General features: G+C 40.3%; 2 protein-coding genes across 3 annotated transcripts; both read left to right on the top strand.

Moving 5' to 3' along the window:
* Positions 1–23,232: 23,232 nt before the first annotated feature.
* On the top strand, positions 23,233–35,332 carry LOC311057758 (sperm-associated antigen 7 homolog). The gene is made up of 7 exons (XM_084074811.1): positions 23,233–23,378; positions 25,545–25,612; positions 28,511–28,599; positions 28,816–28,900; positions 29,379–29,468; positions 30,060–30,216; positions 31,245–35,332. The coding sequence occupies exons 1-7, from the start codon at positions 23,294–23,296 to the stop codon at positions 31,361–31,363; spliced, it is 693 nt and encodes a 230-aa protein (XP_083930937.1). The 5' UTR covers positions 23,233–23,293; the 3' UTR covers positions 31,364–35,332.
* Positions 35,333–36,655: 1,323 nt separating this feature from the next.
* On the top strand, positions 36,656–55,605 carry chrdl2 (chordin-like 2). 2 transcript variants are annotated; one of them, XR_014602003.1, is made up of 13 exons: positions 36,656–36,793; positions 37,414–37,671; positions 39,712–39,824; positions 40,395–40,488; positions 42,075–42,220; positions 44,561–44,654; positions 46,094–46,155; positions 47,412–47,679; positions 48,165–48,353; positions 50,841–51,062; positions 52,154–52,246; positions 53,232–54,701; positions 54,732–55,605. XR_014602003.1 is itself a non-coding variant. In XM_084074802.1 (12 exons), exons 2-12 carry the CDS (start codon positions 37,605–37,607, stop codon positions 53,360–53,362), a joined length of 1,479 nt encoding a protein of 492 aa, XP_083930928.1. In that variant the 5' UTR covers positions 36,656–36,793; positions 37,414–37,604; the 3' UTR covers positions 53,363–55,605. The 2 variants fall into 2 exon arrangements, 1 of the variants encoding a protein (XP_083930928.1); XM_084074802.1 differs by having other exon boundaries at positions 53,232–55,605.
* The last annotated feature ends 9,202 nt before the right edge of the window (positions 55,606–64,807 follow it).

Raw genomic sequence — 64,807 nt, 5'->3', positions numbered from 1 at the left:
TATATTATTATCCCTCTGTTCCAAAAGGAACCTCTCTAGCTAACGGTGTAAAACCGATGCCTTTTTTGCAGGGGGAAATGGGTCTTATTGTTAAAGTGTGTTTGACTCTGGCCTTCTTTATCCTCAATGCTATTGGAATCATTAATTATTGAAAATGACTATAAAAATAAGCCACCTTTTGTAACGAGGGGTTCCTAGTGGATGAAGTATATGTAGTATAGAAACTCTTAATCGGCTGGCTCGTTATCCAGATCCGAAAGCCACTATGAGAATATGCTTTAGGCTGTGGCAATCGACTATTGCTGGAATCTCTTCGATGCTTCTCTCTCTGTTAGTGGTTAATCTCTCTTGGAGTCGCTGCTGGGACTGCCTCCAACTAAGGCACATCAAGCCTTTTATACTGTCTGTTATGCCCGAATATGGGACTATACTGTCAGTCCTGGACGTGATGGTTATGTCTATACATGGAGTTTCTGGGAAGGGTTCGCTGATGTCAGACTCTGTACATATGGCACGTTTAGATCTCTATGACGACATTGCAGTCCGATTGTCTCTATATATGGGGATCTCCATATATAGGCTAGTGCTGGCAAATATGCCCTGAATGTTTTCTACATGTAGTATATGTGTTTTATATGTACGTTATCAGGTCTCCTTGATAACGGTAGTGTAGGTACCAAGTACAACGTCGGTTCAATGTGTTAAATACTGACACTTTGGGTTCATCCAGTGGATTTCTTTCATTCAGTGAGAGTAGAAATAATCTAAATGTCAACTGACAGCATGCTTGTGCTCAGAACATCTGGTAAAGCTGCAAATGTCACCATTGCCAACAACCTGTGGAGCCTTACTGCTACCCCCCCCCTTCCCCCCCACACACACACACACACACAAAAGAAAAGTTATGCCAACACATATGTTTATTAGAACACAGAATAGGGGCACTGGCACTATTGCCAGTGGGGTTATTATCGCTATAGGCTCCACTTTCATTCACACAGCCCATTCCAGCAGACTCATATTAGCTAGGGACAGTCAGTTAGGGTTTGTAGTGATACCAAAAAGCATGCGTATAACATCATACATTCATAATGATACACAGTGGCATTGCTCACACCATTTATACAGTCTGTTCATTCAGGGTGTCCCTCCTCCAACTCTGGGAGCCATTTCAATAAAGAAAATTTGTTTGAGTCAATACACACAACAAACTACATCAGAAGACAGTTTGTTTTAAATAAATAAAACCATGTTCTAGATACCGGTCTTACCTGGCACCTCCTCGCCTCAGTGTCTTCGTTGGTAGGGGCAGTAGGCTGTCACCAGTACAAATTTTAAGTTGATGATTAATTGTCACTCAAATAATTGCGATCTACAATAGCTGATCTACAAGCGTACTTGTAAGCTTGTAGATCTGCTATTTTTATATTTGAAGATGTTTTAAAGAATTTCAACATGGAAAAGATTATGTAATAACTGTGACAGGCCTAGTCCTAACCAAGACATGGATATTGATAGGCGTTTATTGATCCCAATAAAGGTCAATTCATTCGCCAGGGCTGTTACAGCAGTCATAAAAAAAGAATAGATAAGAACAGAAAGACAGTGTCTTGTGGCCTACTCAATGACAAATAGTGTATATAGTGTCTCTATGAGAGGCCCATTGGTAACTATTTTTTACCTGAGGTCCTGGCTTCCCCACAGCACGGCTGTGACAGCCTGCTGGTTCTCCTTCCAGACCTTGACTCTACTCTGGGACACCAATGCCTGGCTCTATGATCCTTTAGATATTTGGTGTTTTTTTTAAATATTCTTTTGCACAATAGATTTTGCTGACACAATGTGACTAAACCATGGGTTTACTTGTAGTGTTTTTTGTACATGGTGGGTTTATTCCTACATGATCCTCCTCCATAATAATAATAATGAACTTTATCTGTATAGCACCTTTCATGACATGAAATGCAGCTCAAAGTGCTTTACAGAGCAAGAATACAATTACAGAAAAAAATAAAAGCAAAAAAGGCAGTGAATCAGGCAAAAACAGTGAGGACATGAATAACAATACAGAGATTTAAAAATCAACTAAAAGCAAGAGTGACAAAATAGGTCTTGAGCTGTGCTTTAAAGCTATCCACAGAGGCTGTCTGTCTTCGATGTAATGGGAGTCCAAGCCGTCGGCTTGGAATAAACGGCCCATAGAAGCAGAATGCTGCTTCACCGTGTTTTTTATGTCATTGTAGGCACCTCGAGCAGGTCAGCACTAGAAGACCTGAGGAGGTGGTTTGGAACATATCCAGGCAGGCAGTCATAGAGGTATGAAGGTGCCAGACCATTTAGAGCTTTATAAACAAGTAAAATATTTTTTTAATCAATCCTAAAAACAACCGGGAGCCAATGTAGTGGGCGTGAAGGGTGTGAAGACAGAGCGTAAGCTTCTGGTGGCAACGTGGTAAAAGGTTTAACACAACACCGGTAACTCCACAGGTCAACACTCACAGGTGCCCCTTATGCTGTGGCTTGTGTTGTACGTACTGCACGTAGGGTGACCACCTTCAAACAGACCCATTTGAGGGACAGACGTACCCGTTCCGCGGGACATCGCAGCGCGAGTGCATGAGGACCTCCCGTGCGCGCGTGCGATTTTTTTGCGCAGTTCTGGGCGGATTGGGTTCGTTTTTTTTCCAGTTTTTGGTTTCTTTATTTCGGTTTTAGGGTTAAGATTAGGGTTAGGTTAGGGTTATGTTATTTAATTCTTATTTTTGCCTGATTTTACCGATTTATAAAAAAAAGCACTTTTTTTCTTTTTTCATATCTTTGATTTTCGGGACATGCGCTGCTTGTGCGGGACGCGGGACAGAGGGTCCAATTTCGGGACTGTCCCGCGAATTTCGGGACGGGTGGTCACCCTAACTGCACGCTCGTTCATGTTTGGAATGGATGCAGATACTCTTCAATCTTAATAGATCTAAACTTCTCATCGTCTTCCAGTTCTGTAGCTCAGTGGTTACCAAACGTTTTAGCTCGAGACCCAAAAGAGAAATTCTTCCCGGGACCCGAACTAGTGAAAATAGCCAATCTACAAGCTCACAAGCTTGTAGATCTGCTATTTTCAGTACTTATTACATTTTTTCTTTTTTCTTTTTTTTATTCTCTTCAATTTCTTTTGACATTTCTTAATTTCTGAAAATGCTAAAAAAATATTACTTAAAATATTTTGAAATAATAAAAGCTAAAATTGTAGTAAAAGAAAATGTATGAAATTCTCTTGAATTTCTCTACTAAAATTGTAGTAAAAGAAAAGGTATATTTACTCGTGAGTCGTGACCCTGTGACCCAAACATGGGTCCCAACTCACTGTTTGAGAAACAGTGCTCTAGCCGTACCAAACCCAGTGGGTTTATAAATGGATCTGCCACAGTCTCCAAAGTGATGAATGAATGACTTATTAACGTCACAGTGTGTATGAAACCCGACGGGTCACATGAAATCAATAACCGTGGGTTCAATAAAAAGGAAGTCACCTTCTCATCGCCCTCCAGTTCTCTAGCTGCTCCAGAATCAGTCTAGTTTATAAATGGATCTGCCATCCTCTACCAACCTGATGCATAATGATGTTGCTGCCTGGCTTATAACGTCTTGCTGTAGGGATCTGGTTCAATAAATAAAACAAAAATGACCAACCACTAATGTGACTGGTCAAATCACAGCATTATTCTGTTGGTTTCTAAAGTAAATAACAAACTAACAAACAAACAACCAAAAAACATATGTAAGCACTCAACAATATCAAATGGGCCAATTCACTGGTCAAACTGGAAATAATCTGTTGTTTATGTACTTTATGCATTTAACAGCCAGGACAGAAACACAATTCAAGAGCAGAGGCATTACATATTTAACAGCAGTGTTAAATGTGCAATTGAATAAATAAATAAAAACACCTAACCCTTTTAACAGAAACATTTGCCGCGTATGCTGGCGGAACATACCATTTTAAGAGAGGGAGGATGGAATAGTCCAACTGGCCCTTTCTACAGTTACTGTTCATACAAAGGGAGAGGCACTGGCTGGACTTCATGGCCAACAACTTTGGGTTCGTCCCTCACATCTTTCTTTCTGAAACCAAAGGGCTTTTGCAATATATTAACTTTGGGCTTCACAGAAAATGGTCTTTACCCAAACTCACTCAATGTTCTTTGTTAACACCTGCTGCTCAAGGTTAGTAAGAAAAGAGTGGAGATGCAAGCACAATTGAAGGAAGGTGTAACAAAAAGGTGTTTTATTCCTAGATATACCGGTCTTCCAGCGTCTTATCTGGCAGCTCCTCGCTTCCGTGTCTTCGCTGGCACAGGCAGGCAGCATTCTGGTACGCACCTATCCAACCACACTCCACTGGGGGTCCGATGGTCACCTCACTGTCCAACGGACAGGTACGCACCGTGCGCTGTGTTGGACCAGTCCGTGGTGGGCGGGTGGCCTTCTCGCCCAGTGCCTCCGCATCAGGACTTTGCGTGGCTGGCACTATTCAACTTAATCAGTGTTTCTGCACGCCTGGCTGGCACCATTCGGGTTAATGAGTTGGTGGGACCTGAAAACACACATCCCCCTCCACAGTCCATAGTCATCAAAATATCCCAAATGTCCCATTATACACATTACAGTATAATGCAGAATGTTCCCCCTCAAAAGTCACAGCTTGCGCTTAAGCTAAAGACAATCTGATGTGGTCAAATTTTATTTTACAATGGCCTTATCCCTGTGTCTAAACATAATGGTACATTATTGTAAGAACACATCAATGGAGTTGGTAGTTAATGAAAAATAATTAATAAATAAACACAAAGTGTTATTACACTTTTGTGAGCAAATAGTGTGCCATCTAATATCTTTATTATATCTTATGGCAGCAATTCCCAACCTGTGTGCCGTGAGGAAGTTTCAAGTGGTGCCCCAAATAATTGGCAAAACATTCAGATTTTAATGATGATATGACACGTAACAGCTACTATAAAGATAATATAACAAGAATATGTAAGGTAGGGTCAGTGATATTCTTTGGTGAAAACAAAAAGTTTAAGTACTATATTCTGATGGTAATCATTGCTATAGAGTGTTTGTTCAGTAACAGGAGTCTCCCCATCTCTCCAGCTCTTTAATAAACAAAATACATTTTCAGGTACATCTATCTATCTATATCTATATAAGGGGCGGCCATAGCTGAATGGTTAGTGAACCCGCCTAGGGAGCCAGAGGCCCTGGTTGCCCCAGGTTCGATTCCAGACCAGGTCAGCATATGTGTCGTTGAAATGAAATTTGTCCCTGAGCAAGACTCTTAACCCCTAATTGCTCACAGGTTCTCATTGGAAACAAGACCGCAAGGACTTTCATGAACGACCTGTTAAAAGGAATTATCCTTAGGTGGGTTGCACATTATCAGCCAATCGGGAGAGCGTTCCCATTTATCAGCTTCATTTTTATAGTGTGTTACAGTTCCAATTGTGTCTGCTCATTTCTTTGTGCCATCCCTTCCAAATTGACTTGTTTATCCTGGATCAATTTTGGAATTGATTTCCCGACCTGAAAATGCATTTTCTGTAATCACTCTATAGCAATGATTACTGTCACAATATAGAGCTATTTAACACTTATTTTAACCAAAGATAATCACTTACCCTACCTTAAGTGGTCAGATGAGTGAGCGGCAAGCAAACACAGTTGACTTTTCTCTGGGCCTGATTCAGAAAAGGTTGCCTTAATGGTATTGTCGCCTACTGACAACCTTTTCCCATGGGCTGATACACTAGAGGTAAACTAACTCCCAGAGTAATGTAACCTGAGACCTTTTCATTCTCAGGCTCATATCAGGACAAACTGCTGTATTTTCCAAGAGCATTCTTCTTGATTTCCACGCTATTGACTTTCCTTCTTTCCAATCTCTCACAGTTCACGTTATGGAATGAAATCCATTTATTTTGGGGGGTAAAAAATGACTGGCAGAAACCTTGTATGTCCATAACAGAGCTTTCTTTTTGTGTGTAAAATGATTGCCCTAATTCGTTGGTATGACACGTGCCATGCAAAAGTAGCACGAATAGCTGTGAGCTTGTAGATCTGCTATTTTTGTAAATCTTTGCTTCTGGGGTGGGGGGTCCCTGGAACAAAATATTTTGAGGGGGATCGGCGGCCAAAAACATATCATTTTCGGGGTTCTTGACAAGAAAAGGTTTTAGCACCGGGAACACATCTGTGTCATCTGCTATTTTCGCCGTCCGACGCCGGCACGCGGCAACGTATAAATCGGGCTTATATTAAGCTATTAAGTTAAAAGCATGTTCAACCTATCTTCATATAATTGGTCCTCATTATGCAGACAGTCTGTGTCTCAGAGGAGGGCTGTGGACAGTTCAGAATCCCACCTACCAGTGACATCATCGATGGGGAATCCAATGATTACATTAATGATGTCAAACAACTGCCAATGTCAAAGGTCAAACGCCCGGAATAGGTGTTCCTTATTTTAATGTCTGTGAGTTGGCAACTCTAAGATAGAGATATGTAACTGACATATATATGGAGAGAGAGAGAGAGAGAGAGAGAGAGAGAGAGAGAGAGAGAGAGAGAGAGAGAGAGAGAGAGAGAGAGAGAGAGAGAGAGAGAGAGAGAGAGAGAGAGAGAGAGAGAGAGAGAGAGAGAGAGAGAGAGAGAGAGAGAGAGAGAGAGAGAGAGAGAGAGAGAGAGAGAGAGAGAGAGAGAGAGAGAGAGAGAGAGAGAGAGAGAGAGAGAGAGAAACTGACATGATGATACTGGAACTGGATGCATGGATGGATAGATAGATAGATAGATAGATAGATAGATAATTAGTTGATTTAGTTACCCACTTATAATTTCTTCCTGCCCACCCATAGTGCAGCAGGCTAAAACCGGCCCTGACGCCATTTGGAAAACTTATGGTTGCCTAGCAACAAGGTGCCAAACGTTCATACAATGAGTCATAAAGTGCAGATTGTTATGCACGAGGGAAACGTTTGTCTAGACAAAACGCTCTATGCTCTGTAACATTTAATATGATGAGTATGAATTTATGCACCTGGCTGGTTCTATATACTGTAGCATATCGTAGCTTTCGGGAAGAAACCTTCCATGTCCACATTTACATTTTTGTTTTTATCATCCTTTAACCCATTAAGACCTGAGGCTGATTCTACAAAATGTCTTCTAAATCCTAAGTTCCTATGTTGCTACATCTGGGGACTCCCCAAAATAATCATAATTGAACTGGGGACCCCCCACCCCTACAAGCACTTGGGAATTGTAGGCGTTTGACTCGGTTCCACACATAAATATTATGAAAATAGCCGATCTGCAAGCCATTTTCACAATGTTTGCCTCTTTCTTATGTTATATTTGACAATTTGGCCAATTTGGAATTAAAAAGGTCTTAAAAGTAATTAAATAGTAACTTTATAAATGTGCAGATACCCTGTATTATACACTTATACTGTATGTTGGTTTGTTTACTGTTGATTGAGAAAACAATGTTGCACATTAAACTAATAATCTGGGGACCCCCCTGGGGTTTCTAGCTCAAGACCCAAAAGGGAAATCTGATGTTTGCCCGGCACCCAAACTAGTGAAAATAGCAGATCTACAAGCTAACATTTGCACTACTTCTTCAACATCTGTTTTCTAATTTAGGGAATTTCTTTGATTATTTTTATTTCATTAATGAAATTATTTTAGAAAAAGTCCTGAAATATTTGTCTTTTTTTGTGGAAATCTTTAGAAAATCTTTTAAAAATAATAATAATTAATGGAAACCAACAAATAAAGTGATATTCACTCGCAACCCACGAAAATTGATCCACAACCCACAAATGGGTCCCGACTCCCGAGACCCACTGTTTGGGAAACAGTGGTCTAGTGTAACAAACCTATATTCAGTTTCACACCATCCTTTGATAGTGAACTATTATATTAGAGATACACTGAGTTCCAGCAGCTTTTAACACAAACACAACAACATTGTTTTGTCTCCACACCCTTGTATTACATGTTATGTAATCTGACACTGGGTGTTAATGTGCAGCCAAAACTCTATAGAATAAGTTTCAGTCATTTTAGATACACGTGTCTAACATGTCCCTACTTTGTTCCTTTCATCATTGGTTCTCAAAGATTTCCATGTGAAGGACCCCCCCATCCTTAAAGATTTTGTGACAGGGACCCCCCCCCCCCCCCCCCTCTAAATTGGCTATTTAGAAAATAGCCAATCTATACTGCCCTACAGCGCCAAAGTGCAGAAACTATGGGGGGAAATAGCTGGTAAATGGGTTTAAAAGTGTTTCAACTGGTCAACAAAATGAGATATCGGCATATAAGTGATATTACACTAATTATATATCTGTTCTTGAGGTAATTGTTTATCCCCCAACATCAAGAAGGCTAATTTGACCTTTGAGATATAAAAATAAGTCAGTCCAAACACGTAGTTACTGCACATTGGCTTTGTATAGGCAGTATAAGCCCACTACGTGTCTTGATGCAGCGCGTCGTGAACTTGGCTATTTTAGAAGTATAAAACAGTTACAATGTTTAAACTGTTCCTCATTTTGCTCGGTGGGTACCGCCTGGAAACCACCTCAAGGAGCTACCTGGCTAGACCCCCACATTGAGAACAGGGCCCTTAGGGTTAAGGCCTGTTCTGTGTCTGTCTGACAGACGGTGCAGGCATTCAGTTTGATGCACTGTCTGGAACGTGCCAGAGGTTATATATCTCTATCATGGGGAAGAGGAACCTGCAGATGTTGGTAGGAACCCATAGGGGGCAGATGTGTGCCAAAATCCACTGCTGATGTGCTTCCAGCTATGATGACATGTGTAAGTGATTGATTGATTGAATACTTTATTAGCAGTTTGCATGAGGATTTTAAAGCCAAGAAAACGCTATGGCTTGTTTCCATTGGATTCATCAAAACATTTAATGACAGACAGATATACAATACTATGCAAACACTTCATATAACAAAGTAATTTGTACGTGTAAATATGTACAGTAAACAGGGGGGCAGTTCCGAATTGCAGCCGCCTGTAAGTGCTCTTTTAGACACATGTTTTTATAACTGTTGGTATAGGACATTCCACATATTGGTGTAGCAGTAGAGCAAACCCCTTATTTGAGCCAAATCTGGGTTGAACGTGATTTGTGAAGCTCCCTCTGGTGTTGTGATTGTGGACGTCTTTGACGTTTTTGAAGTAGTTGAAGTAGACAGGTACGTGGGTGTCTTGGTGTGGTGTAGTGTATCTTGTAGACCAGGCCCATTGCTAGTTGCTGTACTCTGTCCTCTACCTGAGCCACCCCACCCTAGCAAAGTGAGCAGGGGTTAGATGAGTCGTACATGTAAGGCCAAGCAGTAGCCTGACTAGTTTGTTTTGGGATGTCTGGAGCCTTGTTTTTAAGTCCTTTGTGGTGCTATGGTACAATGAGGTGTATGCATAGTCGAAGGGACGTTGGATGAGTGCTCCTGTTAGAGTCCTCAATGTATTCTTACTGACCAGAGACGAGATCCTGTACAAAAATCTTGTTCTTTGGTTGACTTTTTTGGTTACTTTAGTTTTCACTGGAAAGATTAGCCTCTAAAATGGAACCCAGGTAATCTCCTCTTTTCTTGTGATCACATTGTCACCCACTTTTACTGTGAAGCCGTCAGCCTGCAGAGGATTATTTTGGACCCAAAGAGAATGGATTCAGTTTACCCAGGTGTAATGATAGTTTGTTATCAGCGAGCCAGGTGCAAAGTTCAGAGCTGAGGGTTTTTTCGACCTGTAATTTGTCCTTGTCCGAGACCAGGAGCGCCGAGTCATCGAGAAGCTAACGGCTGCAGCCTGGGGGAAGGGGCGGGGCGGTCTGCAGACAGCAAGCTCTGCAGACAGGCCTGCAGAGCCAGCAGGACCGACATTACTGCCCCCTAGTGTTTCGGTGACTCATATATACTCGTATTGGGGCAAACGCAGTCCCCACCAAAAATATTTACGATTCTGTCCCTATCGGTACATAACTCGGACGGCGCTGAGTCGACTAGCAGACCTTCGGCCGGTCGTTGCGGGCACTCGCGCCTGGAGGCGCTCGGGCGCAACTCCTCGGCCTCAAGGTCTGCTGAGTCGGCGCGCCTCCGTCATGGTCCAAGGTGGAAGACGGTTGTTGCCACTAGGAGGAGTAGGGAGGTGGCTTGTGTCTGCAGACCTGTCTGCAGACACAGGATCTGCAGACCTGTCATCCAAGGTTGCAGCCGTTACTACTTGGAGTCATCCGCGAACAAGAACAACTTGCAGTCAGATGCTGATGTCATGTCATTTACATATATTAGGAACAGTAAAGGCCCTATAGTAAGTAGTTGATGGCATCTTTGTTAGGGGGTCGACAGTGATGACAGTGGAGGTTTCTTCTTTCTCAGTTAGTCAGGCTCTCACATTTAAAAAGTTGTATTGGGCCTACTACTAATCGAGTTATGTTTCATTTGACACATGAAACGCCAATTTCACCGTATAAATGGGTGTAAATGTCACAGTCAGGCCAACGAAGACAAGTGTAAGGGTCCATTTTGTTCCCATCTATCAATAGTTTAGCTGGGGACCCCCTCAAGGACCCCCTGGGGTCCCCCTGGCACCCCATCACTGAGCACCAGTGTGGTAGTGAGGAGAGCTACTCTTGCACTGACCCCCCCTGGTGGCAGGTTTAGGTGTAGTGCAGTTTATGTGGACAATATTGATTGATTGATTGATTGAATACTTCATTAGACAAAAATGCAAACAGTCCGAGGTACAGTCATACATTTGGGCTAAAAGGATAACACAAAAAAGTCCTGGGGAGTTTCCATTGTGATCCTTGACACATTAGACACGAATCACAAAACAATGGAAAATGTTCTGGAAAATTGTTGAATTTCTTACGGTAGATAATAAAAAAAATAAAAAAATGCATCCATATTAACAAGAAAATGTACTTTGTAATTTGTACTTTTGAATGTTTATTTTTTAAAAGCAAGTACTCGAGCAACATCACTTGTAGTTGAGTCATATTTGAGCAGGAGTATCTATGTACGCTACAGTATACTTTGACTCAAGTACTGGGGTTTACTTTGTCCATGCAATCATTCATAATAGAGACATATTTCAATTAAATGACATGGTAACAGGAAGAGCGGGCACCTACTGTAGATGCAAAATTGGCACATTTTTCCAAAATTTAAAAAAATAGGCTATTTGGGAAATGGTCTTAAGTAATGTAGAGTATAGGCCTACCTACATAATTAGAAAATTATTGAGCATTTGACAATTAAGGTCTGATATTACTACAAAAACTGTATCCAATCATTTGGAGGCATAAACAAGAAGTTGAAGGGTAAATTTAGGTCTGATAATGATGTACTGTGCATGTTCACATCATGTATACTTTACATTACTTCATCATTTTTCAAATATTTTATTTTTTAACATTTTGGACAAAATAGTAAATTTTCCCCCGAGGTGCCCACCCTTCTAGTATCCACATGACATAATGTGTCCTTGTTATATTTCATTCGCCATGCATTTTTTTTCTCTGCCCATTTCTTATGTTGAGTATCTATGGAGTTCTTTTTCATGTCATGGACCCCTGAGGTACCCCGGACCCCACTTTGAAACCTTCTGGAACCTTCTTCAAAAGAACCAGGGAACTCCAAGAAGGAGGGACTCATATTAGAAGTGTGTTTCTCTTGTCTCTTTTTCCCAGTGGTGGAAAAAAGTACTCAATTTGTCTTACTTATGTAAAAGTATCAATCCTATGTACTATCAGTTAAACTACTTCAGTTTGGGTGTCAGACTGGGGGTCCGCTGTTTTTTTGGACGTGTTTTTTTGGGCTGTGGTTTGTGATATAGTAGCAGTGAAGATTTGGAAGTCCTGATGTAAACACATTAGTGGGAGGTTTTTCTCCATTGTGGCCGCGCCTCGCTGTGCTCACTGAATAGCACAAAGATTCACCCAGGATGACAAAGCAGGGCACAATGCACAGGCCCGTGTTTACTGTTGACAGTCACCTCCATGCCTTTTAACCTCCATCACTCACCATGAAGCCCAAATCATCATCCATCTTCACCGTTTTTACACTACCTTTACAAGGTAGTGTGGAAAAAGTACAAAAAGGTTTTACTTAAGTAAAGGTATCAATACTGCAATGTAGAAATTCTCTGTTACAACTAAAAGTCCGGAATTAAAAATGTACTTGAGTAAAAAGTACAAAGGTATTGGTATCAAAATGTACTTAAAGTACCAAAAGTAGAAGGTACCCTGCTGTGTCTACAGCGGTGTGTTTCTCCAACCTTTTTGGCTCAGGGCACACCCCTGTAAATAACCTTTTCATCCACGGCGCCCCTGAATTATAGCACCTTACATTTATGTCAGATTACGTTACGTAAATATGTATCTTTCTCCCTAAGATACACTTTATGTCACGAGGAAACCTTGAGAGAACATCTGTTTCCATTATAGGACATACTGAAAATAACTTTATACTTGACGTTTAACCACTTGAAGCCCAGCATCCCTATTCTTGGGGGAACATTCACAAAAAAATAACAGATCTACAAGCTCAAGCTTGTAGAGCTGCATTTTTTGGTGAAGAGATTTGGTGTAGATTGAAAAAGAACACACCAAGTAGGCTACAAGGCAAATCAGGTCTATTTTACTAAGCCTAGAGGATCTAAATAGTTAAACTGAAGTGGTTTTGATTGATTGATTGATTGATTGATTGATTGATTGATTGATTGAATAATCTATTTAGAAGTTTGCAGAAAAAAGCATATGAAAGTACAGTTTAAAATACAAGGTCAAATAGGATTGAAAAGCCCATGAAAGCCTAATGGCTTGTTTCAAATGGGTTCCCCATGTACTCAATCCATGGTGACATTAAATGACAGACAGATATACACTACTATGCAGAACATCATATTAACAGTTTACACATTGAAAAATAAGAAAAACAAAAATATGTACTGTAAAAAGTTCAAGAAAAAAGAGGGGAGGGGCCAGTTTTGAATTGCAGCCACCTGAAGGTACTCTTTTAGGGCAGTTTTGAAGGAAGGAGAGTAGGGTTTTACTCTCCTTCACTATACTCTCCTACACTATACTCTCGCTCATAGCTTTTGGTAGGGCATTCCACATTTTTCTTGCATAGCAGGAGAACAAATTCAACCCCTTGTTTGTGCCAAATCTGGGTTGGACGTGATCAGTGGAGCTACCTCTGGTGTTGTGATTGTGGACTTCATTTACGTTTGTGTAGTAGTTTGACAGGTACATGGATATCTTAACGTTGTGGTGTATCTTGTAGACCAGGCCCATTGCAAGTTGCTGTACTCTGTCCTCTACCGACCCCGCCATCCGACCCTAGGAATTGATATTATATATAATATCGGGTGCCACGGCAGGGTGCCACGGTATAGGGTGCCACGGCACCTACTTTGAGAAAGCCTGGTCGACAGTAACTTTTTTCTTTCTTGCAACTGTGACTGTATCTTAACTGCTGCGCTGCCTTTGGCGACCGAGTGTTTGTTCAATAATAGGGGTCTACCCGTCTCTCTCCAGCTCTTGGGTAAACATAAATTGTTATTTCCGGTGGGTTGCCAATTTAGAAAGAAAGCATTCTCCATCTGCAGCCATTAGCTCCTATGTTTCAGTTTTAGAATGGATTCTGTCCATCTTCCATCTTCATCCACTTATTATTTTTTTTACACAGTGTGTTTCTTTCATCCTAGATAGTATTCTGGGCTGAAATATGGTAGAGCTCTCAACTAATGGTTCAGGAAATTGCTCAGACATAACCAAAATGCAAAAACCTTTCATTCATATGAACATGTAAACACTTCACCTTGCCAGTCTGCCTCCAGTATCTTTCTCACAAAGACACTTCCATGGCAGGGACCCGTGCACAGAACATACTGAAATATCTACTTCCTATTGTCTTAACTCATTAAGACCGGGAACGCAACTGTTTCATTTTAGATTTGAGCTATAACTATTATTTTATACTTTGGCTATTCAAAAATAGCAGATCTACAAGCTCAGTGCCGGGCTACGAGCTTGTATCTTGTATCTTTGAATATATATATTACTTATATAAAGCGAACATTTTTAACTTAAATCTTTGCTTCAGGGGATTCTACAAATGCGTCGTGATGCGACGCATTGTGAGCTTGTAGATCTGCTATTGTCTAAAGATTTGTATTCATTTCACAACTTGTGAAACAGGACATTCTGTATAATGAGTACTTTCTACTTTTGGTACTTTAAGTACATTTTGATACCAACACTTTTATACTTTTAATCAAAATACATTTAGAATTCCGGACATCTACTTGTAACAGAGTATTTCTACATTGCAGTACCGATACTTTTACTTAAGTTAAAAATGAGAGTACTTTTTCCACCACTGGCCTTGTTGTGCAATGTATCTGCTTTGCAGTTATGACACACACACGTGTGCGTGTGCGTGTGCGTGTGCGTGTGAGCGCGCACGTGTGTGTGTGTGTGGTCACTTGTCAGTGACGTAAACTGACCATCCCCAAACGCTAGCTGTTGTCCTCTCTCCACAAAGAGCTGTGAGATAACATAAACACAGATGAGACAGATAGCAGCACTTCATTCACAAAAGCTTCCATTCCATCCCAGCTATGTGGGTCAGTCACTTGACCGGCACATATTGTGTCCTATTGGTGCAATGTGTTGCATGCTACGCTAAACCCAGACAGCATTGCATGCCATTACGTTTACACCATCGAGCCAAACTCTCAATCCATAGCATCTGTTGTGAAATGTCATGAAATAAAAGCACTTAAAGGGCCAGTCCACAAAAAAAAAACCTCATTGCTCAGTTATTACACATATTCTACAAGTTGTAATGTGCGGATCAATTTAGCTGCAGTGTTGAATCTGTCAGCCATCTGATGACAACAGTATTGTTGCCCTATAGTCGAGCATAAATTGATATTAAAGGTGCTGTTACAGTAAGTGATACTGTTTTGTTTTGGTTAAAACAAAAAAGCATTTTTGTGTGAATAAACAGTGTTTATTCATTCATTGGTTTCTCTATTTCTCCAGCTCTTTAAACGGAAAGAGCTGGAACAGAATCAGTTGGGACACCAATTTCCTCCAATCGGGAGAGAGGATCCATTTATCAGCTTCGATGTTATTGTTAATACAAATCCATTATCTGCTCATATTGTTAGTTTTGTTCTGTTTCATTACATCACTTCCACTTTCACTTGTTTATCCTGTATTCTGTATGAGTTGTCTCTCCTGACTCGATGACATTGGTATCCTGACTGGTAAATGTATTTCCTGTTTACTAAACAGCTAGAGATATGGGGATTATCCCGTTACTGAACAGACACTATAGCAACACTTACTATGGGAACTACTCAACACTTATAACAAAACATTACTAACAAATACCACTTGCATCACTTCATAATATTTCTATGGCAAAAACGACTTAGCTTAGTGATATTGCTGCTGCTCTGCTTCCTATATTTAGTACAGTAGTTTCATAAGAATTGATTTAGCAATAAAACATAACAGTAAAATATCTAATGAAATAAGGGCAGCAGTTAAGATGCCTTGTATATTATGGGTGAAATGTACCGTAAAACTAGTCTCGCGTGGCCAGACTGTTGCCTCCCACAATTTTCAAATGTTTCCGGTCATACAGTCTGGGACTCGGAAGCTCTGATCATGATTAGAATATAAACCGGATGTGAAGCCTCCTCCCCACTTCCGTTTCGTCTTTACAGTCGCGCACATTTATCCTAATATAAATACAAATCATCTAAACGTATATAGCTTGCTGCTTAGCAGAAATGGAAATTAAAAATAAAATGTAAAGATATCTATATTTTTTTAATTTGTGAACGGAAGTGCCAGTTTCCTCTCTCGGATTTCGGGAAGTGTAGTTCCAGGCTCTATATAGCATTCAGAGATTGTGGAATAGTTGTCTGGCTACGCGAGACTACTTTAAAACAAACAAGATTAGGAATAAACATGACTTATTTGCATGCATTTATTAACAACAATTCATTTCAGGGTGCAAAGCCGACATCTTTGCAAACACAAAACACATTTAATGTGAGTGAAGCAGTAGATTTTTTGTTTGTTTTTTAAAAGAAAACATCAGTAGCAGTATGAAAAAAAACATAAGTAGAAAAACTAAAATCTAGCCTTTATCATCTGTAACTAAACTACCAATTAGGTCTAACTGAAGTCCAGACATTCATATTTCACAGCATTTCAGAATTTCCAAACAAATTGTACATATTTCGATTGAACAAATCGTAGTTCAATTCTTGGTGGTCTATCCATCATGGTCCTCCTATGGTCCCAGCTAGCTACGGTTGAGCAATGGGAGTCATCCACTCAATTCTAGCTCAGAGAAGCTCCATCAGTCACTTCTTCTTCCTCCTCCGATGATTTGAAAGTGCTAAAACCTCATCGCACAGCACCTGGAAATAAGCACAACACAACCTAAGATTTGGTGACCAGGCGTCACGGTTTGGCCAGGATTGTCCCGGTTTCAAGCTGGGTGTCCAGAACCCCCCGACAAATATCTCTAAAATACAAAATTGTCCCGGTAAATGAACAATACTTGTTTTGAGTTCTTACATAGATGTTTATCATGTTCTGTTCTGTTGAAAATGGCACTCACTAAGTGTAAAATGATTATACCCCATCCTGATGAAAACCACAGGTGAAAATAAAATGGAAATGCAATAAACATTTCAAAAAATATTGTTAAAAGTAGTAGCTATATTTGCTACTTTTTAAGATTGGTTTTAAGTGATTAAAGGTCCCCGTTTGGATGTATCTTAAAGTTTGCAATACTGTACTTACTGCACTCCTTGCTTTTCCTTTCAACTTTATCCAATTTATATAATGTAGTCTTTCTATACCGGATGTATGTCAACAGCCCAAAAAACTATAACAACAACAAAGAAAACCTCCAAAAACAACAATAAACAAACATTCTATTATTTTATCTATCAATATCTACCTGTATCTGCGTGGACAGCCATGGTGACCAACGATATATTCTTGGGAATAGCAGAACCGCCTGCAGAGTCCTCTATACCCACATGTCCAGTACTGCATCTCCGACTCCGAATCATTGGCTGAGGAGACAATAACACATTTAGGGCCCTATCTTGGGCGCCACCTTACCCTTAATCCCTACATTTCTTTGCCATGTTTTACTATTTTTAAAAACATTTTCAAATAGTTCAAATAGCCAAGCTACAAGCTAACAACGTGTCGATGTAGATCGGCTAGTTGAACTATTTGAAAATGTTTTTAGAAATACTAAAGAAAATGGGTAATAAGTTTAGGGATAATGGGTAAGGCGGTGCCCAAGATAAGGCCCCTTGCCTATCACACGCACTAATAACTTGGCAAGGATTTAGTTACCTATATGCCTGTATGCTGATGATGTTTTCATTGTGTGTAACATACTTTCCCACTATACATTGCAAAACCTTTTAGTATAATTAAATAAAATACACAATGAATTTAATTGAAAATTGTCATTGGCAGATTTTTTTATAGCTTCGCTGAATGCCACAAAGCCCCCAGGGAGAGGCCCATGATTACTCAATGGAATATGTCCATCTATACAATGATATGGTTACAAGAAGAGAGGGCCTTGATCTAAAATTGGCTATTTTGTTAAAAAAAATGAATTCTTTGAAAAATGGTCTGAAGTAATGTAAAGTTGATTTCAACATGCACGGTATACATCATTATCAGACTTACATTTATTCTTCATCTTCTTGTTTATACCCAAAATGATTGGATAAGCACCCAAGCAGGTTGTATAACAATTTGTTGCAATTGTAGAAATGTTAGGCCTTAATTGGCAAATGTTCAAGCATGTTCTAACCATATAGGCTATACTTTACTAATACTTTACATGTACTTATTTTTCCAGTATAAAATGTTCTAACATTTTGGGACAAAATTGCCAATTTTACATCAAGGTTCCCACTCTTCCTGTCACCAATGATTTGCACTCTAACACACATACACTACAGTAAGAAAGTGAGGGTGTGTACACACTGCTTACCCTCTCCAGGCGAGAGCATCAGGAGAAGCACAACAAGGACCACCAAGCTCAAAGCCTTCATGTTTTTGGTGCCACTAAGTTCTCAGACAGTGTCGTGCCAGGGGGCTGACCCTGCATTTATACAACATTTCACCCAGCGTCCCACCAGGGGAGGAGTCCCATGCTCCCTCTCTGTCCAAATCACAACAACAAAGTATCTGTCATAATGTTTTACACTCTGAGCTGTGAAGAAGAACCGGTGCAGTTTGGCACTGTGTGTGACAACAACTCCCACCTCTTGAGAAGTTGGTTTGTGTACTTTTTTTAGACGGGGAAGCTATACATTAACGGTGTTGTAAGTGATATTTATTTTGGTTAAAAGAAGAAGAAATGAAAAAAGAAATGTGTTACAAAAGTTAAAGCTCTATGTTGTGATAGTAATAATTGCTGTGGAGTGTTTGTTCTGAAACAGTGGTCTCCCCCGTCTCTCCAGCTCTTTAAAGAAAACTGAAGGAAAAAGAAATGTATAAAGTGCTTTTCTCCAAATCGCTTTAGAATGTTTTTCAAGCGGGTCAACGAATTTCATCCAATCAGGAAAGAGAGCACCCATTCTTTCAGCTTCAATGTTATAGTGTTCCAATTCCAATTGTGTCTGCTCTTTTGTTTTTTTGTTTCATCACACGTGTTTATCCTGTATTCTGTGTGAGGACTCTCTCTCCTGAACGGATGAAATTTGTATCTTGACCTGAAAATGTATATTATTTTCTGTTTAGTAAAGAGCTGGAGATAGATGACTCTTTATTGTTGAATTTGTCCATTTTGATTATAGTTGACGAGACTGCAGTGCGAACAGACATCCAGGTTAGAGAAGAAAAAGGGGAAAAAAAGAAGCTTCACCTTACAAAAAGTGTACAGTACTTACATCAACCACCTATCCCCTGGCCAGTTGGAGTTTAGAGTAACAGGAATATCAAAGAGAAGAGAGTAACACTAGACCACAATGGACTCCTTCAGACCAGTGAGTCCCTCAGAGTCAGACCACAACGCCTGTGTACAGTTTACAGATGGTTGCAGAGAGCTTCAGAAAGAGGTTTACAGTGACCATGAGGCTACAGGTTACAGCCCTGTGGCTCTCTCTCTCTCTCTCTCTCTCTCTCTCTCTCTCTCTCTCTCTCTCTCTCTCTCTCTCTCTCTCTCTCTCTCTGTACTGTATGGTAACATGACAGTAGTTCATGTGATAGTGCTGATGCTGTCAAACTACAATCAAACCCACACAAAAAAACACACAGCTCTGATGTGCAAGGGGCTATTGTTAAATCCCCCATCCAAAAAAAACAAAAAGCTGTGTGCACACTACAGACAACATTTACATGAACAGTGTGCGCCCCCTAGTGCTGCATTCACAGTAGGACATGACATTGTGGTTATGTATTTATTATATCTGTCTGTGTTTATTTTGTGATGTGTTTTATATTGTAGTTATTGTATGAAGAAATACGATAGAGGTCTGACACCCTGGTGGCTCAACTCTAGCCAGTTGGTGGCTCACCCTGGTAGCTCAACTCTGAGAGTGTACAAATGGAACCAAATGGACCCTGACGGGTCCATTTGGTTCCATTTGTACACTCTCAGAGTTACAGACACACGAGGTTCAATTTGGTTTCTAACTCTGGCTTTGCTCTGTGGTTCTCAACCAGTGGTCCGGGGACTACCAGTGGTCCTTGAGGGGGTTCCAGGTGGTCCCCCAGCTAATTGATGGAGAGTTGGTAACCAAATGGACCCTTATAGATCTTTATCTTTTGAGAGTAAAATGAAACCAAATGGAATTGTGTATCCAACGAAAACAAAATATTCTAAGTTTTGGGTCTAAGAGTCTAAATCTCATCAAATGGTGGTCCGTGGCTCAAATACAGAATAAATAATGGACCTTGAAAATGGTTGAAAACCACAGCTCCATCTTGTCTGCTTCCCTCTCATATAGGTAAATGGACTGCATTTATATAGCGCTTTTCTCCAAAGCACTTTACAATGTATTTCACATTCACCCATTCACACACACACATCCACACACTGATGGTGGAGGAAGCCATGCAGGGCACCGACCTGCTCATCAGGCGCAATTAGGGGTTCAGTGTCTTGCTCAAGGACACTTCAACACATAGCCAGTGAAAGCCGGGGATCGAACCTGGAACCTTTGGATTCCAAGACGGCCGATTTACCTTCTGAGCCACTGCCGCCACCCCCATGTTGAATATTTTATTTTATTTGTTTACAACGCATACGTCTGATTACACAAGAGTTAAATCATCTGGTTTTAGTTCCTCAACATTGTAGCAGCAATAAAGAAATAAAAGTGCTATAAATTCGGTAACGAGTTTCTCCCTGTCTCTCCAGCTCTGAAGTAAACAGAAAATACATTTTCAGGTAGGTCACCACTCACCAATTCCAATCCTGAAAGAGAACCCATTCATCAGCTTACATTTCATATTGTTTCAATTCCAGTCTGTCTGCTCATTTGTTTTGTTTAATCAATTCCAATTTCATGTGTTTATCCTGTAGGCCTACCCTGCATTAGTTCTCTCTCCTGTTTGGATGAAATTGGTATCCTGACCTGTTAATTAAAGAGCTGGAGTGACGGAGGGACCCCTAGTACGGAACAAACACTCTATAGCAATGATCAAGGACGGATTAAGATAAACAATACTTGTCAGATCTGTTATTCAGTCACTATTAGTCCTGTCAGTCAGACTGCCATATAGGAGAGACCTTGTACTGTATAGGATGTATGGGCCCCCACATGTTTCACACATTTTATCTATAGGATATACATGTTAGTAAATTGTTGATATTGTGGCCCAGGGCCCCAGATGGCCCAAAATCTGTCCATGGTAAAGGAGCTAATTAACACCTATGTTATGTATTTTATGTATATGTATGTGTATTGTAATTATATATGTTCATGTTTTTTTTATATTTGTGTGCATCTTATATGGACCCCAGGAAGACTAGCTGTCGCCCCGGCATCACCTAATGGGGATCCATTCAATAAACAATATTTTAACAAAACAATATTAGTTGTTACACATCCCCTTTAAAAATAGCAACACTAAAAAAGCGGCAATACCTTGAAAAGAAAAGTAGAAAACTGATAGTTACATGGGACCTAGTCCCAGACCTTTCACAACTCTGCCACTGTGGGGAGCCTGCTGTGAGACCACATACATAGGACCACAATGGAAACCAAGTCCCCAGGACATGTCCAGGCATGTCCTGGCATGGGTCAGCCTCCAACACTGAGGACTTTCTGTGAACCCTAACCACTATGTAGCCCGGTATACCCCCCCCCTTCCGGAAATCTCATTTGCATTTGATTTCAGGAATCAAATACAAATGAGATTTCCAGAGGGGGGGTTTACCAGGCTAACCACTATGTGCATGACGTCATGAATCAGAAACAAGGACACACCATTCATTTATTCAACCTTTATTTTAAGATGTTCTGAGAAATCATCAAGAGTGACTCTCATTTACAATGATGCAGAGATTAAAAAAAAAAAAAAATCCTCATCAATAATATACATCTAATTTCACAGAACTGTATTAACAATAGAGAGGCTTCATGGATATATATTGACCAATAATGATAACAAATACTGTCAATACAGTTATGTACAACTACCATCTTCCTCCACTCATCTTATTATTCTTCATAAACACCCAGGCAGCAGTTATGGAGAACCTTTCTCATTTTAAGAAATGTCCATATTATTTGTATTAGAAACCAACTGACATTCTTGTCTTCTAGACTAGATCATTGGTTCTCAAAGTGGGGTACGGGGACCCCCAGGGGTACTTGAGGTGGTTCCAGGGGGTCCCCAGCTAAATGATGGACAGGGACCAAATGGACCCTTATGGGTCTGTAACTCTGAGAGTGTACAAATGGAACCAAATGGACCCTGACGGGTCCATTTGGTTCCATTTGTACACTCTCAGAGTTAAATTAACATTGATTTTACAATATGAATTGGGGTCCCAGAGGTATAAATGCCATTAAATGGGGGTCCGTAAGCCTAATGCATGTCAAAGTGGGGGGTCCTTGAAATTAAAATGTTTGAGAATCACTGCTAGAGATGTAAAAATCTTCTCTTATGGGGGTCCCTGGCTTATCTTTTCAAATGGGGGTCCGCGGTCTAATAAGTGTCCATTTGGGGGTCCTTGACATGAAAAAGTTTGAGAACCACTGGACTAGATAATATGTAAACATCTGAAGTTGTGGCCACTGGCACAAGTCAACATAGATGGTGGAAATGAATGCACTTCTTCAATCTTAGAGCAGGGGTTCTCAAACTGACCCCCAAATTGATATGTATTTGGCCGCAGACCACCCCATCTGAAAAGGTTTTGTGCCAGGGACCCCCAGAAGAGAAGATTTTATAAATTCAAAATCATTCAAAATTTTCCAAACATTTTCGATCTTTTTCTAAACAATCTCAAAAAGATCAGATGCAGCGTGGCACAATGACGCTCTGTGAGCTTAGCTTGTAGATCTGCTATTTCTGAATAGCCAACAAATACATGGATACAGTGGTTAAAATGACTGTGATGCTGTATTGACTACTTTTGCTGGGGACCACCTGGAACCCCCCCTCCTCAAAGACCCCCACTTTGAGAACCACTGTTTAGAACAGTGGTTCTCAACCAGTGGTCCGGGGACCACCAGTGGTCCTTGAGGGGGTTCCAGGGGGTCCCCAGCCTAATTAATAGTTAGGAACCAAATGGACCCTTATGTGTATGTAACTCTGAGAGTGTACAAATACATTTGTACACTCTCAGAATTAAATGAACAGTAACACTGATGATGATGATACAGTGTAGATTGGGACCCCCAAGAAATCAAAATGGTTGAGTCCCTGGCATATCTTTTCAAATGGGGGTCCCTGGGCTAATATGTGTCAATTTGGGGGTCCTTGACACGAAAAAGGTTGAAAACCACTGGTTTAGAAACGCATTCCCCTGTACTGTACAGTAGGTGGCGGTGTATAAGGGTATGCTGCACCTTCCACCCTTTTCGTGCGACGAAGAAGAAGAAAGAGCAGCACGACGACGACTTCCGGCCAAACAACAACAACAAAGCCTCCGCTCGCGCTGCGCTCCGCTCTCTCATTATTTCCAAGATGGCGGACCTCTTGGGCTCGATCTTAAGCTCCATGGAGAAACCTCCGACCGTGGGCGACGCGCAGAGCCGACGAAAGGCCCGAGGTAACGAACCCTTTAACACTGCATACACACCCGACACGTCCCTGCGCGTTAACCCGAGAATACCGCGATGTTTGACGATAAGATATCACAAAAATAATCGATATTTAAAAGGGCAAAGCGAGGAGGGTTTGCCCCTACTCCTCCTCCTGTGTCTTTCTTATTGGCTAGCCTCGGTACCCAGGCCGTTTCTCATTGGCCGACGGACTTGTCGTTCAAACAAACTTGCCCTGGTGCCAAAAAAAAAGAACAGATCTACAAGCCATCAACGCGTAGCTCTCGCGACACTGGCGTACCAGGGAGTTATAAGTCAGGCTTTTTAAAGGAACAATGCAACTTGAGTAGGCCTGTAAGCACTGCCAGAGAATGTTACATCTAATATTTATTATTATTATTATTATTAGTAAACACTGCCAGAGAATGTTACATCTAATATTTATTATTATTATTATTATTATTAGTAAACACTGTCAGAGAATGTTACATCTAATATTTATTATTATTACTATTATTATTAGTAAGCACTGCCAGAGAATGTTACATCTAATATTTATTTGTATTTATTATGTATTATTATTATTATGCTTTTAAAGGAACAATGCAACTTGAGAAGGCTTTGCCAGAGAATATTACATCCAATATGTATTAATATTATTATGCTTTTAGAGGAACAATGCAACTTGAGTAGGCTTTGCCAGAGAACATTACATCCAATATGTATTAATATTATTATGCTTTTAAAGGAACAATGCAACTTGAGCAGGCTTTGCCAGAGAATGTTTCATGTAATGTTTATTATTATTATTACCATGGAGAGGAAACGTTATTTATTTTAAGTCTACTGCTCTCTTCAGCTGTTTGTAACCTAATAATAAACCTATCTGATGGCAAACAGGAGGACGTTCGTTGTCTCATATTCAGCCAGCTAGTCTGCCTCTTTTATTATAACAAATAGAGAAACATTCTTAAAGGCACTGTATCTAATCCTGTTCAGCCATTAGTGTTTGGCTGATTGATGTTAACGTTCTTAGGTTTAATGTTGCCACTAAATATTATGGAAGTTGACGTTGCAATTGTAAACACTTATCACTTTGCTTAATGCATTCTCCACTACAGTGCATTAGTACCCTGATCATCAGTCTACTATTAAGTTTTCCTTGGCAACTGAGATGCATTATTTGGCCAGCTTTTACGGTGAAATGTTGTTGTTGCAACAATGCATTATAATTTCATTTGTACCTGCCATTTGTTGGGTCATCTGTTGAGAAGAAGTGAGAAGTTTACAATTGCAATCCTGTCTAGTTTTGAATGCTAGCTGCTTGTACATGGATGTTTGTAAGATGTTTATAACGCGTTAGATTCAGGGGTACGGGGTGACTTTATTGTAATGGCTCTCTAATGTTACCATGAGGCTAACAGAATGTGAGGCTGTTTTCCCTCCAACCCCTTGAATCTGAAATGTCCTCATTTACTGGGCTTGAATGTCTGTCTGCCATTTCACCAGTATGGTAGTTCTCAAGTGTTTTTGTGCCAAGAACCCCCAAATTGATATGCATCAATTATATGCATTAAAAAAAAGAATTCTAAATTATTCACAGAATTTCAAACACTTTCAAAAAATGTTCCATTGTTTTTCAAAAATAGCAGATGTACAAGCTCACAGTGCGACGTGCCAACGTATAAAATATGGATAAAGTGGTTAAAATGACAGTGATGCTGTATTAACAAATTTAGCTGGGGACCCCCTGGAACCCCCCCAAGGACCCGGGGGGTGGGGGGGGGGGGGTATGTAAAGTTAGTAGGTTTGGCTTTCTAGTGCTAATACGACACTAGATGTTGTTTGTAATGGAAATGCTACTCATTCGATGCGTAGTAAAAAAAGCACTTCCTTGACAACAATGTAAGCATTTAGATAGCAGGTTATTTAGGCAGATGCTAGGTTTGTTGTTCACCAGGCATCCTGTAGTTTTAATGTACAGTTTATTTGTTGACAGTGTTTTCTTTACACTGATGCTACTATAGATTCTTGGTTTACCTGTGATCCTATAGTTTACTGAGGCACCACACTGTCTCTCTGCATTTGGTCATGTATGTGTTTACCTTGCTGCTTATAGTACGTTGCTCTGGATAAATGCCTTAATGTAGAAAATGTGCCTTGTGTTTTCTCAGAGCAAGCAGCAAAGTTCAAGAAGATGCAGGAAGACGAAAAGAGAAAGAAAGCAGAGTTCAGGAAAAAGGTGAGATATTGATAATGAACACACACCTATAATGTGTCTATTACCTACAGTATATACACAAAGTTAATTTAACATGGGTACATTACATTTCACTGACACAGTTAACCACATGAACGCTGGTGTTGTCCCTGTTTTGAGCAAACGGTTTTGGACACAGCGCAGCACATTGTGAGCTTGTAGACCAGCTATTTTATTAATGTACTCTATATATAGGACTTAAGTGGTGAAATTACACTGAGTAGAGGCTGACTGGTGTATCGGTCTCACCGATATATCGGCCATTTTGGGGCTTTTTTGAGGACATCGACATCGGTAGTTTTGCCACCCAATGTTTTCTATCATCATTAATTTACCCCACGGCTTGTCTTTTAGAACGTTGGAAGTGTTGTTTTACTAGTTTATAAAACATCAACTGATGCACAAACTTGGACACATCATCAGTGTTGTGTCCTGGACTCACTGGGTGTTTGGGGTCTTGCAACAACAGACACCCTCCTCCAGGCGACCCGACCGAGGCTGATCAGACCCCAGCCTGTGTCCAAGTGGCATGATGTTACTGCCCCCACTGTCTCTTGGGGGTATATATATATATATATATAAACTTTATTACAGGCTCATGGCCCACATGGTAGAACAATACATCAACAATTAAAAAGAGAGGAATAAAAAGATAGAGAATACATGATCTATTACCCATCCCCACAGGTCATAGTCTTTGGATACAGTTCATTCAATAAAACAATCATTTTTACCGATGAAATCAACACAAAAAGAAAAACTAAGAGGCACTCACGCCAGCGTCCTCTTATCGTAGAAGTGTACCTGACAGAACTACGTCCAGGGTCCGTCAACAGACAATTTATTCCATTCAAGGAGCAATCCAGTCTGCACATGAAGAATTTGTAGGTCAGGTTCCTCAGCAGAGCCAAGAAGGTGGTTAGACCCAGAGTACAAAAGAGCTCACTGGCTCTAGTGCTCCTGGGCTTCTTTAACAGAATTCATAGACAGTCATTATAGGCTACTTGCAGTTTGCGTAAGCTCTCATTCTTATATTTCACCCACAATGGGGCTATATAGAGAGGGGTACAGAACGCTCCAAACAGATTTACCTTAACATCAGTAGTACAGTGGTGAAATTTCCTAACCAAAATATTTGCTTGTACATATAGCATTCTCCTCTGTCTTGACATATCCTCGTCAGCCTCTAGGGTGTCAGTAACAATATGCCGTAGTTAGAGACGGTGCTAATTAGGGGGTTAGGGTTAGCCTGGCACTATAGCCAGACCGACCACGCATATCCATGCATGCTACAGTTACAGACTGTATCCACGCCATCAGTCCGCCCGATGTCAGGACAGGTTAGCCTGGCACTAGTCAGACCGACAACACGGGATCCACCCACACTATGTGCTATATGTGAGTGAATCCACGCCATCAGTCCGGCTAATGCCAGGTCAGGTTAGTTGAGATGTTGCAGCTGTTGGTGACACTATAGGAGGCTCTAGACGCTGTGGTTTGGCTCCAGGCCTGGCTCCTCCCTCCCTCGTCTGACCAGACGAGGGAACTACCCAGTAGAGCTATAATAACACGAGTGAACTGCATAGCAGTCGTCTCATTGATTGTCAGTGGCATTTAACCCATTAAGACCTGAGGCGATTCTTTAAAATGTTTTCTAAATCCTAAGTTTAAAAAAAAAAAAAAAAAAAAAGTTTCAAGATTTTTCAAAAATAGCAGATCTACAAGCTCATAGCGCGGCACTCGGTGCCGCGCTATGAGCTTGTATATCTGCTATTTTTGAATAGCCAAAGAAATCTAAAAGTGACACAGATGCGTTCCAGGTCTTAATGGGTTGAAAACAAATAGTGAAAATAGCCGATCTACAAGATCACAGCGCGTCATATCTTGGCACGTTGTGAGCTTGTAGATTTGCTATTTTCACTGCTTTAGTGCGACACTCTTGTGTGATGAAGTAGGGCATTCATTTATGAAAGAACATGGGTAATCAGTGGTCTGGGACAAAAATCTGGCATCGGTCTACCCTCACCACTATGTGCATGATGTCATGAATGAGAAACAAGGACACACCATTCATTCATTTATTCAACCTTATTTTAAGATTTTCTGAGAAATCATGGAGGCTGACCCTCATTTACAATGATGCAGAGATAAAAAAACAAACAAATAACATCATCAATGATATACATTTAACCCATTTAGGGCAGGAACCCCTATTTGTAACTATACCTTTCAAGACGGGAACCCATTTTTAGGGGTTCTTGTTGCTATGTACAGTATATAGCAATATACATTTATTTTTTTGTTTTTTAATAGATATTTGAAGTTTTTCAGGATTTAGAAGGTGTTATTAGAATCAGCTTAAGGTCTAAATTGGTTAATTTCACAGAACTGTATTAACAATAGAGAGGCTTCATGGATATGTATTGACCAATGATGATAACAAATACTGCCAATACAGTATGTACAACTACCAGCTTCCTCCACTCATCTTATTAATCTTCATAAACACCCAGGCAGCTGTTATGGAGAACCTCATTCTCATTTTAAGACATTTCCATATTATTGTATTATAAACCAACTGACATTCTTGTCTTTCTAGACTAGATAATATGTAAATATCTGAAGTTGTCCTACCTTTAAGCAAATGTAGACAGCCTCACTCAGATCCAGTGTTGCCAGATTTTGTGAGAGAAATAAGCGACCAGGTCTATGAAAACATATACCCTGCAAAATATTTCCAGATTGGAGTCTGCGGACAAATACGTATTCATTTGGGGATTCTTGACCTGAAAAAGTTTGAGAACCACATTTGGATGCGAGCCTAAATAAGCAACTAACTCTTTTCTCACTAAATACCCTCTTCATTTCTCTCCCCCTCAGATGGAGAAAGAGATCTCAGAATTCATCCAGGACAGTGCTCAGCAAAAGAAGAAATATAATCCTATGGGCAAAATTGAAAGGAGTATATTGTAAGTATACTGCTGTGCAATGTGGTGAAGGGTCCAGTGTGAGGGTTGTATTATTGAGTTCGTAGTTTTTAATACTGTCTCTTTAACAGCAACATTATCAAGACTGATAATTGTTTTGAATATAATCACACTTGCTAAATAATTTGATGTGGCAGGAGTTTAAATGGTTAACTCATTCACCTTGCTTCTTATTTATTTTATTTTTTTCTCACATAGACATGACGTGGCAGAGGTTGCTGGTCTGACGTCGTTTTCGTTCGGGGAAGACGAGGAGAGCAGATATGTGATGCTTTTCAAGAAGGTGAGACTGACAGCTTTGTTTTTGACTTACTGTCAACACCTGTAGAGATGGACTTCATCCACTGTTTGTTTCTACAGTTTGTGTTTAGCCTCAGTCCTGACAACGTTCCCAGTCCACAATGTCTGAATGTTACAGAGAAGCCTGTAACTGTGCATTGCAAAACTGGTGCCAAGAAGCTGTCTTCTGGGAACAGAGAAATTAGTTAAGATAGCGTCACAACTATTTTAACCACTTAGCTTTGGCTATTTTTTTTAAATCTTGAAAATGTGTGCATATCTTTTGAATGTATATATATTTTTTAAGCGAACATTTTGTACTAAAAACTTTGCTTCTGGGGGTCCCTAGCACAAAACATTTTCAGATGGGGGTCCGCAGCCAAATGTATATCAATTTAGGGGTCCTTGGCATGAAAAAGGTTGAAGACCACTGGTATAGTGTGTAACGACGCTCTTGTGTTTGTGTTTTCTCTGCGCGGCAGGAGTCTGCTCCGTCAGACGAGGAGCTTGAAGCCTATCGCAAAGGAGAGGACTGGAACCCTCAGGTGGCAGAGCAGCTGAGGAGACTGAAGGTAAGAATCCTATGATGGTGACACAAGTCTTGGTCTGGGGCAATACATACATATTGTGATTATCATCATCCTTCCAGTGGCGTGGAGATCTGAGACACAAGCTGTGATATATGTGATGTTTGATTTTGACACAGATCTGCAATTTTCGGCAAATAGATTTGGTGTAGAGGGGGGAAAAACAAGGTGGTATAAACCCCTGGGGGACCCCGGTCTACAAAGTTCTGTGTATAGGGTTTGAGTAGTTAAGTATATTCTGTCGCATAGTGATAAAATATACTAATACAAAAATGCAAAAGAAGAGAAAAACATGTCTTCCCTAAACACTTGTTCTCAAAGTGGGGGTCCCAGGGGTCCTTGGTGGGGTACCAGGTGGTCCCCAGCTAAATAAGTCAATATAGAGTCCCAATCATTTTAACCACTTTTTATACTTTGGCTATTCAAAAATAGCAGATATACAAGCCCATAGCGCGGCCAAATACATATCATTTTTGGGGGTACTTGACAAGAAAAAGTTAGAGAACCACTGCTCTAAACATTCTCAAAACATGTCTTCCCTAAACGTTCTCTCTCTCTCTCTCTCTCTCTCTCCAGGAACAGGCTGCGTTAGAAGAGGCTGCAGACAGCCAAACGGAGAAGACAGAAGCCTGTCCCAACTCTAACTACAGAGACAAGTACAGTCACCTCATTGGCACCTCTGCTGCCAAAGACGCAGCGCACACTCTAGAGGCCAACAGTACATACGGCATGGGTGAGTTATGAACGCACACCGGACACTCGCCTGTAGAACAACAAAATCACATACCGCCCCTTGACCATCGGCCCGTTTTGTTCTTATGTCACCCCCTGTCAGGGCAAAACGTCTGGCATGTGAATGAATGGTTAATAATAATGGTTTAGGTTTTAAAACCCTTAACGATTTTGATGTTGGGTTCTGAAATTTACAAAAATATATTGAGGAATCCACTTGGAAAAATAGCTCTAACCCTAACAACATGCGATTCAAATTTGGGGATATTAGATATTACTAATGGAGATCGGGAAGTTTAAGATTGGATCTTTGAACCCCTCACAGTACAGGATCATCTGAGCCGATAATCGCTTCTAATCTGCCTCGCGGCGGGAACCGGTGTTGATTTTGACAGCAAATTTTGATTTAGTTTTAGTCATAGTCTTTTGAATAAAATTCTGTTTTAGTCATATATTAGTCATGTGAAATGTTTTAGTTTTTGTCTAGTTTTAGTCGACTAAATATCGACTAAAACTAGATTTTAGTCGACTAAATCTAGATTTTAGTCGACTAAATCTACAGTATTTTGGCGGTGCCTTGATGGTGTCGTAATGGCTGATTTTACACTTGGTTGCATGCTGAAAATAGCCGACGCGTTGTGAGCTTGTAGATCTGCTTTTTTCAGAGCGCAACACCCCGTAGCGCAACCAAACATAAAATGACATGTCATAGTTCTACTGGGTCTCTTCTCCACTAGTCCCTCACTAACATTTTAGCCTAGTTTGTATTTGTTGACAAAATTGTCAACATATTTCGTCATAGTTTTAGTCATCCTAGCTTAGTTTTATTTATTTGTTTTTATCTAGTTTTCGTCAGTGAAAAAAGTCGACGAAATTAACACTGGCGGGAACGCTTCCCCGATTGTTGGGAGGTGCTTTAGTAGTAGAGTGAGTAGTAGTAGAGTAGAGTGAACTTAGCTTTTACTGTTTTTTTATTCATGACCCATAATAACAATCCTGTCTTCCCTATAACCTCTTCCCTAAACCCAGTGCCTGTGGCCAATAAGAGAGACAAGCGCTCCATAGAGGAAGCCATGAACGCCATCAGGGCCAAGAAGAAGCAGAAACGCGAGGACGACGCGGGAGCTGGTGCCGCCAGCAGCTCCTGAGTTCTCCTCTCGCCTCCTCCCTACCTGTCTCCCCTGTCTCCCTGTCTCCCCGTCTCCCTGTCTCCCTGTCTCCTTAGCTGTATTCCAATACCCAAAATCTGGGCCACTCGCTCACTCACACTCGCTCACTCCAGCATGGTGGTGTTGCGGTGAAATTGGTGACCTGCAAATCTAGAATCGCTGGAGAAGTACTGCAGCTACACACAAAACACACAAAAAAAGAAAAGAAAACATCAATGGGTTTTCAACACTATGCCCCATTAGTGTTCTATACATGGGCACCATTAAATGACCATGCACTGCAAAATTCTGAGTTTCAATTTAAGCCCATGACCGTCCATCATCCAAGGGGATTAAACTCTGATCTTTTACCGGATGCCAGATGTCATTGTCTATTGTAGTAATGTTGTGTAACACAAAAGGTGACTGATTAGGTGGTACGTTCTGTCTGCTCCCTCTGTGGATACTTACAGTGGCAGCTAAAGGATTTTTTGGGGCCAGTCTTCTAGATCTAAACCTGTAAATAGCATTTAGAGCTAAACCTGTAAAAAAGCACCTTTTTTAGAAAAGCACAAGAAGAAAACAACAAGCATGTGTGGTGGCAATCGTGTAGACATCACATAACGTCAGTGTCCGAACAAAAATCATGTGCGGTTTGTTTATTAGCAGAGTTCAAACTATAGCCGTATTTGGGCCACATATTTAAAGACCTCCATGTAAGTTATGTGAAGATCCACAAGATGGTCACATATTTCAACAGGTCACCAATTTCACCGTAACACGGCCATGCTGGAGTGACCGAGTGTGTGTGAGCGAGTGGCCGAGATTTTGGGTATTGGAATTTGTCTCCCGTCTCCCCGTCTCCGTTGCTGTGTTTGTGCGTGTTTGTGCGATGTGTGTAACCCAAGCGTACACACAAAAGGACAGTTTTACTCCACTGTGCTGTACAGCAAGATCACATAGGTAACATTAAGTCCATTTTTAAGGAAAAACAAACTACGAGTTTTAATTTATATGGCTTGGTGTTGAATCTTGTATGTATAGTATTACCCTCCACAGACCTAGACTGTATTTTATCGTTTTGTTTTTATTCTCCCCCTCCCTACGTATTTTATCCAAAGGGGGAAATATGAGAATTTAAGATCTTATAATGGTTTTTTTTCTCGCATTTGTTTTGATTGATTTGTAAGGATATACTCGTGCATGACAGAAATGGTATTGTTGCGCCCGACTTTAACTAAGAATAAATCACGTCCAGATGGAAGTACATTTCTCATCTTAATCCCCCCGTTAGAACTTTTTATTAAACAGAGGCATGACGGAGCGTGCCGTCTTCTCCACCCTAAACTAACCAGCGGTATTCCTTAAAAAACATTGGATCGTGGCTCCTGCGGATATTTATGACCACCGAAGTGACGTTTTGAGCGCCTAGCTGCGCTCAAAACGTCACTTTGGTGGTAACACAATACATATCCATGTGTGAGCATGATCCAGTGTGCAGACTCCAATCTTCACGTTTTCTTCTTCTTCTTTGTCCAGCATCTGGTGGTTTTTATCGTTTGGATGGTGCGTAGTACCTTTGTAAACCTTTTGCAGACCCCTACAAATATTACCCCTGCCCCCCCCCCCGCGCCGCTCCACCGCTGTCCCATAAAACAACAAGAAAACATAAAAAAGAGATGCTGATGAAATGGAGCCAAGTGGTGTTCTCGGCGTTACAGTATGTTTACCAAAGGCCAACTCTTCTCTTTTTCTTCTTATAACTTTCTTCTCCATGAGCTGGTAGCCCAGAGATAATGTGGACCATGTCTTCTTAACCCTATATACCAGGGGTCTTCAACGTTTTCAGGCCAAGGACCCCCTAGCTGAGAGAGAGAGATGAAGCAGGGACCCCCTCTATATTGTATACAATTCAGATAAACTTTTGCTGCTCTTTTTCCCCCTCTACACACCTATAACTCTTTGCGCCTTTTTTCCCCCTGTCTATACCAAACCCTCTTCGCCGAAAAGAGCTAATCTACAAGCGTGTCTTGCGTGTGACACGCTGTGAACTTGTAGATCTGCAATTTTTTTTGTCTTAACGTTCTCACCCCCAGAATAGGTACGCTATAGGTTTCATGGGTGCTTTAGTTGGAAACAACAACATCAAGAGTTAAAAGTACAGAAAGACAGAGACTGTTTGAGTGTTTTTTATTAGGAATTAAAAACATCATGACTAATAATGAACCTGTTGTTCATTTTAGCTCCTGATTAAATCCATGACCCCCATTTATGTTACCTAGCAACAGAGGAGAAAACTTGATTTTAAAAATATTTATGTCTCTTGAAGGTGAACTCTGTCCATGAAGGGAATTGCACACTGTCTCGTGTTTTACATGTCAACAAAACTGAATGAATGCCACGTTTTTTTAACCATTCAATCCGTGAACGCATCTGTCATTTTACATTTATTTGGCTATTTTTGAAAAATATATTGTTTTTTTGCGGACATTTGTGACTCAAACCTTTGATTCTGGTGGTTCCTGGAACTAAATATTTTACAAATATTCGCTTTAAAAAATAATATATATTCCAAGATTTGCACACATTTTCACAATTTTTCAAAAATAGCAGATCTACAAGCTCAGTACGGCACTCGGTGCCGCGCTGAGCTTGTAGATCTGCTATTTTTGAATAGCCAAATAAATCTTAAAAATGACACAAATGATGCTCTCCCGGGCTTAAAAGGGTTAAACAAACAAATTATTTCTATAAAAAAATATAAAACCTTCGAGGTTCAATTACTTGAAGGTTAAAGACATTACTTTTTAATGCAAGCAATAAACAGGTTTATTTTGTTTAGAGAACATTAATAAGACCATAAGGCCATCGGTGATCACATCTTTTTATACAGCAAAATAAGTCCATCCTGGTCCAATTAACTATCTGCTCTTTATGTTTGCCTTCATCCTGCCAATATCATTCTCTCATCTTTACCAAAAGTTCCTTCATTAATGCCCCTGGATCCAGTCATAAATATTTACTAAAATCTTTAAAGGATATTACAAATATTACAAATGTCAAGCGTTAAACGTTAGATGGGTTTGACTTCATTTAAACAAAATGTTAAGGGTTAGAATAAGAGTTTAATGCTCTTGATATTTTAATAAATGATAAATGAGCAGAGGAGGGAAGATGCCAGTTTTGAAGAGCTCAATAGTTAGTGGCCCCAAAAGGTTCTAGTTTTAGACTTTAAAAATTAAACTCTAGCGGCACCTAGTGGCTTGCTTTATTCACACACCGTTGTGTGTGTGTAATGCTTCAGTTTTTAATAATTTATGAAACAAGGATTTTTGTCTGTTCATAAATGTGGTGTTATTGTTCTGAGCCGATGCTGTATTACTTTAAATCCATGTTTAAAGGTAGGGTAAGTGATTTTTATTTCATTTTATAAGTGTTTAAATAGCTCTATATTCTGATGGCAATCATTGTTACAGAGTGTTACTCCTGTTATTGAACAAACACTATAGCAAAGATTACTATAATTACCGTACATAGATCTTTTAACAAAACAAAACAAAGGTTTTAACCAAAAAATATCACTTTGCCTGCCCTTAACTGGCTGTCTTTGGACATAGGAACCACTGTATGTTCCATAGTATCACACTGGTTGATAGAATGGACATTGGAACCACTGTATGTTCCATAGTATCACACTGGTTGATAGAATGGACATAGGAACCACTGTATGTTCCATAGTATCACACTGGTTGATAGAATGGACATAGGAACCACTGTATGTTCCATAGTATCACACTGGTTGATAGAATGTGGAACTTTTATTTTTGTTATTTTTTTGTCCCATCTAAATATTTTACAGTATTTTGACATCGTGTCTGTTTTTTTTTCTTATACATGGGTGCACTGTTTTTAACCCCCCCCCCCCATGCAACATGTAGCCTATAAATAAAATGTATGTGTCAACTATGATTCTCTGTTATTGATTGATTGATTACTTTATTAACAGTGTGCAAAGGTGTTTCCATTATGTGTTAAGTCAGGGGTCAACAGGGGGTCCTCAGAGTTACTACAGGGGGTCCGCCAAATGTTTGATATGATTATTATTATTTTTTTTACATTAACCACTTGAACCCTAGCATCCCTTTTCTGAGGAGAACTTTAGCCAAAAATTTCAGATCTACAAGCTCACAACGCCTCGCGCTGCGAGGCGTTGTGAGCTTGTAGATCTGAAATTTTTGGCAAAGAGTTATAGGTGTAGAGGGAAAAAAGCAGCAAACGTTTATCTGAAACACAATTTTATATAATATAGAGGGGGTCCCTGCTTCATCTCTCTCTCAGCTAGGGGGTCCTTGGCCTGAAAACATTGAAGACCCCTGGGTTAAGTCATCAGTGTTAATTTATCTCTTGAGATTACACAAATGGACCTGTGACTTTTTGTGTTATCCTTTTACACAAGGGTCCACTTACTGCTTGATTGATGCTACAGCGACTGACCTAGATATGATGACTGTGTAGACATAGTGTTCATTTTTTCCCCTTCATGTTTTATAGTTACTTATAGGCTTCTTGACCACAGTGTTAAAATAATGTAATTTAGATTTTAGCATGTTATTTAAACAGATGCTATATAGGTGCATTGTTTATCTGGTATCTTTCTTGTATAGTTTCAATGTACTGTACAGTTTATTGTTTTAATAGTATATTGTTTTTTAGACCAAAGCTATGCTATTTGTTTACCTGGCTGTGATCCTATAGATTACTGAGGCACTACACTGTCTCTCTGCATTATGATGTATGTGCTTACCATGCTTATTGTTAAGTCACTCTGGATAAGTCTGCTAAATGCCTAAATAGGCTCTCTATGCACAGCGCCATATCGGAAATAAATTGGGCTTCTTCCTTACTAACTTCACAGGTCTTACCACTTATACTGATTAAGGCTCTGTTCCATGTATTGTAGCAAAGTGGATCTCAAACGCTTTAATGTCAAATGGAAACCCCTCAAGGAATCATAGGGGTCCCTGGACCACACTTTGAGACTCGCTGGTGTAGCAGAGCGTTTCCAGTGAGCCAACATGCATGATATCAGCACCCTGACTCTGTTTGACCTGTCCAGAATGGAACACAACCTTAATTAGTATCATTGGTAACACCTGTGAGTAAAGGAAGAGGCCCAATTTCCTGTGCACAGAGCCTTTTGAACATAACAGACAAGAACATCAACAATAGACACCAGACATAACAAAAAAGCAAACATACACCAGACTATAATGTATAATCAACATGCTTCAGCCTTGATTAATTAATTAGCCTATCATTTACAGGTATTATTAACTAATGCATCCTTTTCCAATGTGTGACCTGATCATCACAATGGCCATCAGAGTCTCTCCAGATTTGTGGATCATTTTGCTTGGTGTGGTGATTAAGGTAAATGGTAGAACTTGCAGATTTTATTATGTACTCTTTCCAGTACAAAGGCTATATGTATTGTACTGTTTTTGTAATGTTTTTTTTTCTTCCTGTACTTTCACTTCTACTCCACTACTCAGAGGCACTATAATGATTTGAAAACTTAAGTTACAAGTTACTAGTAAAAACTAGTAAAACAAAGTTTACAAAACATGCATTAGCCACTTTATCCCTATATACTTTAACTATTTGAAAATAGCTGATTTACAAATCTCACAATGCATTGCAAAGTGGCTTGTTGTGAGCTTGTTGATCTGCTATTTTCAAAAAAGATTTATATACATTTTGTGAAATAGGGCATTCTGCATACTTTTAAGTAGCCTACATTTTGATGCCAGTATACTTTTGTACTTTTACTCAAAGTAACATTTTGAACACAGGCCTCTTTACTTGTAACAGAGTATTTTTATATTGTGGTATTTCTACTTTTTACTTAAAAGTAAAAATATCTGAGTACTTCTTCCAGCACTGCAGATGATGACCAAAAGCAAAGGCAGATGTAGTCACAGATGAGCATTTTTTAGATTTATTTCAGATGCCATTCATTTAAATACTCATCATTGTTTTTTCCTCCTTAGTGATGTAGTGAGGCCGCCTGTTTCCTGTAGGAGGCGTCTTTGGACGAGACAGCAATAAAGTGGCGTTTCTCTTTTTATTATCCTTCACTTTCACACTGTTTGTGTTCAGTTTGGCTGAAAGAAACGAGACCTTTTTATACAGGAGGCTTTTAGGTGCAAAACATCAGCACTGTGTCTCATTGTGGAAGACCATGAATCCCCTGTTTTTATCCACATTCATCCTTTATCTGGCAACCGTGGAGCTCAAACCCCGTAAAGGTAAGAGGAATATGTACAATAATATGATTTATATGCTTATTATCTAGTAATAAGCATAGAACTACTATTATAAGTAAGGCGTTTGGGTTTCAGATAAATAACAGCCTGTGATAGATTGTAGATTAAAGAGGTTTGTGTTTCTCTCACTTTCGGCCCAAAAGAAAAGAGTTTTAAAGTTGCTTTAAAGCAGCTGGTTCCCAAAATCTCGACTCGAGACCCAAAAAAGAAAGGTTTGATGTGTCTCCCCGCCGGGACCCAAACAGTAGTGAAATTAGCCGATCTACAAGCTCACGTGAAGCATTGTGAGCTTGTAGATCTGCTAATTGCACTACTTCTTAAAAGTGTTTATTTGACATTTTATGGTATTTTTTTTTAAAAGTATTTTTCGTTCATGATTTTTTATTTAATATTTTTCTATGAAAAATAAATAGTAGGCTACATTTTTTTGGGTGAATTAAAAAATATGTATTTTTGAAATTATGATAATTAAAAACAAAATGTTAGAAACGAAAAATAAGGGGATATTTACTCGCGACCACATACAAATGGTCCTGCGACCCAAACTTGAGTCCCGCGAGCCGCCGTTTGGGAAACAGTGCTTTAAAGGATGACATTCTATAAGTATTGATGCGTCTCTGCAGCAGCTGTGACTATACAGCATCAGAACCGTTATGTTGAGAACCGTTATGTTCAGGGCCGTTATGTTCATATTCTTGTAGATTTTAAACGGGACAAAGAACAGTGCTATTGTTTTCTTTGGCTCAGGGTGGCATGTGTTGGCTGTGACCAGTGGTGGAAAATGTACTCACATTTTTTTTTACTTAAGTAAAAGTATCAATACTGCAATGTAGAAATACTCTGTTACAAGTAAAAGTCCGGAATTGAACATTTTACTTGAGTAAAGTACACAAGTATTGGTATCAAAATGTACTTAAAGTACCAGAAGTAAAAGTACTCATTGTGCAGAATGTCCCATTACACAAGTTTTCAAAATTTCATAAAAAAAAAGAAAAAGCAGATCTACAAGCTCACAATGCGTTGCGCATTGTGAGCTTGTAGATCTGCTATTTTCAGATGGCCGAAATAAATATAGGGCTGAAGTGGTTAATGCATGTTTTGTAAAAATCCACAAAGTAACTAGTAACTAAAGTTGTCAAATAATTGTAGTTATACAAAAGTATAATATTTGCCTTTGAAATGTAGTGGAGTGGAAGTAAAAGTACTGAAAACTGGACATACTCAAGTAAAGTAAATAAGTAATAAGTAAAATACCTCACAATTGTTCTTATAAGTACAGTACTTGAGTAAATGTACCTAGTTACTTGCCAGTCACCAGTGGGGCATGTGTTGGCTGTGGAGGTTGTCGGGGAGACAGAATCGTTTTAATCATTTCCACATCACTTCATCCAGAAACAACTTTGGCTCTTTTTTTCCTTTCTTTTTTCCTCATGCCATGCTTCGCTGCTCCATCCATCCATATGCCTTATTATTATGTCAGATTATTGCTCATCATCATCACTAGCCCACTTCATTTAGTTTATTTTCAGGGTGGAATGAGTACTCAAACGTTTTACTTAAGTAAAAGTATCAATTATTGCAATGTAGAAGTGCTCTGATACAAGTGAAAGTCTGATGTTCAAAATTTACTTAAGTAAAAGTACAAAAGTATTGGTATCAAAATGTAATTAAAGCACCAAAAGTAAAAGTACAGATATGTTTGAAAATAGCCGATCTACAAGCTCACAACGCGCCGCCATGCGACGCGTTGTGAGCTTGTAGACCTGCTATTTTCAAATAGCCTCGGTATAAAATAGGACATAAGTGGTTAATGTATGTTTTATAATGTAATAATTTATATCTGCAAAGAAACTAGTAACTGAAGTTTTTAAATAATTGTAGTGGAGTAAAAGCACAATATTTGCCTCTGAGATGTAGTGGAGTAGAAGTAAAAGTATAGACAATTGGAAATACTAGTTACTTTACACCACTTCTCATCATCATCGCTAATAGCCCTTCATGTTGTTTATTTTTTCGTTGCAGGGTCGGGGGTTCTCTGCACGTTCAAAGACAAGACCTTCAGCCCAGGAGAGAGCTGGCATCCCTATCTGGAGCCCTTTGGGTTCATGTTCTGTATGCGCTGTGCCTGCACAGAGGTAGGCGCCAAGGATTTATTACAACATGTACTTTGCACTATCAGTGGTGGAAAAAGTAGTCAAATGTTTTACTTAAGTAAATGTATCAATACTGAAAAATAAAAGTCCGGAATTCAAAATTTACTTCAGTAAAAGTACAAAAGTATTGGTATCAAAATGTACTTCCAAAAATAGAAAGTGCTCATTATGCAGAACGTCCCATTTCACACGTTTTCAAATGTATGAAATGTTTAAAAAAATCTTTTGAAAATAGCAGATCTACAAGCTCACAATGCGTCGCATGCGTCACATGGTGTGTCTGTGCGTGCATGCGTGCATCTGCGTGTGTTAACAATGTGGTCATAATATCCCTGGTCTCCCAGACTGGGGGGGGGGGGGGGGTGTGTGTGTGTGTGTGTGTGTGTGTGTGTGTGTGTGTGTGTGTGTGTGTGTGTGTGTGTGTGTGTGTGTGTGTGTGTGTGTGTGTGTGTGTGTGTGTGTGTGTGTGTGTGTGTGTGTGTGTGTGTGTGTGTGTGTGCGCGTGTGCGTGCATGTGTTAACAACGTGGTCATAATACCCCTGCTCCCTCAGACAGGTCATGTGAAATGTAACACCATCAAGTGTCCCACCGTGTCGTGTGAGAACCCGGTCAAGGACCCCCAGCAGTGCTGTCCCCGGTGCACAGGTACTGCAGCCGCCTGTACATGTATTTATTTTTACCGACAGCAGCTGAAGTCCTTGTCATGTCTGTCTGTCTATCATAGTCCCTCCTGGTACACACACAACACCACTGACCACTTTCTGTCTGTCTGTCTGTCTGTCTATCAGTCCCTCCTGGTACACACAACACCACTAACCACTTTCTGTCTGTCTGTCTGTATGTCTATCATAGTCCCTCCTGGTACACACACAACACCACTAACCACTTTCTGTCTGTCTGTCTGTATGTCTATCATAGTCCCTCCTGGTACACACACAACACCACTAACCACTTTCTGTCTGTCTGTCTGTATGTCTATCATAGTCCCTCCTGGTACACACAACACCACTGACCACTTTCTGTCTGTCTGTCTGTCTGTCTGTCTATCAGTCCCTCCTGGTACACACACAACACCACTGACCACTTTCTGTCTGTCTGTCTGTCTGTCTATCAGTCCCTCCTGGTACACACACAACACCACTGACCACTTTCTGTCTGTCTGTCTGTCTGTCTATCAGTCCCTCCTGGTACACACAACACCACTAACCACTTTCTTAACACGCTGAGGAAGGCAAAACGCAGAAACGTATTAATTATTATTTTTTAACTGGCAGTCTTGATTTAGGGGGCAAGATGGTCCGGTTGCCCTCACGCCCCCCTGTGACGCCGGGCCTCCCTCTCTCCCTCTCTCTTTCCCCCCCCGACCCAGTCAAGGCAGATGGCCCACCCTAGAGTCTGGCTCTGCCTCAGGTTTCTTTCAGTTAAGGGGGGGTTTTCTTTTTTCGTTGCCACCGTCGCAAAAAAATGCTTGCGCAGAGTAGGGCGGGGGGGGCTCTTTCGGGTGGAAACCTCATATGTCCAAAACTGTTACTTTTCAGGGTCCAAAATTCAAAAATAGCTAAAGTGATCTACAAGCTCAAAACACGTCGCTTTACGCCACGTTACGAGCTTGTAGATCTGCTACTTTTGATGCTTTTGTGTGACGCTGTAGTATGATCAAGTAGGACAGGGGTCTTCAACAGGGGGTCCGGGACCCCTAGGGGGTCCTCAGAGTTACTACAGGGGGGGCCACCAAACCTTTGTGTGATAGGAACTTCTTTACATTAACCTCTTTATTCTGAGGGGAACGCGCTGCGAGGCGTTGTGAGCTTGTAGATCGGCTATTTTCAGCGAAGAAGTTTTGGGGTAGGGGGGAAAAAAGAGCAGACCAAGTACAAGTATTGATTGGTTTAAGTGGTTAACTGTCTGAAAATACACATACAGTACACGTCTATGAAGCTATCTATGAAAATGTTTGATTATGCAATATGTAGTGGGGGGTCCCTGATTCATCTCTCTCTCAGCTAAGGGGTCCTTGGCCTGAAAACATTGAAGACCCCTGAAGTAGGGTGTTATTTTACGAAAAAACACAAAAAGTTAGAAAACGGAGATAAGAGGTTTCTGCCCGACAACAACGTATAAAGTGTCTCGAGACAACTTGTTGTGATTTTGCACTAGAATAAAATGTAAATGAAATGAAGTCTGATTGGCTGTGAACACATTCAGAGCTGTGGTGACTTTGTGTTGTTCAGATGAACCCAGGATCCCTGCAGGACTCAGAGCCTCGGTGAAGTCCTGCAGACACAACGGAACCGTCTACCAACCGGGGGAGACCTTCACCAAACACAACCTGTTCCCGTCCAGACAGACCAACCAGTGTGTCATATGCACATGCTCTGTAAGTATAGCCTCTTTAGCCAGCCTTTACTCATCTGTGAAGAGAAAAGCCTGGTCACGGCCTAATGCAGAGAGTGTCTATAGGGGCGGGAGTCGGGACTTGGGGCGCACGTATTTCCCCCAGAAACAGATCTTTTTCAACCAATCACAACACTCGTTTCATTCGCGGAGAACGTTAACAGATTTGTAAGCAGAGTGTAGAAAAGAGAGTAACGCCACGCAAAGCGGGCTGCTATACGCTATAGTTCCAAACATTATCACTTATCTCATTGAGATAGACAGAGCACTTCCGCATTCCATTCTTACAATGCAGATATCATAGTGATGGGGGCAGTTATGATCCACACATCTATTCAATTAAAAAAAAATGTTTTCAATTCAAAGGAGCTTTATTGGCATGAAAAAAAACCTTTACATTGCCAAAGCAAGTGTCAAAATATAATAAAAACTGTCAAAAATGGGGAAAGTATATACATTTGGAACGGGTACAACATTGTGTAAACAGAGCTATGTCATTTTGCGTCGTTATATTCATGTTATATATTTACAGGGTATAAAGCTTTTTGAGACACATAGCAGCAATCTTTTGCAGTCACTTTGGGACAAATAGCAGCATTTGTAAACTATTTCAATAGTATACAAAAAAATCCTCAGATTTAAAATGTGTTTAAAGGTAGCATCTCTGTTTATATCGGCAGTATCGGCACAGATAGTGTTTATATGTGCAGTAGTTCTAGAGGTCTACTCAGGACACTCGATGGTTAGTAGTCCTTAGGGTGGTTGTATTCCATTGGCTGAACCTTCTTTTATTGCTACAGTTCACAAATCTTGCTGCCGTGTTCGCACATTGTTGTATTTCTCCCAGCTATTTACTGAGTTGCCATGAATACATTAGCACTCAAAATGTGCTGCTATTTTTGCCCTTCTTTGATGGGTGCTGCTCGGATTTGAACAAACTCTCCATTGCAGTTAGAACTGCAGACTCACTCCCAATCTTCCGCTATAATCTGAAGACTCACCTCTTCAGACTCCACCTCATCCCGTAACACTTGACCTATAGCCTTGACGACCTTGCAGGCTTATGCAATGGTTATGATGTCATTTAGATGGCATGTTATGTAGACAGATGCCAGGTTCATTTGTTGACCTGCTGGCACCCTATACAGGGTCCCCACGGTCATGAAATTCCTGGAAATATTTTGAAATTAAAAAAAAAAAAATCCAGTACTGGAAAAGGTTTGAAATTGATCAAACATCATCAAAGGTCCTGGAATTTATCAAGGGTCCTGGAAAAATATTTGGCTATGCATTGTTTTTGGCTATAGATTTTGTTAAAACAAAATATTTTCATAAACATGAATAATATTACACGAAATATGTAACATAAGTAGTTTTTCGCCGAACGGGCTGTGTGACGGCAGCCTAATGTATGTCTCAAACTTTATTTTTTGCTACACTGCCTATCTTTGGGCATTCTACATAGGAGTAAGAGACACATTATTGCGCCGAATGATTGTTATATAGGCCTGGAAATTGGGCTAAATATTCTGGAAAAGTTTTGGAAAAGTTTTGGAAATTCATTGCTAAAAATGTGTGGGGACCCTGCCTATAGTTTGTATTGTTTCAATGTACAGATTATTATATATATTTTTAATATGAAACTGTTTAGGCTGATGATAGGTTCTTGGTTTACCTATGATCCTAGATCAGTGGTTCTCAAACTTTTTCATGTCAAGGACCCCCAAATTGACACTTATTAGCCCGCGGACCCCCATTTGAAAAGATATGCCAGGGACCCCCATAAGAGAAGATTTTTATGGCTCTAGCAGTGATTCTCAACCATTTTAAGGCCCCCCAGTTTGACATGCATTAGGCTATACGGACCCCCATTTAACAGTATTTCCATCTCTGGGACACCAATCTATATTGTAAAATCAGTGTACAAATGGAACCAAATGGACCCGTTAGGGTCCATTTGGTTCCATTTGTACACTCTCTGAGTTACAGACATATAAGGGTCCATTTGGTTACTATCCATCATTTAGCTGGGTACCTCCCTCAAGGACCCCTGGGGGTCCCCGGACCCCACTTTGAGAACCAATGTCCTAGATGACTATTTCTATGCATTTGATGTATTACCTCGTGTTTACCATACTTACTGTAAATCACTCTGGATTAAGAGTGTCTGCTAAATGCCTAAATTATAAATTGTTCTCTGTCTGTGTAACAATGCATCTGGGATTTGCCACTTTTTTGCCGCTACAAAGTTACCAACCCTCTCTCTCTGTCCGCTCGGCTGCGTGTTTAGCATGTCTCTTTACTTTGATTGATCTTCTTTCAGAATGGAAACATCTTCTGTGCTTTGAAAACCTGCCAGTCGCTCACCTGTTCCTCGCCCGTGTCCGTTCCAGATACCTGCTGCATGGTGTGCAAAGGTTGTCAAACTTTCACGTTGTCTCTCCTCCTTGCCAGTGGTGTAAAGTAACTAAGTACATGTACTCAAGTAGTACTTCCAATATTAATATTTCCAATTTTCAGCACTTTTACTTCTACTCCACTACATCTCAGAGGCAAATATTGTACTTTTTACTCCACTACAATTATTTGAAAACTTTAGTTACTAGTTACTTTGTACATTTTGATTATTATTACAAAACATACCACTGTAGCCCTATTTAAACTTTGGCTTTTTGAAAATAGACAAAAATAGACATACAGTACAAGCCCACAACGCATTGCGATGTGACGTGTTGTGAGCTTGTAGATCTGCTATTTTCAAAAAACTATTCATACATTTTAGACATAATGTATAAAATGTATTAAAAATCTTGTAAAACGGGACATTCTGCATAATGAGTACTTTTACTTTTGGTACTTTAAGTATATTTTGAAACCAATACTTTTGTACTTTTACTCAACACAATTTTCATTACCCAGACTTTTACCTGTAACCGAGTATTTCTACTCTATTGCAGTATTGCTACTTTTACTTAAGTAAAACATTTTAGTACTTTTTTTCCCACCACTGCTCCTTGCCCAGGGGCTGGTTCTACTTGACCTCTGAACCCACTAAATATCTACACAGTACTTTTTACTGTAGTGTGCTGAACCCCATGCTGACCAAGTACTTGGAGAGGCTTAAAGTTTGGCCCCTGAACGCCATTCCTGAGTGTAACTGACTTAATAATGTCATATATTATACTATATTATAGGCCTCCTTCTTGCCAAGGTGTTGTCAGGCAGAGCTGGGCGTTATATCGATATCATATCGTTGTTGTCGGGCAGAAACCTCATATCTCCATATTTTATCTTTTTTCGATACTACAGCGTCACAGCGTCAGTGGTGGAAAAAGTACATATTTTACTTAAGTAAAAGTATCGATACTGCAATTTAGAAATACTCCATTACAAGTAAAAGTCCGGAATTCAAAATGTACTTGAGTGAAATTACAAAAGTATTGATATCAAAATGTACTTAAAGTACCCAAAGTAAAAGTACTAAAATGTTTGAAAATAGCAGATCTACAAGCTCACACCGCGTCGCATCGCGACGCGTTGTGAGCTTGTAGATCGTCTATTTTCAAATAGCCTAGGTATAAAATAGGGCTAAAGTGGTAACCAAGTGTAAAATCAGCCATTACGATGATTATGATATTTAGTCAACTAAAACTAGACTTACAGTAAAACATTTCAGATGACTAAAATATGACAAAAACAAAATGTAATTTGATTCAAAAGACTATGACTAAAAAATGAATAAAAAGTTGCTGTCAAAATCAACCCTGGTGGTCATGCCTTGTTCAACAATCTGATGGTAGCCGTTATGATTCCAACAGTGTTCCATACATCTTATATATTTTTTCCATTTTATTAGATGGAGGCAACAGTGGATCATCATCATCGGAGGATGGGAACCTTCAGTTGAACCGAGGCGTTGTAGGTCCTTCTGAATTTATCCCGTAATAATAGAGGTCTGTTACTCACTTAAAGGTGCTATTATACAGCATTCAGCCACTAGATGTCGCACCGTTCTCCACATCACAACAACACCGCTGTGGCATAAGGTTCCTTATTTCCCCGAGTAACGTTTATGTTTACACCGACGGACCTAACCAATGACAACGAACAAGAACAAGATTTCCCCATCTCCATGGCAACTGCGGAACTCTTAGCACAGCAAACAAATGAACATGTAAGATTACCCATGCAGGCACAAGACGCTGTTGGGTGGAGCATATTTTATATATTTTCTTTGTCTCATCATTTTTGTTGACGGACGCAAAACTGCTTTTATGGTAAAAATGTTATGCTCTCAGAGTTGAATTAAGAAGGGATTTCCCTTGAAGCCCAGTCCACACCAATTGTTTTTGCAACATAACAAGTTGCAAATTGCAACCGGTTGCAGAGGTCTGAATTGAGCCATATTGCAGGTCGTGCAGTTTTTGGGATTCTGTTGCAAGTGGTTGCAGTCGCACATGGATTAAAGTTCTCAGTCGTCACGACTGATTTCAGTAGAAGTCAGCGTGTCTTCTATGGAAGTATGTTGCGCACTGAAAATATGCAATCTACAAGTTTACAACGCGTCGCACTGCAACGTGTTGTAAACTTGTAGATTGCTTATTTTAAGATGGAAGAGTATTTGAAATGGTCAAACTAGCAATAGAATGCATGTTCAATCTTCCAGAAAATCCTAACGATCTAAGATATTTCATAAAAGCGAAGGTTAACCCTCTGGCGTCTGGCATTTTGTTTTAAAATACAAAATCCTTTTTTGTCAGGGCTGCTGTGGCCGACTTTAGCATCAATCTGCACTTTCTTCCAACTGTATGGCATATTATGCTAATTGTGGTCATTTCAAACATTTCAGAAAAACGCCTTGGGGGGAATTTCATGACATTTGGCACAAACGTCAGCTTATACTGTAACCGGTTCAAGGGTCAACTGGTTAGAAGTAGGTGGTCAAAGGTCACTATGATCTCACAAAACATGACGTCCATTAAATTCCTTCAAAGTCTTCTTTCACTACATTATAGGACAGAGACGGATGTGAATGCATACACGACCGCAATGCAGTGTTTCTAGTGTAACTGTCTGGATTCTTTATTGACGTGTATTGGAAATTAATTTCACTTAAACAGTGAAGTGATGAACTGTGTTTTCTTCTGTCTGTGTCTCTCTCTCAACACACAAAGAGACATTCTGTAGATCAGTGCTCTTCAGGAGGAGAGCCACTGAAGAGCCGCCCCGCCCCGGACCCCCACCCCCACCCAAACCACCACCCTCACCCCCACCACCCCCACTACCACCACCACCACCACCACCACCACCACGGCGGCGGCGGCAGCAGCTCGGCCGCGGTGCGGACCACCCCGCTCAGGGGCCTGAGGCTCAATAAACTCAACCTCAAAGGGGCTGCAGAGACCACCGTGAAGATACTGTTACAGAGGAAACACCAGCGAGGTGACGCTTCACTTCTTTTGTTGTTGTTCTGAACTGTCTACTAACCAGGTCTTTTTAAAATGTTGCTGTTATTCTGAATTATTTGCTTTCATTTGTAATATTGTTTTTAACATTGCCTTATTCGAAATAAACTTTTCAATTCATTTCAAAACTAGGGCTGCAACAGTTAATCCAACTAATTGACTTTGTCGGCCCTGGCATCCCTTGGCTGGTGAGGGGAGTGTAGCGCCCAGGATCACTTAGAAAATTGGCATCGGGTGACAAATAAGGATTACAAAATCGCGGGATGAAAAATGTAGAAGAAAAAAATAGAAAAAACTCCCAAAATAATCGATTTAGAAAAATTGCACCAAATACCAGATGTACAGATGTTTTGATAGGCTATTTTCAATCATTTTTGTCCAAATAAATAATATTATAAACAAAGTAAATAATAAAAACATTTTGTGAGACAATATTAAGATGTGTTTTTCCATATCTTATAGCATGTATGTACAATGGGAAGACGTTTTCCCATGGAGACATGTGGCACCCGGTGCTGGGTAAGGTGTTGGAGTGCATCGTGTGCTCCTGTAATGACGGCATACAGGACTGCAAACGCATCGCCTGTCCCAGCCAGTACCCATGCCAACTGCCCGTTAAGTCACCGGGGAAGTGCTGCAAGGTTTGTCCAGGTAACAAACACAAACTGATGTTCTAATAATGTCATTATTAGATTATTATTAGATTTCTTTGCCTTTGGTAGAGATCTTGCCTTTGGTAGAGAGCTTACCTTTGCATCGCACGGTTCTCGTTTCTAATCCCCCAGCACCGGCAATTATTGATTGATTTGATTGAATAGTTTATTAACGGTTTGCAGATTGTACAGAGGTACGGTTTGCAAAGATTGTTAAAAGGAAGCCCTGGGGGCTTGTTTCCATTGTGGTCCTGTGTATTCAATTCATTAGGACATTTAAAGACACAATAATACACTAGTAGCATTGAACGTACATGTACAGTGAACAATTAGGGGGGTGGGAGGGGTGACCTTTTTGGTGTTAAGCTTAGTGGGATTTTGTAGGACAAAATGCAGACAGGTGCTCTTTTATGGCGGTTTTGAAGGAGCGTAAGGAGCCACACTTTTTGATGTTTGTTGGAAGGGCATTCCACATTTTGGTGGCATATCAGTAGAACGAATTTGACCACATGTTTGTAACTAAGCATTATGAGTATCACTTGGGTTGGTGCGCTTGGCTTGGTGTAAATAAAGTGCGATTGATTTATACTTGGTTGTGTGCCGGCACTGAAAATAGCCGATCTTTCAAGGTTCAAGGTTACTTTATTTTGTCTCCCTTGGGAGAAATTTCTCTTGGAGACAAGGACCGCAGCTGCATACATACACAATACAATACATTACAATTACAGTACAAAAACAATAAGACACGTACAACCCTAACAGTCATTTAGGCCTATACATCACCCTCCAGCATAACATATCTATCACCCCAACCGACAAACCTAGCAGTGTTGATTTTGACAGCAAATTTTGATTTAGTTTTAGTCATAGTCTTTTGAATACAATTCTGTTTATTTTTTTCATATTTTAGTCATCTGAAATGTTTTACTTTTAGTCTAGTTTTAGTCGACTAAATTTACAGTTGATTTAGTCGACTAAAATGTATTTTTGGCGGGCCTTGATGGCATCAAAATGATTTTCACTTAGCTCAGCTGTATGCCGAAAATAGCCGATCTACAAGCTCACAACGCGTCGAGCTGCGACGCGTTGTGAGCTTATAGATCAGCTAAGTATTTTCGGTCTGTGACACCCGCGCGTACCCATCATGACTTCTCTCCACTAGTCCCTCCAAAATATTTTAGTCTAGTTGTTATTTGTTGACGAAATTATCAATATATTTAGTCTTAGTTTTAGTCATCATAGCTTAGTTTATATTTCCTTTTTTTTTGTTTTCGTCAGTGGAAAAAGGTTGTCGACAGACATTTTTCGTCATAGTTTTAGTCGACGAAATCGACACTGATACCTAGTGCATCAAGAGCAACACCTTAGAACCACCTCAAACCCTTTGACCTCGCTGTCTGCCCTCCATAAGGAGTCTATTGAAGAAGAACCTATTAAATCTCCACACAGGGACCTTATTATCTCCTATACATGACGGCAGTAACTCTTACTCAGGGTATATAGTACACACAGAAAAATAAAGGTGCCAACGTTGAGCCGAAACTGGTTCTTCAGAGTGATTGCCATAGATAGAAGAACCATTTGTGGTTCCAGAGAGAACCTTTTGGACCATTTATTTGAATGGTTCTATAAAGAACCCAAATCCCTTAAAGGACAATTTTGTTTTTTTACAACCAAGTTTTATATTTTAGCTTGTAATTAAAGTAAATAAATGATGAGTGTTATTTTTTTTTAATTTACTGCTTTCTATAGTTTTAGCAATTTTCGTGATATTTTTTACAGTGGGTGGGGGCATTCTGTCCGGTGGCTAAATATGCCTTTTTTACAAAATAAAAAAGGTCCTGTGGTCTTTGATGGCCAGATCTGAGTTATTGGGGGCTAGAAGAGCTACTGTAAATAATAATAAAGAAAACATCGGGTTATTGTGTAAAAAAAGACATATTTAGCCACCGGACAGAATGCCCACTGTAAAAAAGATCTCGAAAATTGCTAAAACTATAGAAAGCAGTACATTTAAAAATTTTAACACTCATCTTTTATTTACTTTAATTACAATCTAAAACATAAACCTTGGTTGTAAAAAAAACAAAGTTGTCCTTTAAACCGTATAAACTTCATCAACCGGCTGACATGTGTTTGCCGAAAATAGCCGATCTACAAGCTCACAACGCGTCGCGGTGCGACGCGTTGTGAGCTTGTAGATCGGCTATTTTCGATGAATGTCTGCCTATTAAGACATGGTTTAAGAGTTCAAACGCTCCTCAAAGAACTTTGACTAAAAAAGGTTCTCTAGAACTGGACGCGGAACACGACGAACCATTCACTAGATCAAATGGTTCTTTAGTAGTTGATGGTTCTTTGTGCAACCATCTAGCCTATTCAAAGAACCATTTAAGAACCATTATTTTTCTGTGCGTACATGGGTGGTGGATCTTCAAACTCACACACTCACAACGGATGTGATTTTGTGTTTCTTAACGTTCAGCAGAGGTCAAAGCGGCCAGCAGCAGCGGCAGCGGTGGCAACCAGACCGGGTGCTATCCTCCCGGGTATAAAAGCCACCTCCTGGCCGTCTACAAAGTGGAATCGTCTCTGAAGGCACAGACGCACGGGGCGGTGGTGAGGGTCATCGCCGTGGAGAGACAGAGCAACACGGAGCTGGAGGTACAGGTGTGGAAGGCTGTGGAGGGCACCGGAGGAGAGACAGGTGGGTTGTCACGATGAAGAATCAATGTCAAATGTGACATTTATATTTATTAATTGTCTCTGTGGGGGTGTGAAACCTCATATGTCCAAAACTCAGGATTCAAATTCAGATCTACAAGCTCAAAACCTGGAAAACCTGGAAACCTCATATCTTCAAAACTGTTACTTTTCAGGATTCAAATAAAAAAATATCAAAAGTAGCAGATCTACAAGCTCGAAACGCGTCGCTTCGTGCCGCGTTTCGAGCTTGTAGATCTGCTACTTTTGATGCTTTTGTGTGACGCTGTAGTATGATCAAAGTAGGGCGTTAATTTACGAAAAAACACAAAAAGTAAAAATATGGAGATCAGAGGTTTCTGCCCCGACAGCTACGATGTTATTAACACCAGGGTTGGATTTGCTGGGTGGATCATCATGAGCAGAAATTCCATTCCCTCTTCTTTTGATATTCCCCCCCTCTGGTCATTCTTTATTTATCTTTTTAAAACATTTTTATGGCCGGTGGGGATGTGTTTTAGCCGTGCTTCTGGTCAGAGTGAATTTCAGCACTTCAGCAGGAAACCGGGTTCAAATCTGGGGTAGAAGAGGAAAGTTACAAGACCATTAAACCCTGGCGTCACTATTTTGGGCAAAGTTTAGAAATGTGTGAGTGTCTGTCAATTTTTTTTTCATTAATTGATTAATTTAATTAAAAAATAGCCACGCTTGTGAGCTTGTAGATCGGCTACTTTCGCTATTTGTCATACAAAGGAGTATATAGAGGGCTTAAGTAGTTGAGAAAATGTCCGGAACTTTTTTTTTACAAAATAATTGAACCCTGTTTACACCAAATGTGATGTTTTGCAGGGTCTGGCTCGAGAGCTACTGTATAGACGCTCAAAACGTCACCTTTAGTGGTAATGATAGCATAAATATCCATTGGAGCATATGATCCAGTGTGCGGACTCTTTATTTTTCAGTTTTCATGTGTTTCTTCTGTCCAGCACATGGGCTTTTATCGCTCGGGATGTGCGTTCCTTTGTAAACTGTTTTATGACAAAGACCTTCCACCCTGGCCTGAGGGCCTTCATCTGAGCTTTCGTTTGTGTGCAGGCGTTTTACAGTTGATGGAAGCTGGAGACATTCCAAAGAAAGACGTTATGGCCAATCCAGAAAACTATACGTTACTTACAACGGTCGATGAAGGTTTGTTTCTCTTGAAGAATAAGAATAAAGAGTCATATTTTATGCATAACCATTATTTTATACTTTGGCTATTCAAAAATAGCAGATCTACAAGCTCATGGCGTGGCACAGAGTGCCCCACGCTACGAGCTTGTAGATCTGCTATTTTTGAAAAATCTTGAACATTTGTGCAAATCTTTGAATGCATATATTTTTGGAAACAACATTTTTAACTCAAATCTTTGCTTCTGGGGGTCCCTGGAAAAACATGTTTTGATGGGGATCGCCGGCTAATTACATATAATTTTGGGGGGTCCATTTGACAAATGACAAATTATATAAAAAAAATATATTCAAAGATTTTCACAAAACATGTTCAGGATTTTTTTTAAATAGCAGATCTACTAGCTCATTGCGCGGCACTCGGTGCCGCGCTATGAGCTTGTATATCTGCTATTTTTCAATAGCCAAAGAAATCTAAAATGATACAGATGCATTCCCGGATTGAATGGGTTAAAGGTAGGGTAAGTGATATTGTTTTTGGTTAAATGGTTAAAGCTCTATAGTCTGATTGTAATTATTGCCATAGAGTGTTTGATCAATAACAGGGGTCTCACCTTTCCAGGTGGGTCGCCAATTTAAGCCAATACAAAGAGAGTACCCATTTATCAGCTTAAATTGTATAGTGTTCCAGCTCCAATTTTCACTTGTTTATTCTGTATCCTGTGTGAGTTCTCTCTCCTGATTGGATACAATTGGTATCCTGACCTGAAAATGCATTTTCTGTTTAATAAAGAGCTGGAGAGACAGGGAGACTCCTGTTACTGAACAAACACACTATAGCAATGAGTATACTATCAGAATATAGAGCTATTTAACACTTATTTGACAACAAAACAATATCACTTAGCCCTACCTTTAACGAGCCATGTGCCAAATGAATTGAATTTCATTGAGTCTTTCCTGCTCGGTAATAAATGTAAAGTTTTGATTACGTTCTTTGCAGAGACTTGGAGAAAATTCCGTGAGGAGGGCGATAACCTTAGCGAAGTTCAAAGCACAGCGTGCGAAGACGGCATACGAGAGATCCTGAAGTTCTTGAACCCCAAGCAAACAGACGGACTTTGTTCCCCCTAAAAGTCTGCTTCCCCTCCCTTCACAAATCTGTTGTCACTAGAACAATCAGGTACGCCATTGACATACATACATATTTCACAAAGCATAAAGTAGAGAAATATTTTATAGGCAAGAGCTTTTATTTCTCTGGTTGCACTTTGATATTTTTTTTTGTGTCCCACATTTAATTGTGGAATATTGTCACTTATGGAAGGTGGTTAGAAGGTGACAAAATACCCCGCCAGAGTTGATAAGGAAACCCTAATGTGACGTGTGTGAGTCCACCATGTGAGTCTTGTTTATTTTATTTTATTATATTTACTATTGGTAAATGATTAATTTATGGCTGTGCTATTAGTAAACATATAGAGACCAATGCCAAAACCAGTATATGACATTAATTACCACATTGTATCAATTCTCCCATCTCTCAGGAGTGCCATCAAAACATACATTGTCTCCTTTTACATTTGTTCACAAACAAACAAACAAAAAATGTGTGACATTTAAAGCAGCACTATGTAACTTGTATGTTAATACAATATAACTTATACAATTGGGGTGGTTGTATTTTGTCTCCCTGCTCTTCTATTGAGACATTTAGATCGTGTCAAAGGTCATGTCTCACCTAGACACAGGATCTGACATGAATTTTGACCTGATGGTCGAGATTAAATTTATCCCCTGAGCAAGCAGGCAGGCTCTATTAGCTCAATGGTAAACATTTCAGCACATGCGCAGGAAACCGGGTTCACATCCGGGGTAGAAGAGGAAAGTTACCTAGTGTCGCTTTAAGGATTTACTTACTGACTTTATTTGTTTATTTGGTCAGGACAATGCACATGAATGAACACTAAGACATGATGCAATACATACACATGTTTAAGTGCCGGATTTAGCGGATGCTAATTCCCATCCGTAATCCCCCAAAAACATAAACAATGTTACAGTAGTACAACAAAAGCTCAGTCTTTGAGGATGTAATGGACACAAAACACTGTACTGTACCATTACACAATCTATGATGTGTCCAGTACCAGAGAAAAACTCTACTTCAACCCAATGAAATCACAGATTTAGCTCAAAGTTATGTCCATCATACCTGTATCATTGTACAAAATGCAGGTGATTGTTGCTATAACTAGACATTCTGTACAGCCATAAACACCAGCGTTTGAAATTTAAAGGATTTTCTTTTTTTTAAAAGGTACTTATGCAATTATCACCAATACAGTATTTATTGTAAATACAAACAGAAGATTTGTGGCATATTTTAAAGGATTGTGTTATTTCTTTGTATGAATTATGTATATATATATATATCCGTGTGTGTATGATAATGATTGCACTGCACAGTGAAGTAGTGGGTATCATTGTTTGGCACAGTGAGTATTGTACATCAGCGGTGTTGCTGATGGCATCAGAACTTATCTGAATGCTAACGACATTATGGTCGCTGTTGGGCTAGCTAGTCTCGCGAGCCAGGAGCCAGCAGCCAGCATTCAGGAGGTGTAGTTCCAGACTCTATATACTGTAGCATCCGGAGATTGTGGATTAGTTGTCTGGCTAGTGGCTACGCGAGATTAAACAATAACTACATTGGATCCATTGGAACACAGATTCCTTTTTCCATTTCCTGAAAAGTAACTGTCTTGGACAATATGCTAGCCAGCAGGGTGTGATTGTAAGTGTGTGTACTGTTTGGGGATATAAGCAAGTGTTTTTGCTTTTTATTATTTAAATATAAACCACTGTTACAGGATTTGACCGCAATATTTCTATAGGTTTTGCAATATTTGACTATACACCAACTGACAACATGTTTTGTACTCAAGCTATGGCTCACATTCATAACTGCACTTTGTATTTCTGCTCACAATTTCCCCTCCATAAAATGTTATCAGTCTTTGATATAGATCACTTGTTTTTTTGCTTATTGTTTTTTTGCTTATTGTTTTTTTGCTTATTGTTTCTTCACTTGCGGCCTCATTGATATGCCTTGCCTGTACCGAGTGTTAGAAAATAATTTGCTGGTCTGTAACTTTCAGCACAGATCATTCTGAAGGGTGTTTATAACAAGCTGTCAATGTGGATAAGTGTGTTGCGATTTAGTGGCGCATTAAATTCATACCTTGGCCGATTGTCACCGCCGGATTAAGAGGTGATTTTTCAGACCACTGGGATCTTTCTTCGCAACGTTGTAATACTCAGTGGTGGAAAAAGTACTCAAATGTTTTACTTAAATAAACGTATCAATACTGCAATGTAGAAATACTCTGTTACAAGTTAAAGTCCAGAATAATTATGCAGAATGTCCCATTTCACAAGTTTAGAAACGTATACAAATCTTTTGAAAATAGCAGATCTCAGATCTCATGATATATAAAAGCTCAAGGTATAGCTTTTATTTATAGCTGAGTTAGAGTCAATAAGACATCTTTGCTTCTAACCAGTTTTTCCAGACCTTGAGATTTTAAGTTCTCGATGTTACCGTGGTCTGGCCAAGGAGTCCTGCCTATCGCTTTCATCAGGTCGGCTCCTTTTGATTTGGTTTTATTAAAAGACTATTATGATGCTGCAGCAGCTCTGTTAACGGTCTCTCTCTGCATTACTTCATCCACTGGCATACGTACACATAGTGCAGTCAGTTGGCGAGCGATGCAGACAGATGAAGCGATAGCCTATAGTTCCATTTCAATGGAAAACATGGTTGTAACTATAAACTCAGTCATGTGTTTCAGAATAATATGAAAAAAAGAAGGGGTCCAGGTACCACTTTAACGAATGAAGGATACTGAGACTCTTTGACAAAGACATAGGTGTAGAGTGAAAACAGGAGGGGGCTTAGTATAGAGCTCTTAATACCGGGAACGCATCTGTGTCATTTAAAGATTTCTTTGGCTATTCAAAAATAGCAGATATACAAGCTCATAGCGTGTCACTGAATGCCGCGCAATGGGCTTGTAGATCTGCCATTTTTTGACAAATCGTGGAAAATGTGTGCAAATCTTTGAATATATATATATATATGTTTTAAAGCGAACATTTTAAACTACGATCTGTGCTTCTGGGGGTCCCTGGAACAACATGTTTTGAGATGGGGGTCCGCGGCCAAATGCATATCATTTTGGGTGGTCCTTGACATGGAAAAGTTGGAGCACCACTGATATAGCATCATACTGTTAGGATTTAGAAAACATTTTTAGATATGTATTTGGCCCGTGGACCCCCATCTCAAAATGTTTTGTTCCAGGGACCCCCAGAAGCAAAGATTTGAGTTAGAAATGTTCTCTTTATGACATATATATTCAAAGATATATATTCAAGCTCATAGCACGGCACTCGGTGCCGTGCTATGAGCTTGTATATAGATGCCATTTTTTAAAAGCCCAAAGAAATGTTAAAATGACACAGATGTGTTCCCGGTCTTAATAAGTAGCTTAAAAAATAGCTGATTACAAGAAAAAGAAAAGAAAAACATTGTTATCATGGACATAACTACTCAAACTTCTATTATTTGGCCCACCACACGCCCTTTATCCCTTTGTAGTGAACTTGAAACACATTGTATCCTTAAAGCTTAATATAAATATAGGTATGAATGTGTAGACTCTGCTTCATCAGCACTTATATATGATTTATCTTATTCATAACTGTCATGAGTCATACGTTGTAACATTTATGTTTATCTTAACATGTTGGTAAAGAAAAGAAAGAAGAATGCTTGGAATGTGTTTCTTTTCCAGGTCCCATTGCCACAGGTAAACCATTCCAACGTTGAATTAGAGGTGAAACATCAAAACCTTCTGTTAAAGCTGCATATTTTTCGATTTATAAAACATTTGGAATGACTCGACAGCTGATGCAAGACTCTCTGCCACTTTTCAGTAAAATAAATCAAACGTTATTTATATAGCAACAAGTGCTGATCATAAAAAGATGTGAAACTAGAAAAAGTGCTCCTCGGAGCACAGGTCTCCGCCAGGTCAGGTACGTTATTGTGGCCTCCTGGTGGCGCTATAATAGGCCAATGTGAAAAGGGTGCCATTTATTCTCAGGCCTTTCACGGCAATCGGACAGTGCATTCATGATTTGAGGCATTTTGTTCCAAAAATGTGTTTTGCTAAATTACACCTGCTGGTGGCGCTATAACAGGGCAATGTGAAAAGGGTGGCATTTCTTCCTCTGCCTAGTGGGAATGTGCGTGTGAAATGTCACAGAAATCGCATGCTGCGTTCATGATTTGAGGCATTTTGTTCAAAACGGACCAATCCTGCAAACTTTGGAAGCCAACCTTAGCCAATGAGGATGGAATATGGAAAATGGGACAGATCCATGTTGATCACATGACTATAGAGATACTGTGTACCGATTTACATGACGTTTGGAAAAAGATCTGTAGGAGTAATAATAGGCCCTTGTGAAAAATTGTGGGCAGAGGTTCTGAATTGGCATCCAGGGAGTGTGTGTGCACAGTTTCGCAGCGACTGGGCCAACGGTGCTGGAGATTAGCTGGGCACGGACAGACAGGATACGCGGGCGGACGGATGGACGGACGGACGGACGGACGGACGGACGGACAGGGTGCAAAACATACTCTCTCGCCATGCCTTTCGGCCTGGCGGAGACAATAAAAGCAGGGAAAATAATTAATGGCCTGTAATGAGCTGAATCTCTTAAAGGTGTACACTACAGGGCCAAAACAGATTTTTTTAAATAATAAACAAAAGACGATAATACGATACCAACAAAACGTAATAATGAAATAACGTTTTGTCAGTGTTTGGGTCTCGCATCCTTTGTCCTTTCATCTGGGTCTAGATTAGAAAGCGCAAGGGCTATTGTTTCCACAGCGCAGAACAAAGCAGAGGAAAGAGAAAATGAATTATAGCACTTATGTTGAATAGTTGCCTATACTAGGTGTTGCCAAAAGCTGAAGACGCCAACTGGAATGACTGGTTCTGTGTTTTTTTTCTGCCTGCGTATCAGAATGATGTGGAGTCCTACATACAGACTTGATATCCTGAAACATTAAGTCTGTTTATAGCAACCATGATCCGTCCAGAACAAGCCCGTCTGTCTGTTGGCTGTGTCGCTCACCAGTTGTCAACGTTCCCACGGCCATTGTTAATTCACTGTAAAAATAATTAATGCATACATTCGTAAACTCTTCAGAGCTTACGAATGTAAACTAAATGGACCCGCTGCTTATTATCTTATTTCAATGAATAAAATGTTATTTTAACCAATCTGTATGGTAGTGTTAGCCCCATTACGAACCTCTCCCTCCCCTATACAGCTCCGAGATGAGGTTCCACTAGGATGTCTACCGGAATCGGTGGAACACCGGCAAAGGCTCCGTGGATTAGTCCCCAAATTCTACAGATGTTTGAGGATGTAGACATCTTAGTGCAGGGGTCTTCAACAGGGGGTTCGGGACCCCTAGGGGGTCCTCAGAGTTACTACAGGGGGTCCGCCAAATATTTGTGTGATATGATTTTTTTTTTTACCTCAACCACTTGAACCCTAGCATCCCTTTTCCGAGGAGAACTTTAGCCAAAAAATAGCAGATCTACAAGCTCACAACGCCTCGCGCTGCGAGGCGTTGTGAGCTTGTAGATCGGCTATTTTTTGGCAAAGAGGTGTTTGGTGTAGAGGGGAAAAAAGAGCTGACCAAGTAAACAAAAAAAAGTTAAATCTGAAACACAATTTTATACAATATAGAGGGGGTCCCTGCTTCATCCCTCTCTCAGCTAGGGGGTCCTTGGCCTGAAAAGGTTGAAGACCCCTGTCTTAGTGGAACCTCATCTCGGAGCTGTATAGCGGAGTGAGAGGTTCGTCATGGGGTTACGGTAGAGTATGTTCATACATGTACAAAACAACTAGTACATTTGTATGGTAGAGAATGTTAATACAATATAACTACAGTAGTACATGTGCAGTGGTTGGGAGGTGGTCTCCCATACTCATTTCATTTCATTGAGAGACCCTGCTGGTGTCTGGTATTCACCTATTGGTTTGACAGGTAGTACAGTCTGCAGCTCATAAGCCCAACATCTCCCCTGGCCAAGCAGGGACTTCCCTCTCCACAGAGTCTAGTAGAAGTTCCATCTTTAGTATGTATTTATTTTTATTTGGGGGCCTCACGTTCCAACCCCACCGGTGGAACATTAGCAGATAAAATTGCAGATCTACAACCTCACTTTGTGACGCGTTGTTGTGAGCTTGTAGATCGGCTATTTTTGGCAAAGCCATGGAGTACTTCAAAAAATCTTAATAAAAAGATTAGACCCGCACACAACTGCTCACTTTGTTCAGAGATATTTAATAAAAGAGCAACGTTTCGGTCCCTTCGGACCTTTCTCAAGCATATCTCTGAACAAAGTGAGCAGTTGTGTGCGGGTCTAATCTTTTTATTAAGATTTTTTGAAGTACACTTTTTGTGACCAACGCACCAACTAGAGAGGAACCGGGTGTGCGGAAGCCTTCTCCTCAAAAGACATGGAGTAGAAAGAAATCGGCCCAAGTAGGCTACAGAGACAACAGTTATACTAAGTCTACTCTAGAGCATAGGTTCTCAAAGCATAGGTTCTCAGGGGTCCTTTTGGGGGGTTCCAGGGGACCCCAGGAAAATGTCTCAATACAGGGTCACAATCAATCAAAAATAGCAGATCTACAAGCTCACAGCTTGTAGATTTAACATGCGTTCTGCTTTTCCATGCCAGATTTAGGTTCCAATACATCTCTCACTGAAGGGCCTGAGAAAATGTTTTTCAAAGACGTGGCCCTTCTCCCGCACGCCTTCAATCCATGGTACGAAGAAGTTTGAGAACTACTGGTCTAGAGTTTAAGTGGTTAACGCTGAAGGATATTTTACTGGGCAGAGTGTTAAAACGAACCCATAAGGACGCCAGGGGTGAGAGCGTGCGTAGGCAGACTCAGACGCTTGTTATGACTAATATTGCTTTTCTTCTCCGTGAACTCCCAATGTGTGCCGCGCTCCCCTTCCTCTCCTCTCCTCTCCTCTCCTCTCCCCCAATGTGTGCCGAGCTCCCCTTCCTCTCCTCTCCTCTCCTCTCCTCTCCTCTCCTCTCCTCTCCTCTCCTCTCCTCTCTGCGCTCCACAATGACTCATTGTGTTCCTAACATGCGTTCTGCTTCTCCGTGCCAGACTCAGGCTCCAATACATCTCTCACTATGAAGGGCCTGATAAAATATTTTTTCAAAGACGTGGCCCTTCTCTCCCCGCACGCCTTCATTACTCACCGTGAGGCCTTGTACACTACAGCAGTGGTGGAAAAAGTACTCAAATGCTTTACTTAAGTAAAAGTATCGATACTGCAATGTAGAAGTAGGCCTACTCTGTTACAAGTACAAAATTTACTTCAGTAAAAGTACAACCCAAGTATTGGCATCAAAATGTACTTAACGTAGCAAAAGTAAAAGTACAAAAATGTTTGAAAATAGCAGATCTACAAGCTCACAACGCGTCGCATCGCGACGCGTTGTGAGCTTGTAGATCGGCTATTTTCAAATAGCCTAGGTATAAAATAGGGCTAAAGTGGTTAATGTATGTTTATAATGTAACACTTTATACCTGCAAAGTAACTAGTAACAACATTTTTCAAATAATTGTAGTGGAGTAAAAGTACAATATTTGCCAGTAAAGTAAAAGTACCTCAAAATTGTACTTAAGTACGGTACTTGAGTAAATGTACTTAGTTACTTTCCACCACTGCTTTCCACTGCTGCAGATATATAAGACGAAGGCCCTCCCCGCGCGCCTTCATTACTCACACCGTGAGGGCTGTCATGCGTTTGTATGGGCCGGCGTGTGGAAAAATTATCGTTTACGTAAAGCTGTTCCTGTTTCTCGCGTTCGAGGGAGAAAAGTCCCAGGCCGGAGGAGGGAAGGGGAGAAAAGAAAGAAAAAGGCCTGCTTGTTATTCTACTAAATTGCAGCCATTACAAATCATTGTTTTAGCCACTTAAACCCATATATACTTAGTTGACCGGGGTCCCACAGGGCTCCATAATAGGTCTGCTACTTTTTTCGCCCCCGCAGCTATGTTCGTACTGGAGGCCCCAAATCTTTTTTTTGGGCCTGTCCAGACTGGACTGGACTGGACGCCTGTGGTTACGTCATCACCATGGCAACCGATGTACTAGATAGTTCAACATCGGAATACGCAAATCAGATATGATCAGATCTGGCAAATAACAGGGTGGACAGTCTGTCATAAAGATCAGATTTAATAAAAGAGTGGACAGTCTGTCATAAAGATCAGATTTTATAACAGCGTGGACAGTCAGTCCTAAAAATCTGATTTAATAACATTGTGGATAGTCAGTCATAAAGATCAGATTTAATAAAAGCGTGGACAGTCAGTCCTAGAGATCAGATCTGAGAAACAAAGTCTGAACTGGGATGCACTTTTGTGGTTATTGGTGAAAAGCTGTGGAGGCTAAAGAACGCTATTTACATTTGGTCAAATTAGTGTGTGTGTGTGTGTGTGTGTGTGTGTGTGTGTGTGTGTGTGTGTGTGTGTGTGTGTGTGTGTGTGTGTGTGTGTGTGTGTGTGTGTGTGTGTGTGTGTGTGTGTGTGTGTGTGTGTGTGTGTGTGTGTGTGTGACTGTGTGTGTGTTTCTATATGTGTGTTTGTGTGTGTTTCTATTTATTTTTTTGGTGTCTTCAACAGGGGGTCCGGGACCCCTAGGGGGTCCTCAGAGTTACTACAGGGGGTCCGCCAAATCTTTATGTGATATGATTTTTCTTTTTAACATAACCACTCGAAATCTAGCATCCCTTTTCTGAGGAGAACTTTAGCCAAAAATAGCAGATCTACAAGCCCACAACGCCTCGCGCTGCGAGGCGTTGTGGGCTTGTAGATCGGCTATTTTTGGCAAAGAGGTATAGGTGTAGAGGGAAAAAAGAGCAGACCAAGTCAACACAAAAAAGTATAATTTACTTGAGCACCTGCCACTCAAAATGTCTGTGCACTCCACTGGTCTTTCCAAATGAAGCATACGCTCCCCTTGTGCACGCTGCGTCATCAAAAGTTTTATTGTTCAAATCCTAGTGTTTTGCCAGTTATCTGGGGGCCGACACGCAACATTCTTACGGCCCACCGTTGGGCCCCGGCCCCCAGGTTGGGTATTGAATGTCTGGGTTTGGAGCGCCAGCCGGCCGGCCGGGCCAAGCTGAAGACGAAACCCAGGCCACCTGGACGCCGCCTGTATAATAATACCTCTTAACTACTTAAGCCCGTTACTGTATGCTTCATCCTATGATGAATATGGGAACATGGCCCACTGGAAGATGCACACAATGTGGACGCCAGGGTTAATGGTCTAGTGAAATGACACACAACACTGTGTGCCTGTGGACCGCTGACTCTGTCAAGATTAAGAAGATATTATCTACTTTTTCATTTAGTTTTGGACTAAAAATCCTTGGATGTCCAACCGGCATGTACAAACGATACAAACTTATCACGCGCGCACACACGCGTTTCTATTACTATATTTGTAAGGAGATATATTATTTTCAGACAGTAATTTTGTGACATTTTACAGGCATTTTCCACCTGAAATAGCAGATAAAAATAGCTGCTATTTTGGTAGTAAAAAGGAAAAATCAGGCATCTGAGGCAACTGTATCTCTAACCTCTAAATGTTAATTCTAACCCCAACCTGAATCTTTTCCGAACTGTAAGTCTAAAAATCTTTTTCTTACAGGTTGGCAAACCTGTCAATAAACAGATGCTGCAGCTAGTCGTCACTTTCTCATAACTTTCTCCTCATTGGCTGTCCTTGGTAAGGCCAGCCAATGTTTAATTGAAAGCTGCATTGAACTCAGTATGACGAGCGTATAGTTTCATCAGTATGAGTTCTTTATTTACTCAAAGGCTTCATGACATCAAATTTCTATTTTTTTCTATTTTTTTCTGACCTCAATTACACCCAAGGAAACAGAACTTTGAACATTTAGTGGATTTTCTGTGGTCTGGGGTTTTCTGAATAATTAGGCTCAGAAACGTGCTCTGATTGGCCTCTGACTTTGACGTCACAGGCACGCACGCACGCAAGCACACACACACACACACACACACACACACACACACACACACACACACACACACACACACACACACACACACACACACACACACACACACATGCACCGGCCTTCCGCGTCTACCATAAACCCTTCACAGACACACACTCAAATGTTAAGACGCTTCCCATAGCAATTCATTTGTAAAAGACAAGAGTGAAATCTCCAGCGTCTGATATATTTTCATATCAGTTTCCAGATCATTTGTTTTTGCTGCTCCCCCCCATCTTTGGTGGAAAATCTTGTCAGGATTATCTGATCCAAAAGTCCCCAGGCTGCCTTTCCTCTCCTACAGTAGATCAGGCTGCCTTTCCTCTCCTACAGTAGATCAGGCTGCCTTTGCTCGATCAGGGGCCCACTTGAAATTCTCGAAGGTGTTCGCAGCCCACCCATCTGACCACTTCACTTAACCCATTCAATCTGGGAACGCATGTCTTCTAAATCCTAACAGGTTTCTGAAAAACGTATGTTGCTACAATATCAGTGGTTCTCAAACTTTTTCATGTCAAGGACCACCCAAAATGATATGTATTTAGGCGCGGGACCGCCTGTCTCAAAATATTTAGTTCCAGGGACCCCCAGAAGCAAAGATTTGAGTTGCACATTTTTACTTTAAAAATATATATTCAAAGATTTGCACAAATGTTCAAGAATGTTTTACCATCAGGTCCATCAGGTCAAAATTCGCATCAGATGCTGTGTCTAGGTGAGACATGACCTGCTTTGACACAATCTAAATGTCGACGCGTTGTGAGCTTGTAGATCAGCTATTTTCACTAGTTTGGGTCCTGGCCGTGCATGAGAGAGACGTCAAATTTCTCCTTTTGGTCTCGTGCTAAAAAAGTTTGGGAATCACTTGGTGTGGATGTTTGGAATTCCCTGAGTAACCAGCTCAGCTGTTGCATGTTCAGTCTGGCCTCTGGCCATCACAACAGCTGGCCCAGTGGTGTGGGAAGTAAGTACATTTACACACGTAATGCACTTACTTATGTACAATTTTGAGGTCATTCCCCCCTCCCCCCCAATACTTTATACTTCTACTCCACTACATCTCAAAGGCAAAAAAGGATATATTGTACTTTTTACTCCACTGCAATTATTTGACATCGCTATGAGCTTGTATATCTGCTACGTTTTGAAAAATCATGAAGATTTGTGCAAAGCTTTGAATATATACTTTTTTTATGCGAACATTTTTAACTCAAATCTTTGCTTCTAGGGATTCTACAAATGTCTTCTAAATTCTAACAGTTAGAAAAAAAAACATATGTTGCTATACATCAAATGCAACATAGGCCGTGCTGCGAGGCGTTGTGAGCTTGTAGATCGGCTATTTTCACAATATTCATC

Source organism: Gymnoscopelus microlampas, assembly GCF_963454915.1.
Source record: "Gymnoscopelus microlampas genome assembly, chromosome: 12".
Lineage (NCBI taxonomy): Eukaryota > Metazoa > Chordata > Actinopteri > Myctophiformes > Myctophidae > Gymnoscopelus > Gymnoscopelus microlampas.
The sequence above is the reverse complement of the archived record's forward strand: the minus strand, read 5'-3'. Positions and strand labels throughout refer to the sequence as shown.

Bases quoted from the DNA above. Each gene is read 5' to 3' on its own strand.
- LOC311057758 (XM_084074811.1), top strand. From the start codon at position 23,294: ATGGCGGACCTCTTGGGCTCGATCTTAAGCTCCATGGAGAAACCTCCG. The intron at 23,379-25,544 runs GTAACGAACCCT...GTGTTTTCTCAG, and splicing joins GAGCCGACGAAAGGCCCGAG to AGCAAGCAGCAAAGTTCAAG. The intron at 29,469-30,059 runs GTAAGAATCCTA...CTCTCTCTCCAG, and splicing joins AGCAGCTGAGGAGACTGAAG to GAACAGGCTGCGTTAGAAGA.
- chrdl2 (XM_084074802.1), top strand. From the start codon at position 37,605: ATGAATCCCCTGTTTTTATCCACATTCATCCTTTATCTGGCAACCGTG. The intron at 44,655-46,093 runs GTTGTCAAACTT...CCATTTTATTAG, and splicing joins CTGCTGCATGGTGTGCAAAG to ATGGAGGCAACAGTGGATCA. The intron at 52,247-53,231 runs GTTTGTTTCTCT...CGTTCTTTGCAG, and splicing joins ACTTACAACGGTCGATGAAG to AGACTTGGAGAAAATTCCGT.